This window comes from Poecilia reticulata, chromosome 2, assembly GCF_904066995.2.
Source record: "Poecilia reticulata chromosome 2, P_reticulata-male-v2, whole genome shotgun sequence".
NCBI classification, from domain to species: domain Eukaryota; kingdom Metazoa; phylum Chordata; class Actinopteri; order Cyprinodontiformes; family Poeciliidae; genus Poecilia; species Poecilia reticulata.
This window is the reverse complement of record NC_088831.1, coordinates 43009299-43080616: the sequence shown is the minus strand read 5'-3', so window position 1 is coordinate 43080616 and position 71318 is coordinate 43009299. Positions and strand designations below refer to the sequence as shown.

Below are 71318 nucleotides of genomic sequence, written 5' to 3'. Positions count from 1 at the left end.
CGCTTCAGCGTCGTCACTCAGCCGAGTTCACACATGAACAATGGCTGGAGTTATGCATGCAATCTGCTGACTAAGCACGTTTTGCACAGGTTTGAATGTGTTTGTTTGTTTGTTTGTGCTTCATGGTGTCAAAACTGTAGCTCAAGCAGTAAATTATAATTTATTGGATCATCCATCAAATGTACAGATTAAGTGTAGAAATGTACATGAATATTTGCATCATGTCTCCATAAATTAGAGATTACCAAAGCGTCAAAGTAAACATGAATAAAAATAATCTACAATCTTAGCCTTCCCTTCCAGAGATACATTAACTTTAGTTTAATTGGGCATTTATGAACCCTAACAATTATATTTAACTTTTTGTTTGTTTTCCTTTGGCGTTTTGTAGCTTTTTTCTCATCACAAGAGTCACATGATCAACAACAGGATGTAACTACTGGCAGAAACCACAAAGAAGGCAACAGGAAATAGAAGATGATGGCGCCACGTGTATTTAATGACTTATTGCGTGACAAAATTTATTCACATATGATTTTAATTGTTTCATATTTAATTGAAACACTACAGTTGTGAAATTGTGTGGGTTTTTTTTTACATTAGTGGAATATTGAGAAGGTTTTGTGCACATTTGCAAAGGGTTAAAAATGAGCAGCCTGCCGTTCTTCATTGTTTCTTGTATTAATTTGGTGTGGACTGCTTTAGAAAGAAGGATGGAAAGTGACAGTATGAACATGTTAAAAAGACCAACACACATCCTGTGGTTTCTATCAACTGTTCAAGTCTTAGCAGATGATTTATTACATTTATTAAGCTGATTTTAGTTTCTACTTTTACTTTTTTTCTACTGAACAATGTACAACAGATGTTTACCTCTGGCTCATTGTCGCTTCATCTTATTGTTGGGATAAGAATAAGGAAGTCACTATGTAACACTAATGTCTGCTGTTCCTTGCTGACGGTGCTGGAACTTTATAAAAGGAGATTATTCAACTCTATTCTGAAAGTCTTGTGTCCCATAGAGTTATATAACAAAACCCATTCAGTTGGTATTGAATATTACAACTAAATGTAAGAAAACCCCTGTTAGCTCTCAAGTTCAGTCTTTGAACATTTAAGTCACTCAAAGTGCAGCAGTGGTTTTTCTTATGTAACTCTCAATCCTTGAGGCAACATAATGTGACTGAACAGGCCACACAGATTATCTGAGTAGGTGATAGAAGTTATCACACCATCTCACTCTGGAGAAATGTTGTCTGATTCCCAAAGCCGTGCTTGAAGGAGGGCTATTATGCAAAATTCACATTTTCAAAGCGTTTGTACTTCCATTTGGGTTTCTACTACTTCTACGGCTACTACAGCCCCCAAAAAATCTTAAAACCCTCACCCAGTTCGCTTTTTGGTGTCTGAAAAATGAGCCATTTAAAAAAAAACCCACCAGAATGTTGCATCACAAATCAGCAGGCACTTACCGTTACCTAGCAACCCCAGCAGAGTTCTGCCTGTTACCTAGCAACCAAAGCTGAGTTCCAGCACATTTGGTCAGGTGGAAAAGACAAAATGTTTTGTTGTTGACTTACCATCCAGGAATCACTTGCTGTACTCCTGTTGATTAGGCAGGAGCCTCCACTTCCGCTTTTCAAAGATATGCAGTGGTATAATTGCACGTCTGTTTGCGGCCATTTAAATGTTTAGTTGGGGGTGGGGGGATGGCAAGCAGCAGCTTATTTGGATTTAAAGTGACAGGAGGCCCTAAAACAGATAAAAAATCTCATTATTTAAGAACGATTTTGTGCAGAAAGTGTGATGAACGTTTATTCACATTCAAGGAAGCACAACAAGTTAAACATGAGAACACATCTAATTTGAGGACAACAGACAGAAAAACCCTTACAGGAGGTAAGGCATTTCAGAACAGGGACCCCATGGACTAACGCTTTAATAAAAGGTGCTACAACGCTGCGGCGCCGACGCCAGTTTGCATTCCAGAGCAGGAAAGTTGAAAGAGACGCACAGCAGGATCTTATCACAGGAAGAACCAACATGTCTACGACAGGAGAGCTGCAGCAGATGAAAGAAGATAAAGTCTGACCTGGATTTAAACACAGGAGGTGAAAAACAGTTTCGAAAGGGGCGTAGATTTTCCCCATGGTCCCCCTGGGTTGAAGCTTTTCGCTGGTTCTGGTAGGTCATTGAGGACATCTAGTCTATTAGGAAGAGTTTGTGTTTGCTTTCACCCTCACCATCCAAGTGAACGTATTAATGCTGTTAGCCGAGTTTGATTACATTATATTTAACAGACTCTCAACAGAAATAACCTGACAACAGCGTATTAGAGCAGAAAACAATGAGTTCATTTCACCAAAAAATAATCTCAGAAATTTTCTAGAAAAAACGTAACATTTCTGAGTTTCAGAAGATGAAAATTTGCGAGGAAAAAAACGCAGACATGTTTAGATTAATCTTTGACATTTTCTAGAAAAAACTGGAAATGTCTGAGCTTGAAAAGTTGCAAATCTACTATAAAAAACTTGGACATTTTTGAGTTTCAAGAATAGAAATTTTTAGAAGTTTTGAAACTCAAATTTCCACATTTTTCTTGAAAAAACTGTACTTTTCAAACTTATAAATTTTAAACTCTATAATTCACAGGTTATTCTAAAAATGTCTTCATTTTATGTAGAAAATTGTTCACTTTTCAAACTGAAAAATGTCCTTGTTTTTCTAGAAAATTTCTAAGATTAATCTAAAAATTTCTGCATTTTTCTAGAACTTTACCAAATCAAACCAAATCAACTAAAAACCATCAATAAACAATTTTTTTTATTTCTAATTTATGAGATTGTGTGTCCTGTAGTTTAAATTCCCCAGATTATAAGTAAATGTGAAAACTGCTGCAGTAAAAGGCTCAGCTTGTGTTGGAAAAACAAAGTCAACGCTCCAGGTTCTGTTTTATGGGCTGTTGTGCAATCCAGGGTTTGGACCATGCCGTTGTAAACCCGGCAGCTGTTCTGTTGCCTGGCTGCAAGGATGAGAAAAATTCTTGGGTAAAATGATGCAGCTGTTATGACAAATCCATTCCCCAAGTTTATAAGAACACTCCGTTGTATTCAGAGTTACGTAAAACCTCCAGACAGAGGAAAACCTCAGCTGCTCAAACAGAAACAGGAAGTTTTGGTGACAGTTTTAGTTTGTAACGTTGAAGAGAAACGAGGAGTTCTCTTCGGGAAAACATCTGGATCGCATCCAGCCTGGATTCAACAGAGGAAAAAATGAGATGAGAACATTTGTACTGCTCTTTATGAAGCAGTGTTGACATTTACAGACGTGCAGATTGTACAGAACAATATGTAAGAAGGTACCTATTTTAGCCACAATGATTGATTAGTGCAGGCAAAATAGTAACAAATGGAGTTACTATCTGTAGAAAAAGTAAAAAAAAAAGATTTTTTTTAAATAAACTGTTCATGTATTGTTTTGGGTGACAAATAACATGCATCATAAAATTACTAAAATATTATTCAATTATTTAATTTACCATTAAATAATTAGATATATCATTAAATTGTTAAATAATTAAACAAGGTTAAGTTTGATGGTTTGACAGTTTCAATTATTCTACGACAACAGCGCTCGCATATGAAATAAATACACATTCAATATAATTTTTAAATAAAAGTTTTCTTTAAAGTAATTTTTTAAAAAGGGCATCTATTTATTTCAAAATATTTAATTGCATATTTTATGATTTCTTTAATTTCACATTTAACAATTGAGTATAAATTATTTAATAGATAAATATATATTTATGTTTAAATATTTGCAAAGTTTAGGATGGAAACTAAGATCAGATAGACAAATAGCTAGGCTGATAAATAGTAGCTAGCTGTTAGCTTATCTAGGTAGCTATGCAGCTAGCTAGCTACATTTATTTGTTTCTATTCAAACACAAGCCGGTTGCTTCTCCGTTTAACTTTGTTAAGGATGCATATTTTTAGATGAAAAATAAGAGTAGATGAATAGCTAGCTTGTTAGCTAGCTTGTAAGCTTAAGTAGCTAGCTAGCTAGCTAGCTAGATTTACTTATTTTTATTCAAACACAAGCTGGACGCTTTTTCATTTAACTTTGTTTTAAAAAGTTTAGGATGGAAACTAAGAGTAGATAGACAAATAGTTAGCTTGCTTGCAAATTAGCATGACTGACAGGATCAGAACCACAGACATGAACAGCCTCATTCACTAATCTGTAACCATAAATTGTTGGTTGTCCTGAGCTTTCACGACTCTGTGTTGAGACATTTAAATTTACATTAGTTTGCATTTAAATACCTTATTTCTAGTCATTTTACCAACAATGAGGAGTTAATAACAAGCCATCACTTTGAAAGCTCTACTCGACAAGATCTCCTCTTTAAAACGTTGAATTCCAGTCTGACTAAAGGCAGCATGTGTTTTATTTCCGCCAGGAAAAATAACTTTAAATAAATCTGCAGCCTGTAATTGTAGGGGCGGTTTTTATGGTCCAGAATAACTCTGACCATGGGGACAGTTTGTGTAATCCGTCCCGCCCAGACCGCGCATACGTACAGTCTCTCCAAAGTCTTAAGTTTTTGTGTTGTGGTTCAGCGAGCGGGGATATGAAAAACTTGTTTTCCTGACATCACCGCTCAGACATGAGAGGGCAAAACCCGATGGAGTTAACACATGTGCATTACCCCGACTGTAATAAATTTAAACTGGATTTAATCCAATCAGCACTGATGCTTAACTTCATTTTTCATATTACATTCTCGTGGCGAGGAGGAAACAAATCACACTCTCCTCCGGAGTCTCCTCCCTGATTTATGGTCTCATTTTCCCGTCATCCAGCGGAGCGGAGCTGAATCAGTGGTGATGCTTGCACTTTTACGCAGCCAGTAATTCCTCCTTGTCAAGCCTCATTCAACAAATCTGGTTGGCTGCCAGCTCCTTTTGAATTTTTGGCACAATCATGCTGACATAACTAGAGGAACAACAGGTTCAGGAGTTTAACGGGATGAATGAGGCGGTTACAGTTTCTGCATTGTGGGGTTTATTTAATGCTGACTGCGCAAAGAAGGCAAAATAAAGAAGTGCTCTTGGTGAAAGGCAAAGGAACAAAACGTGATGGAGGTTTAAAGGGCCGGGTTATGAGTTGGCTTTTTTACAGTGCAGCAACATAGAGATGACTCAGCATTAATTCTCTCTGCTATTCAGAAAACACCAGATAAAAGTGATAAACTGCAGCTTGAAGTGACCCAAGTACACATTTTTGGTCGTTTCAGTGATTGGTTGATTGGAAACTTCAGAGCCCAGTGTCTTTATTTCAAAAATAATTCACTAAAAAAGATATTTTCTTGAAGGCCTTGCAATGTTAATAAATACAGGATTATATTAAAATGATAACTGCTGCCACCACCTGTTTTGGAGGGGAACTGCTTGTTCTAGAGGTGAGTTACCATGGAAACAACCAATCACTTGGCAGGATTTTCTCTACAGTAAATGATCTGTAAATCCATATTGATCAATTAGTTTTATCAGTCAGATCAATTAGAGTAAACATTTTTAACTTCTTATTATTATTGGTTTGGGTTGTGTTTTCTTTAGTCGTGTATTTTCTGCTAAGTTAAATGTGAAATACACTAAATGACCTGTCACGATACCAAATTTTGAGACCATTTTCAACTGATATAATATCAATAGTGGAACAGTAACGCAAGCACATCGTCACAAAGATAAAAGAAAAACTTAAAATGATCAAGAATGGAACTAGAAAACTTCTTAAATATTCCAAATAAATTACTGAAACAACAGTAATTAAAATAGATTATCTCGTAGCTAAAATTGCGTTGAAAAAATAATCTTTCAACCTAGACAGGGAAAACTACGGAGCCCCTAAGGGGACATGGAGAAAAAAAAAAAGGAAAGAAATACCGACTTATTATCTCGAGATCCCGACTTTCGAGATAATAAGTCGGGATCTCGAGAAAAAAAAAGTCGGGATCTCGAGATAATAAGTTGGGATCTCGAGATCTCGACTTAGTTTCTCGGGAACTCGAGATAATAAGTCAGGATTTCTTTCCTTTTTTTTTCTTTTTCCATGTCCCTTTAGGGGCTCCGTAGAAAACAGGCAAAAGTGGGAGGTGGTGCGAACTTCGTTCTGGGTTCTCAAAATGGCGGCTCTTCTACGACGTTAAACGGGAGCGTCTCTATAGCGACTGCCATCCAAATGGAAATGATCGCACTTAAGAAATCATGTTAAATTTGATCTAAATGAGTGATTTATATCATTCATTTTCTAACTCACTCAAATCATTTTTATTTTGTTGTAAAAATCCTCTTTTAAGGGAGTGGCAGCTGGAAAAGGGCGGAAATGATTTTTTCTGAACAGGCAGCATCAAAGCGGGAGCATCGCAGCTCACTTCCTGTCCCATGAAGAGCTTCTTTCTTCCTCTCTGAAAGGCTTGCCTTTCGGCCATTAAGCCGGTTTCCCCTCAGGAATCAGATTCCTTCCTTTCATTCTGGGGAATGTTGCTCCAAGCAAGACGCCAGGAAGACCGGATTGTGTAGCAACTAAATAAGACAACGCTTATGAAATATGATTTTATAAAACTCAGATTAAAAAGTTAATTTGGTTTTCAAATTTATAATAAGTTAATTTTCTCAACTTGATTTAGAAAACAGTTTTCAGATGAAAGCATGAATACGACCGGAAAGGATGTAGTGCACATGCCAGGCCTGTAGGGGGCGATGAAACATTGTGTTCAGAGGCGTCTTTTCGTAAATGAGAGGCTAAAACTCATTTTTACATTTTACTGACACCTAAAAATTGTTGTGCCCGAGTGGATTCTATATTCAGGTATGTTAAAATTAATTATTAAGAGACGTTCTGCGATAAATAACATCTTACAGGAGAGGATTAGGACCCCTTAAAACAAAGACTTTAATCTCAGAATTCAGACTCGAATCTCACAATAAAATTATTTTTCTTCATAATTTTGATCTTTTTTCCTCAGAATTCAGATTCCCCCCCCCCCTCAGAATATTAAAGTCTAAATTCTGAGGTTAGTCAGATTTTTTTCTGGACCTATGGTGACATAACATATTAACAGATATAGTCCTGAAAAACAAAATATCTTTTATGTCTTTACTGAACTAATTTCTGATGATCATCGACAAATTTGATCATTGTAGATATAAATCTCTGAGGTTGAACAAAAGTTTGAATAAATCCAATTAGGGCTGAAACGATTCCTCGAGTGATTCGAGTACCTCGATTATTAAAATTCCTCGAGGAAAATTGACCTGCCTCGAAGCTTCGTTGATTTATGTTTTATCATTTAGCGCACCGTGTTTCAGCCGGAACATTATTTGCGTTGCGCGGAGCTCCTACTTCCGCCTCCGAGTTGTTGACGGAAGCTACGTGTTAGCGGCATAACGTCCAATCTTCAAGTTCGGCCCGCGGGGATTTTACTGATTGGTGATAATTCCGGGTTTTCATCGTTTTTGTGGGACCAATAAACATCCTTAAAATGACCGGCGCGATGCCGGGAGTTCGGCAGCCTTTCTGCTCCAGAGCTGCTGGTTGAACGGCGGGAAGAAGCTGAGGAGGATTTCTACAGGTGAGCGGAGAGACTGAACACGGCGGGCGGCTGAGGGTTGATGCTTACAGGGTAAGAGCAGCTTTACGGACGAACCGCACAATAAACTTATATCATCTCGGTCTGAACAAACGGGAGGCGGAACATGGCTGGTAGATGAGTTTCTGAACGGAGGAGCCGTAAATATCCCGTGTTGCTCCCCCGGTCTACAAAAAAGTAACTGGTAGGGAAGCACAAATGTGGATGTTGATATCCGATAGTAACGCTGGTTTTATGGAAGATTTACCAATATTTTATTCCTAATTGTTTTTATCCGATTGCTCGATTAATCGTAAGAAAAATCGATAGATTACTCGATTACTAAAATAATCGTTTACAACAGCCCTAAATCCAATGTGAGAATCAAGAAACGCATAGAACCGAGTAAAATAATCCATGCATTTTCCTAAAACATTAAAACAAATATCTTTTGTTTTAAGATTTTTCAACCAGCAGCTAGCATAGCTGCTATGCTAACACTAGCTCTGGAGCCAAAATGAGTTTTTATTCCTCCATGTTGGCTCCTCGCATCTTTAAGCACTAATGTTACAGAACTGACATGTTTTTTTAGGACTTCTGTTCCCATAATGCTTCCAACATGCAGAAGGTTTTGCCTGCACATGTTCCAGGGTGGGCAGTACGACCTGCTCTGACCGAGAACGTGACGTCCTCTGCACACGGCGTTCATGTAAAATATGCAAAGAATTTCAACCTGAAAATGATGCCGCCGCCACCTGGGATATTCTCTTAGTTTAGATGATGATTATGTGCGACACTATTATACTTTTGTAGTCATTTTCTCATTCTAATGTTTTTGTAAACCGAAACTGGTCAGTATTTTAATTCCCATTTAATTTTGAAGTTTCTCTTGTCGTCGTTTCTACAGCAGTGGCGTCCAAGCATTTTGATACGAGTCAAAATCTTTAATTTTAATGTACTTGTGGGCCAAAATTACATAAATACTTAAAAAAATTTTCCTGTTAAACAATAAACATGATGTAATAATGTATTTAAACAAGTACAGTCACTTATTGTTGTTGGAAAATCAATATAAATTCTTGAAAATCTAAAACTGGAAAAGGGTTTGCAGGTTTACTTTATTATTAAACACAAGGTGCCCAGTTAAATCGAGAATATTTAAAGTTGTTGTTAATAATTTTGCTCAAACAAAATTAATGAGATGCAGAAAATGATTGCATTTTGCTCGTGCAGCCGCCATATTGGATTTTGTTTTCAGAAAACTGCCGTGGAACATGGATTTAATTTGGTCGTTTTAATGTTTCTTTTATTGTTTCTATATAATTACATCCAGCATTTTTTGGCTAAAAATGAGTTTATTTTGGTAGAAATCTCCCCAAAAATTCAGCCAAAATTCACAGCATTTCTCGTTTGAACCCAACTGGATTTAACATTTGATGGGAACTGGTTTCCAGTTTCCAGAACAAAGCCACCTATTTAGTGAAGAAGACTCAAACAGTCTTCATCTCCGGAGGGTCCCGCCGTCCTGACACCCAGCCCCCGTCATCCCAACATCCACCATCTGCTCGGGGGGGTCGGCGCCGTCTGTTTCCATGGCGACGGTGTACCCCTCCTCCCCTCCGTACGACGTGGGCGTCTTTTGTGTGGCTCCAACCGTAAACCAAGCGGCTGGTTTTAATGACAGAAGCAAGTTTCTTTGTGCATTTTCTGTTTTTTTTTTTTTTTTTAAGGCCCTGATTTTTGAAGATCAGAGGTTGCTTTTGCAGAAATTGCACCAGAAAAACTGCTGATCGGTGGTGGAAACCCTCAGTAGGATGTAGATAAGAACCCATCCCCCCAAACGCAAGAAGGTGACCCCACAGTTTAGCTCCAGCTACCCCCTTTTATGCAATGCCTAGTCACCCTTCCTCCAGAGGTGAGGGGCGGCTGGGAGGAAACGGCAGCAGCAAACTTACAAGCAAACAACATTAAGCACAAAGACAACGACTCGCTCTCTGGTTTTATTCTATATCTCACCTAAATAAGGCGTTAAAACGAATCAAGTTTCTCTTGAAGTGCTTTAATTATGTCGACTTTCACTCCTCAGACTCGTGTTGTAACATTTGGAACGGCATGTTTATCCGCTAATAAAGCTTTCTCCTTTTGACTTTGCAGGCATGTGAGACTTTTAAAAACACCCGACGACGGTTAATCAGTCTAATCTGCCTGTTTTCCATATAACGCAGGGTCACATTAAAGTGAGTCCCTTTGATCTGAGGCAGAACCTTATTAGGCAGACCGACTCCACAACAGCGCACACATGGAAAGCATTAGCCCTGCTGGCAGGAAACTCAGCCTCTCTGTTGCATTGTCAATGGATATCTTGCAGTAGGAAGGAGGTTTTTTATTGCTAAATTTAGCTAATTTGTTCTCAAAGTGAATAAATTGCCCGTGACGGCACATGTGCAGGTAGATTTGCTGCGCAAACATTACCGTTTCGTGCATTTGCAGTTGAAACCAGATGTTTACGGAAACGGGCAGAAGCTGCCTTTTTTGTGGTTTGACAATAGGATTAGCCGAATTGTTTCTACTCTACCAAATCACCAGGATAGTGAGAGATTTTTTTTAAAGAATTGGTTTCAACTTTATTCAAAAAGTAGAGTTGACTTTTAAAGTGTTTGACTAGGATCAAACACTTAAAGTTTCCTTCGACAAGCTTCTCAATAAAAATGGTAAAACTCATTGTGTTTCTGTACACCATAAAATTGAGCAAATTGGAATTACAAAATTAAATTTGCTTAATGGAAACATGGCAATTTTGGAAGAAAAGTGCGTTTTTGATCAGCTGTATCAAAATTTTTATATTTTACAAGATATGAATAGAAATACTCTCATCACGAGTCACATGATCACCAACTGGATGTTACTACTGGCGGAAATGACAAAGAAGATGACAACAGGAAGTGGTAAGAGGATGTTTTTTTAATTACTTATTGTGTAAACAAATTTATTCATGTTTGATTTTAATCACATTTCTTATTTTATGTAAACACCACATTTGTAAAACAGTTTTTTTTTTTTTACATTTAGTGAAATATTGACAACATTTTGGGCACATTTGTAGTAGAAACGCAGCTACTGAGTCAGGTTTTTCAGTTGCCAGACACTTTTTCACCTCTAACTTCAGTTTTTCTCTTGGACTGAGCCCAGGGTTTTGAAATAACAACTCCAAATAGCTGACTGTGTCCTCAGGATCAGTCTCCTTTTGCAAGACCCATTTGTGCACAAGCATGAACTTCCTGGCTCATCTCTGGAAATATTGCACCAATATTTCCACATATTTCACAACTGTGTTGGTGGTGTCAACTTTCTCCTGTAGTTTTCTGCAAATATAATGTCTAAATGAATCGTTTTGACCAAACGGTTTTAAGTTTTGCTTCATCAGACTACAGGACATGCCTGCATTAAAAGGACATTGCTCACATTTCTGGTACTTTGGCTGATTTCTGTGCATTTTCCCATGAAGTCACAGTTTGTTTAAGGTGCGGTTTCGGTTGCACTCATGGGTGTGCCTCTATTGAACTCAAATGTTCTGAATTTATGTAGCGTTCTCCAAGTAGAAACTCAAGACATTTAGTAAATCATTGATTTGTGTGTAAAAAGCCTTGTGAGGGTGCAAACCCAGCAAACCCCTGCAGATTCCACTTGGAACATAAAACCTGCTAAGACATAAACACCAGATGTATAGATCTTTCTTTCTAATGACATTTTAATCCGTCCAGAACCGTCTCTTCTTATGTCTCTGGGTTTTCTTTTAATTTCTAAGTTCAAACTCTTAGTTTGGGATTTAACGTCACTTATTGAACTTTGTACGTTTTCCTGCTCTGGATCCATTACATATTTCAGTAAATTTATTCTCATTGTAAAACTTTAAATAAAAATTCAGCATTAAGTCTTGTGCTAAAGGTATTTTTGGATACCTGGTTGAACAATTAGCATTTTTGCAAATTTACACACCAATATTGTGTTTTCTTTCTATTTCGTGTTCTAAAGAAGCAGATAAAATTGGAAAATTATTGATTAAACTGTTTCCCATTGATTGAGATTTTGATCCGTCTTATGGACTATTAGCAAACATCTGCTTGTAGATATTATACAAATTAAATCTATGAATCTGGGAAATAAAATCATCACTCATCAAAGTGGGAAAAAATGACACAAAGGAATTTTTGTCACATATATTTGAAGTATTTGCAGGAAAATGAAGCTTGGGAAGCTGAAATAACTTGGCACTATGTTATTTATTTGTTGGCAGCCAATCCAGAATTGCCTTTCATTTTCCTTGGTGCTGATTGGTTGTAGCCACAAAAAGAGCAGAGATAAGAAAAATGGTTTATGGTTGAAGAAAACCAGGGATCTACTATATGGGTATTTATTGTTTTCTCTGTCAAAGGCCAAAATCTTGTAAAAAAAAAAAGTTTAAATACTTTAATTCATTCAATTATAATGCAAATTTCACAGCCCATTTGTCTTTCTATATCTAGTTTGAAAATGTTAAGAGCATTGATTTATTTCCGTTTATTGTGCTCAAGCTGTGCTGTCATTGTGTAACCACTGCTGAGACTTCTGCCTAGGAAATGCGAGAAAAAGAAGGTCATCCTGGTTCAAAGCACGGACACAGCTGGTATTTCACACCGTTGTTTGGGAGATTTAACCTCGCTCTAATGCAACTTAATGAAAAGATCTGCACACTTCTGCATTTTTCTGGGCTTGTTGGCATAAAAACTGCTTCAAGAATGTGAAACAACCTCAGAAAAAAGCCTGTTGCAAAAACTTCTGCTACCACAAAGACACTGAAATCCCTGTAGCTTTGCAGTTGTTTACATGTAATCTGCAATAGTGACGTTATTCAGAAGATAAAAGGATTCCCAGCTCGGTAGTTATATTTCAAACAAAGGATAGTTGAGGAAAAACAATGTCCAAGGTCTTTTTATAGTTTCATGGCCCTCTCTCCCCTTTGGTTTTTAAAAAAAGCTGACCACAGCTGAACAAAAAGGGGAAACGTCAAGGCCTTTCTTGCTGCAACTAAAAACACAACAACAGATTTACAGGCCGATCCCCAAACTTCTATTCATCTGTAAAATAATTGAAAAGTTGTTTAACTATGACCGATCGCTTTGATGGCTTTCACAGTCTGGTTTCCATGGTTACCACGGTACTGAAACCGCCCTCGTCATCAAAGCGTCCAATTGTCAACATAGCACTTGGAAGAACCACAGTGCCGGTTCTGTTGGACCTGAACGCATCATTCGAAGTGACATTATTAGAGAGTTGGGTTGGACTCTCCGGAACCATACTCAACGGGTTTTACCTAAAGAACAGGAACGTCTTTGTGTCAACAGACGTCACATATGGGGTACCCCAGGGCTCAAACCTGGGGCCCCTCCGATTTAAAATCTACATGCTTCCACTGACTCAGATTATAACAAGTGATTAGATTGGTTACTGTAACTCTACGTTACAATGTCATTAGTTGACTCTGAACCCATCCAGGCACTGATCAGATGTTTAAATGGTGCCAAAACTTTCTCCAGCTAAACAGAAACAGAACAGAAGTTTTTATCTTTGGACCTAAAGAGGAGCGATGTAGAGTCTGAACAGCTTCAGTTACTACAGCCGGAAACTAGAGATCAGAGCTGAACCTTCAGAGCAACATAAAGACAGTTACAAAGCCAGTCTTCCATCACACGAATGACTTTTTTTTTCTTTTTAGAATTAAAGGACTAATGTCCCAGTAAGACCCAGATAAACTCATTTGTGTTTAACTTTAGCTGAATCGATTAAACTCAGAACTAGAGGTGTGCCGGTCGATCGGCCACCGATCATAATCGGCCGATTTCCCTGAAAAAGCGTATCGCCGATCACGGCCCCTTGTTGCCGATCACACAAACCGATCACCTGCATCTCATTTCGCAGCCTGCCTGTGCAGCTGGTCTCCTCTTTCCTTCACTCTGCGCAAACGCGCAGCAACAAATCCTAAGCGATGTGGAACTATAACGCACTGAGTGAATGAGGACGTTTGCGTGTTGCGGCGGAAAATTGAAGCACATCAAAATGCATCAACACGACAAATCTAATATGGCATAAAAACAATGTCATACTTGAGGAGTTTGGCTACATCGAGGCTCACTGCAGTAAAAAAGACATATGGAGGATCAGACAGCAGGTAAAGCAGCGCACAGCTACAAACACTCACCCGGATTAGCATGACGGTCAGAAACCCGCAAAATTATTCAAGTCTTCGAGCTGCGATGTAAGACGCTGGTTCTGCTCTCGCTGTTGAACCGCTGCTACGCTACAGGTAGTAATATTTCAGACGGAGCGCCGCTTCTGCTCCACCTGGTAGTGACTCTCACACCGAACCTCTGCTTAAAGCTGCAGCATCTAACCTAAAAAAATACATTTTACATACGTATTAAAACTTTCCCTGTCCTAACATGACACAGATAATCTCTGAAAAAGTAATCAATCTCATCCTTGTTCTGCATAATTACTCCGCTCAGTCAGAAACAGCCACTCAGAACTAGCTGTAATCAGCTAGCCACCATGCTAACAGGAAGGTTTCATTCAGTAACTCTGGATTGTTTATTGTAATGGATCCTGTTTTTGCCTTTGAATGTTAAGTTTTATACTTGAATTTTTTGGCAATGTTGAGAGGTTTTATTTTGGCTCTTTGCATTATTTAGCCTCTTCAGAGCCTTCACATGTTTTCAGTCTGTTAAATATAGTTTTACCGATAGCAGTACAGTTTGCACAATACCCGTTTTATTCTTGGAAAAAGTTATTAAAAACAAATTTTTGTCTAAATTAAGGTGAATTCGTGGTTCCTTTTTCCACATAATGTAACCGATTGTGCTTTTGATTAAAAAATTAATAATTAAATGATCGGTATTGGTGATCGGCCCTCATGGGTGATCGGAATCGGCAGGAAAAAATCTGATCGGCACATTTCTACTCAGAACCAAACCAAACATGGAGAAGTAGCATTCAGTTTTGAAGCTCCTCTAATGTGGAACAAGCTTCCAGAAAACTAAAAAACAGCAGAAAAACTCAGTTTCTTTAAATCTAGGCCAACAGTCATATTTCATTAACAATAGCTGGAACATTGATTGATTACAACTTTGCATTGTTTATCTTTATTTTGCCACTGTATTGTAATGTTTCTGTTTTGTTTGTTGTAATGTAAAATAAGTTTTAACTGCCGCATTGCTAAAATGTGAAATAAACTCGAGTTGTTAGTTGCTCCAGAAACAGGTTTGGACTGAATCCTTCACCACGAGAGAAACATAACAGGATGATTCACTGTGGGTTGGGAAGACAACAACAGGTCAACGCTCCACCAGTGGCTTTTCTTACACTCAACATGATTTTGCAATTTCAGATCTAGGTTGCAGAGATTTCTTTGTCTGTGGAAAGACACGATTGACACGAAAGTGTTGAGTAAGAACAGGAGAAAACAACTGGTATCACAGGTTGAAGTTGACTCATGACATCCAGTTCTTAGAAAAACTCCAAGTCTTCACTTTAACACCAAACGGAAGAAGAGAAGAAGAGGAAAGTTTTGGTGGAAGAAGCTGCTGTGGGACTGATTTACATGCATTACAGTTTTGGGCTGCTGTGATCCCAGACAATGTGTGAAGGAGCAATGTGTCACTGCAAAGACACCAAATCGTATCACATATTTTTACTTTAATTTCTAAAGCAAATATCATAGTACACTTGAAATTAGACAAAATTAACTCACAAGTTTCTTTTTAGCCAGATATAGAAGCTTGTTTTAAGTAAATAATTCCAAAAAGTACAGATGAATTTATGTATAACGTGATAATTTCTCCATGTTATAAGTGAAATAATATGCCAATGTAACAAGTACTTTTTCCACTTATATTAAGGAATTATTTACTTGAAACAAGCTTCTGTATCTTGCTGATAAGTTACTTTTAAATTACTTTTGTCATAATTCAGGATTATTTGCACTAGAAACAAGACAAAAATACTTGGTAAGATTGTGTGTTTGTGCAGCTTTTCTTTGTCCAACATGTCGGATTAGGTATCGGTTTGGTGGGTGTGACAGCACATGGTTTATCAAATCCAGCTTCGATTCGAGGGCCACTAACAATGGGAGCAATGCCGCCTCGATATGCATGATCAAACTCTGCTTACAGAACTAATTGTTGATGAAAAATCAAGCAAAGCGGCTATTTTCAGCTCCCAGTCTGCAGGGCAGCTCGTCATATTTCTCTGTCACTTAGACAGTGGATACCCCAGATCACACCCCATGAATGAGAGCATGCTTGTGCTTCACAATGGAGCTGTAGCTGCACCCTGAGGAGGGGGAAGGGCAATGCATTCCTCCACTGACCTCCTGTTTGCAGCAGATATTTAACAATAACTGCTCCCCTTTGTGTGCTTTCTCCATTAACGGCCACTGATGAGGAAGGTGAGGCTTCCCAGACAATGTGTGAAGGAGCAGCTGGTGTGTTTTGTACCACAGAGGTGATGAAGTGATGAAGACTTGTCATCTGAAGAGATCCAGGAGGGAAAATGTGATTGTTCGTCCTGAGAGATTCCCTGGAGACTAGGAAGCCGACTGAACGGTTGCAATGTTTTTAATCTGTGTGGCTCAGATTTTGAGTCACCTTCAGGGAAAACGCTGCATCAGCTGGTCGTAAAATTAGTTTCCTGAAGAAAGTCTCAGTTTGGTTTAATGCAAGAGTAAATATCTTCAGGAAGACGGGTTACAGCGCCTTGGAAGAGTATTCCTATCCCTCCATGTTGTTTAGTTTCTGCCACAGTGTTAGATTTTATGTGAAAGACCATCTCACAGGAGACTATTATTATATAAAATCAGTAAAGTGTGTAGGTGTTTTAGAGACATCTTTGCAGATTCAGTTGCAGGTTTCTACCAGTTTTGTACATCTAGAATTTTTTTTTTTTTACCATTTTTCTTTGCAAATTAGCTCAAGTGCAGTCAGCCTGGATGGAGAGTGTTTCTCAGAATTGGTTTTTCCACATTTAGAGTCTGAATATTGACTGGGCCAGTCTACACATTGATTCAAGTCAAGTGTCTTCAACTCCAGTCCTTAAAAGGTTGGCGTCTCGCCATTTTTAGTCCAACAGACTTGAATGAAATCCTTCAAATACAACACCAGCATTCAGTCCTGCTGTGTGTTGGAGGCGAGTCGTGTCTAATGTTATTTTCACCTTTGATTTGGTTCGATTGGGGAACAAAATTGCAACATTTGTTCCATTTTTAGCCTCTATGGTTCACTTTCTCACTGCTCTGAGTCAAACCAGTCAAATCATTTGAAAAACATGTTCCTCTCCTCGCCTGTGGGGGCGCTGCACCAAGAACTGAAGAAAACACTGATCACAATTTTGTTCTTCAGAAAATGTAAACAAAAATTGAGTATATTGGCTGTAGGATTTCCCTTTTGTTTTTCTCCTGCTAGCGCTAGGCTAACGCGTTTGTTTTGCTTGTAGTTGCCCAGAATGCCCTGCGTTGTAGTCCACTTCCTGCTTCTGGAGTTCCCTTCAACCGAACCCAGACCGAGGTTTGTAGGCAGAACAGAGTTTGCTCTTTTGGAAAGCATCAGACTTTCATTGAATGTTCACACCTCCAAAAACAAACCCGACTTTGTTTAGGCTTCACACCCAGCTACTCTTCCTGAAGGTTCAGATCCCATCACTAAAACACACATACAGTAGAAATTGTTCAAACATGCCACAAATGACAGATTTAACATACATAGCAAAATAAAAAAAATAATTACAGCTCATGAATTGATAAAAAGTACAATAATTAACCATTTCGCTTCTGACTTCTGTTCAGCTCTACTTAAAGATAATGGTTCCACTTTTTCAGAAAATCAGTTTTTGCCTGAGGAATTTTAAAATGATTTGAATGCGTGGTGTTTATGATAGCAGTTCAGCGCTAAGCGGAAAACCTCTCTAGACAAACAAACTAAAGTTTGATTAACGCGGACAGAACAGAACTGGTGTGTGGATCCCATCTAAAAGTTGCACAAAGGTTTGGAGGATTCATAAAGTTTAAAAGTTATCAAAAGCAAGAGGTGAGCAGAGAACCTAAACATTGTACCCAAGTAAGAGGAAAATTACTTCTACATATTTTTACTCAAGCAAAACAGTATTTGGTAAAAAAGTCTACAAGTACTGAGTAACTGATCAAATCAATCATTTAATATTTAAAAAGGACATCATCAGACGGATCAAATTATAAAGTGTAAACTTTTATACTCCAACGACCAAAATGATTATAATTCACATAAGTGACAAAAAATAAAGTCAAGCAAAAGAAAATGTTTCCAAATCAGTTTTTTTCAATAATAAAAAAAAACACGTTTGAAACTGTAACATGAACTGCAGGTGCGTGTGTGTGTGTAGGTTTGTGTGTCTGTGGTTAATTTTTGGTTAAAACATGTTTGCTTTTCATTCAGTGGGGAGAAAATCCAGAAATTTTACTCAAGAGGAGCGATATTGCATAATAAATAGTGTAGAGAAAATACTCCTAAAGTAATTTTTTTTCAAAAAAGGTACTCAAGTAAAGATAATTGAGTACTATCCCATCACACATAATCCCCAAAGCGGTGAAGATATTTCATAAAATCTTATAAGGACAAACCAGAAGGAAAATGGTCCCAGAACTGAACCCTGTGGAACCTCATGGCTAACAGCCAAACTTCATGGCTCCGTGACGTGCAGAGAGTCTCACGAAGGAGGTTCTCAGGAAGTCCGTTTGTTCCTTTTGCTGTGACACAAGTTTGGGGATTTAGCAACGACTTCCGAATATTGTTGTGAACAGGAAGAGGGGCAGACTTCACGAGTGCGTTCCTCATTACATCCCCAGAACAAAGATTTAAAGACCTGACTGCAGCTCCTGTCGTTTCATTTTGATTACAACCTGCAGAAATAATAATAATAATAATAATAATAATAAATAAGTTTGTGCGCCAAGCATGATGCAATCTAATCTGAAATAAAATCACTGCTATGGGTTTTGTAAGGAGTGAGTATAAAGGGCGGTCCAGAGAAGCTGCAGATTCCTCGCTACGCAGACGAGGGGGTGGGGAGCTCAAACTGGGAGGAGAAAAGAGGGATTTGGGAATATTCTTTGTCCTCACCCAGTTAGCGCAGCACCACTGGAGAAGCAGCTGTCTCCTCGAAGCAAAAGGAGGAAAAAAAAACAACTTGAAGGGCTTCAAATTTGGCGCAGAAGGGCTTAAAATCCAGATATCCAACTGAAGACAACTTTCAGGGACCAGAAGACATTCTGAAGGTAAAAGAAAAATCCCAGACAAAGCGAGGAGGCATCCTCACCGGTCCGCTCCTTATCCGTTAACAGACGCTTCTGTGACTCTAGTTATTATCTCGCTGCTTTTTGATGTGTTTGTAAAGCTGCTTTTTTAAACTAAATTTGCTGGGAAAGTGAATAAAATCGGGCGTTTAAAACCCAGTTTGAGCTGAAGCGCACAAACTGATGGGATGTAGCGCTAATTAGAAACTGGAAATCAGCCGGAATACCTGAAATTACCTGCGTATTGGCAGTAAAATGGGATTAGTTAAATTAACGTGTGGCGGATTGTAATATATAATACCAGTTTGGGGTGTTTATTATTACAGGGAAATCTACAGGGATCGTTTTGTGTTTTTCTTTCTTGTGGAAATCCATTTCCCCCCAGATTTCCTGTAATTTTGTACTAATTGGTGCTTAAAGTGATTCAGTTCGTCAGTCGGGTCAGATTGATGACCCGGTTCCCATTCGGATCCTGCGAGGTTCCGCCGTGACGTCGTTTGCCACGAGGAGGATTTTTTCCCCCCCCCTCCTCTTTCCCGCATTCCCCGCAAATGGGATTAGTTTCCAGTTCACGTTGTGCTGCTTCATGATGAGAGATTCTTGGCTTTATTAAACCCAAACATGCGTATAATCCCGTTAGTTTTCTGGTTCCGTCGCATATCTGGGTTTTTCCAGGGCTGAGCACATTCCTCCAAAACTTTTTTTTTTTTTTTTTTTTAGTTTTAATTTTTTTCCTCAAGCCCTTTCCCTCCCCCCTTTAGGCTAAAGGGGTGGGATATATGAGGATCAACTTTAACCCTTCTCCCAGATGTTGGGGCCACAAAAGCGTCTCTGTTCTGTAGAACCGCGATCCTCCGCTGCTTGAAAACGGCCAAAAATCCCTTAAATACCCGCATCAGCTCGGCGCAGATGTCTCTCTGATTCAGACACCGATTCAAAAGGTAGAGATAAGATGTTCCTGACGGCGAGCAAAACGGAAAAATCCTGCTGAAACACGCATAACTCTGATTTCAGAAGAAACCAGTTGAACAGAGTCAGATTTTGATCGTTTTACGCCCCTGATTCAAATAAATGAACTAAAACTCCAACTTTGGCCTCCAGGTTAAATAATAATAACAATAATAATAAACCCTTTCGAGGGGGAAAAAAATGAATTAAAAAGTGAGTTAAATAAGAACAGAGGAGGTAAAAAAGTGTGCAGACTGAGGGTCACTGAGTTCTAGTTCACATCTGCAAAGTCTCTGACTTTGGATCAGGCAGCAGGTTCTGATCTGATCTGGCAGTGACTTACGGATATAAAAAGTTAGGAGATTTATGATGGCAGAACTTTTTATTTTTTAACTGCGTTCTGCAGTGAACAGAATGTGAAAAGATCACTGAAAGGGCAACATGGGAATGTCAAGAAGACCTGAGGAAAAGTTTTGGACCAGCTGGAGAAGATTTTATTGAGTGGGATGAAAACAGATGAGATTTTTATTTTTTTAAAATTTTTTACATGTATGAACATTTACAACTGGAGCTTAGTTTCTCAATGTCTAAGCTTAACTGGACATTCAAATAAAAAGAAACATTTAAAAGTTAAACTGACAGGATTAGGAGGACCATTACATTTTTTTTAAAATAAATAAAATTCTGACTTTTTCCCTCTGAATTTTCACTTTTTTTCCTCCAAATTGTAACTTTATTCTGCCAACCTTAATCTAAATCCAAATATTTAACCACTCCAATTCTTCAATTATGTTGGCGTTTTATGATAACAGTTTATTATATTTGTGAAACTGGACTTTATGCACACAGAAAGCCTGTCCTCAGTTTCTTTGGTAAATTTGAGATTTAAGACTCCTCCTTCAAAATCATTTATCAAGAGATTAATACAACAAATTTATAATTATTGCAGCTCATTTTGCCGTTAAGTCTTAAAATTATTTCCAAGTTTGGGTTTATTAACTCAGTTTGTAAGATTTACCCACAACTGCTCAGTTCATTTAATTCTCAAACGGGTAAAAATGATTCACTGCGTTGTGTATTTTTAGTAATAATAAAAACATAAAACTGTAAATATGAGTTACTTGTCAGATTAATCAACATATTGCTGTTCAAAAATATACAATCACAACTCTTTTTTGACCAAATATTGCACCAATTTTGGTTATAATTTAAATAATCAGAAAAAAAACTGTGTATAACATTTCGCATTCACAGTAAACGTGAAGGTATCTAGACTTTGTCGTACTTTTTGGACTCCATCACCTAATTTTTATTGTCACAAACCGTCTCCAATGTCAGCTTCATATGCCTGTTTCAACTTCTTCTACCCAGTTAAAAAGCCTTTTTTAGTTTGAACACTGCTGCCACCTAGTGGCTGGAGGCTTGTTTACCATTCAAGCATGAATAAAGACACCAACATGGCACCTCAATACTTCACTGAAGCCACAACCATCTGTTCAAGTTAAGTCTGATTTTTGCTGATTCACAGTTGAAAAGGGGACATTCAACCAAAACACCGAATAACATAAATGCAATAATTCAGAACCTAGAAAATAGATATTTTATCTCAATTTCAATAAGTTTGTTTTATAATTTAGGCTGTAATGTTCTGTACATTTTATAAGACTGGTGAAAACACTTGGGCCTTTAATAAAAATTACGAAACAACTAAAAGGAACCTGCTGGATCTGGTTTAGTCTTGGATCCAGTCGTAAAACAGAGCCAGATGTTTCCATACTTCCCTCTCTCTCTCTGATCTTACAACAGAAGATGTAGTGTGCATTTGTTTTAGGCTTTTAAAAAAAATGTTAAACAGATGAAGGAACCTGCAGGCAAGAACAAAGATTAGAGGGGAAATTAAACATCTCTAGGTAGCTTTTCTGGCTGCTTTGCCTGTTACACCCATTTAATGCCGGTGTAGCTACTGTTTCCACCAAATACTCCGGTAATTTTGATAACTTCCAAGGAAAAACGTTTGGCAGAATAAAAACTTCTCTGCCCACAGAGCCGTTATGTACATTTATTGAGAGACAGAACTGCACTAGTCATTAGAGGCACCACAAATCCTGACTATATATATATAACACAGTTTAGCTGGATGACCTTTGGACAACCTTTTCAGTCGAGTTGTAATGACTTTAAGACCACAACTGACGTTAAAATATTCTGGCTAAAAATAAACTAGAACTCATTTTTAAAAGTTGTAATAGTTTTTCATAAGTAGACAAAAGTTTTGAAAAACATTTTCAATCTTGTTTTGATAATTTTATGTAAATTTTCACTTTCCATTGAATTATTTGTCCTTTTTAGGGGTTGGTGTTAATTTTAGCCATGGCTATAAACATTTTCTGAGATGACGGTTTATCTTTGTATCTGTGTTAAACAAAAAAGTATAACCTGCAGCTGGTTTTATACATCGTTTTGTACCTAAAAGTTGTGAAACAACCGGCACTGAAAATACAGAAAAAGCAACTGAGTGAAAACACAAACAGAACAAGTAAAGACAGATTTTAGTTTCTGGTCATTTACAGCCTTGTCTGCATTTGTTCCTAAACATGAGTTGTTTTCATGCACTTAATAAAAAAAAAAAATCTTCTACTAGTCTCGCTTTGCAGGGAAAGTAAGATGTCTGACATTGTGGATGTTGCAGGTGTAGTGAGAAAGTTATCAAAATGAACAGTGGACCAAAACCTCAATAACAAAACTGTTTATTTACCCAAACAAAACACGTTAATCTGCAGTAGATTTATTTGTTACAGTGGCAAGTCACACAATTAGCCCAGCTGGCTTAGCTAGGCTTAGCTTAGCCCAACTAATACTAGCCTTATGTTAAAGTAGCTTAACTAGCTAGGCTAATATACAACTCTACTTTTACCATTGTTACACTAACTTTATTCAACTTATCTACTTAAAATCTCAATTATTGAACCATCGTAGACTACAGATTACAAACAACTGTTTAATTACCATTTAGAGATAGAAATTAGCCTGATGGCTATAATATCAAACATTTACATGTAAATATTAATTCATAATGTCCCATTTCTAAAAACCAAACAACAAAAGAAATTATGACTGGTGGTTACGAAACAACAAAAGATCATTTCTGTCATCTTCTGACATGGACTGTGGACAAAATGCTAATGAGGAAAATGATGGACAGATAATTAGTTTAACGACAGCCAGTGTCCTGCCCCTGCAAACCTAACAATGACTCACGGCTACAATAAAGTTTTCTAAAGAAACACCCAGAAACGGTTGGAATCAGCAGGTTGTTCTGCATTGTACAGTAATCAACAGCAGATCAACAGGTCTGGAGGGATTTTCTTTCTTTTGTCTTCAATGGGAGACATTTCATGTCTTGTTCAAACATAAAAAAAAATGCTCGTTATTCATCAACTTAACCCAACAGGCTCTTGAACTGGTCTACATCAAGTCAAACTGGACTGTTTCTTTTCTGTCCAAGACTTGGTATTTGCTTATTCAGGCTACCATATTTGGACTTCCTGTGGAGAAAGATGTCCTACATTCATAGTTTTGTTGGTGTTATTGATGTAAGATATGGTTTTAAAATGTAGCACTGGCTCATTAATTTGTGTAGATTTGGTCAATTTGTGGAACTGCTGCATCTGCAGTTTTGCAAACAATTGCATAAAAAATGAGAAATATAATTTAACGGGTTAGCTTATCCCAACTAAAACTAGCCTTATGTTAAAGTAGCTTAACTAGCGAGGCTAATATGCAACTCTACTTTTACCATTGTTACACGAACTTTATTCAACTTATCTACTTAAAATCTCAATTATTGAACCATTGTAGACTACAGATTACAAACAACTGTTTACATAAATACAGTTGTTTGTACATAATACATAAATCTCAAATATTTATGTATTATGTACAATGTATTTAGGTTTGTAAATAGTCAAATTTATTAAACAACATAATAGGTTTAAGTTGCTAAATTTAATCAAAAAAATTTCACTTAAAATATGTTAAATGCCAGAAGAGGTGAAAACAACCCCATCATGATAGCTTAAAATAAGTGTTCGGAAATATCAAACTAATAAAAAAAAAAAAGCAGTAATGAGCTGAACTGGGTGTGAATGCAGAACGATCAGATTTCCAGACGTGAAGGAATTTTGTTTCCAAGTATTTCACCTTCACTAAATGCCTCAAAGCTTTCTCAGCTGCAGTATTTGTTCTTAAAGGGATAGTCCCTTTTTTAAGAGGTTATTTGTCTAACACTGCAAATTGGTGTAAAAAACAAGGTAGTCAGGTGTACAAAGTAATTTAGTCCAAATCAAACTGTAATTGGTCACATCAGTGGGATAGAATGCTGTGTTTTGCGGTTTAGAAGTCTATAATTTACTAGTTTCTGCCAAGTTTAGTGCCGTTTATCCATCTTAATGTCTTTGCAGCCAAACAGCTGGCTGGCAAAATCAGATCTTGTAGGTTAAGACGAGACAAATGTAATAAACCGTGTTACTCAAATGCTTTTAGAAAAAAACTTTGTGTCTTCTTGTTTGGTTTCCTAAGTGAGATCAAGACTCTACAGACATTGAGGTTTGCTAGATGCTGTGAAACCACAACAGCATATTAGTCATTGTGAGACCCTATTAAACTTCAATCAGCAGCATCTGGATGGGACTGTGTGTGTGTGTGTGTGTGTGTGTGTGTGTGTGTGTGTGTGTGTGTGTCGGAGAACTGACTGTTTAGTGAGACACTGGAAAATATCATAACAAACAACTCAGTCAGAGTTTATGGACCTAAATGGGATCATGACTAAGATCTTTACTTTCCTCAACAATAAAACGTCTGGAACTTTCTGGAAAACTAAAGTTTTGACCTATTGCGACTTCAGTCGATGACTTGTGTGCTGGAGGGCTGATAAGGTTGGACGGTTGGCTGGTTTTTAGGCTTTTTCTGGGAGCTGTGCCTGAGCATGTTGGCCTCGTTGCTGCAGGCCAGGATGAAGATGCATTTTTTATGATTTTGCGCCACACTGTGGCCGTTTGTTTTAATGCAGGCAACATCTGGCTTGAAATTCATGTGAGAATATCCGAGTTTCACAAGTCTTCTATTTCCAACTGAGTTTCTTCAAACTCAGAATTTTCAAAAGTGAAACATTTTTACTTTTGAAACTGAGAAATTTCCTTTTTTTCCCCCAAACTTTTGACATTTACATTTTTTTTCCTAGCAAAATTTTGACCTTTCAAATCCAGAAGTTCCCCTGTTTTTTTTTTTTTTTCTAGAAAATTTTTGAGATTAACCTAAATTTTTGTTTTTCTAGCAAATTTTCAACCGCTTCAACTCAGAAATTTCTTTTTTTCTAGAAAATTTCTGATTAATCTAAAAAATTACTTTTCTGACAAAGATTCGACTTTTTAAACTCAGAAAATATTTAATTTTTTTTTTTTAGAAAATTCCTGCGATTAATTGCAAAATTTTAGTTTAACACATTTGTAACTTTTAAAACTCAAATGTCTTTTTTTCTGGAAGATTTCTCTGATTAATCTAATTTTTTTATGGAAATGTACATTTGTCCCTCTGTAATGGTCATAGTGTACCATCATAAGTCGGTGACATGAACTTAGACTTTTATCACAATAGTTTAGAGAACCATTGTGATAACGATTAAAGTATTAAGAACTATTTATTGCAACTTTTTAAGGTAACTGACTGGCAGAGCAACACAAATACTGCTCTAAAAAATTGTAATGCACTTCCTTTGGAGAAAAGCCACCTAAAGAAATGTGATTTCTGTCCCTAAACTGCTCAGTCACTGTATTTAATCATTATTTGTCAAATGTATTGATGCTCTTAATGAAAAAAGAGAAAGTAAAATGAGCAATTCCAACAATACATCCATCCATCCATCCATTTTCTTACGCCCTTGTCCCTCAGTGGGGTCGGGAGGGTTGCTGGTTCCCATCTCCAGCTAGTGTACCGGGTGAGAGGCGGGGTCACCCTGGACAGGTCGCCAGTCTGTCGCAGGGCAATCCAACAATACAAAGTTTTGTTTTTTTTAAACATCTTTAATTGAAATTCATTGTGACAATAAATCAAAATTCCAAGAAATTTATCGTAAGCGATACAATAAATATATCAGAGTTGTAGAGATTTTTCTTGTAACCGTTTTTCAGGGCACATTTTTATGGAAATTTTCCTTTTTTCCGTCTTCACAGGATTTATAACTTCCTTCATCCGGCAGCAAAATGAGCTGGAGCTTCCTCACTCGTCTGCTGGATGAGATTTCCAATCACTCGACCTTTGTGGGCAAAATCTGGCTCACCTTCCTCATCGTCTTCCGGATCGTGCTGACGGCGGTCGGCGGCGAGTCGATCTACTACGATGAACAGAGTAAATTTGTGTGCAACACACAGCAACCCGGTTGTGAGAACGTTTGCTACGACGCGTTTGCTCCTCTTTCGCACATTCGCTTCTGGGTGTTTCAGGTGATCATGATCACCACGCCCACCATCTTGTACCTTGGGTTTGCCATGCACAAGATCGCTCGCATGGACGACGACGAATACAGGCCACAGGGCAGAAAGAAGATGCCAATAGTGAGTCGGGGTGCCAACAGGGACTACGAAGAGGCGGAGGATAATGGGGAGGAGGACCCCATGATCCTCGAGGAGATCGAGCCGGATAAGGAGAAGGAAGTTGCAGAGAAGCCAAAAAAGAAGCACGATGGCCGGCGTCGCATCAAGAGAGACGGACTGATGAAGGTCTACATCTTCCAGCTGCTGTCCCGCGCTGTATTTGAGGCGGCGTTTTTGTTTGGGCAGTACGTCCTCTACGGGCTGGAGGTGGCGCCGTCCTACATCTGCACGCGCTCTCCTTGCCCGCACACGGTGGATTGCTTCATTTCTCGTCCCACTGAGAAAACCATCTTCCTGCTCATCATGTATGGCGTCAGCGCGTTGTGTCTCTTCTTCACCATGCTGGAGATCTTTCATCTTGGCCTCAGCGGAATTCGGGACTGCTTTTGCCGGCCGCGGCCTCGCTCTCGAGCCCCTCGCCCCCCGCCACCTGCCAGCCAGAGGTCCTCGATCTGCCGCCAGCCCTCTGCACCTCCAGGGTACCACACCGCCCTGAAGAAAGACCCCAATGGGAAGATGGGCTTCAGGGATAACTTCGGAGACTCGGGTCGCGAATCCTTTGGTGATGAAGCATCATCTCGGGAGCTGGAGAGGTTGCGCCGACACCTGAAACTGGCTCAGCAGCACCTGGATTTGGCATACCAGAACGAGGAGAACAGCCCGCCCCGCAGCAGCAGCCCGGAGTCCAACGGCATTGCAGTGGAGCAGAACAGACTGAACTTTGCCCAGGAGAAGCAAAGCAGCACCTGTGACAAAGGTAAACCATTTCCTCTTCTCTCATCTTCATAAATCATGGCTTTCATGCAAGGAAACTGACCAATAGATGTCTTCACAGGTCTGCGTGCGTAAAATCAAACGATGAACAAAAAAGGAAGTGATGGACTTGCTTGAGGTGGATGAAGACCCCAAGTCCTCTAATGTTACATCCCACTGTGCAGAACTTCACGCGGCAGACCCAAAGTGCTTATTAACTGCCGTCATGCAACAGAAGAGGTAAAGGTTGACATACATCTCCCTCAGGGCAGCTAACTGTTAGATACTATATGGATATTTTATTAAGAAATTTGGAGCTTCTTGTCATTTCTATCTTTTTTATTATTATTATTGTTTTGGTCGGTGTGTAAATCTCAAGTTTGCCTTTAGACTTGAACTGGAATTTTGTTACGGAAAGACCAAGCCAGTCGTTTTGTAACGTGTGTACTTAGTGAGAGTGAGTTGGTTGATTGTAGAAGCGAGCAAAAGGTTAAACAGGGCGCCTCGAATCAAACACCGGTACTGGGAGTTGTGATCTTATGAAGACTGTACAAGATGTTGATCATCACACAACAAGGGCTTCTCTCGAGTGTCTTTTTTTAAATGTTAGTGTTGGTCCGGAACTGGTCAACACTTCCAATCCTGGAACCTCTGGCCTGTACTGCGCAGTTGTAGTTCTGTTTCTTCACAGATTTCAGGACTCAATCCATTTCCAAGATCAAAGTGAAACCTCTGAGCAAATGATCAAACTCCTTAAGGCTTTGGTGTAATGCTTTATAGCTTAGATTATTTGGATTTCTGTGCTGTCCAGAATTGGTCTTTAGTATCAATTCTGCCTTCCTTGTATCCTTTCCTTTCCTGTGATGTTGCTACTTTCCCTCATCTTTGCCGTCTTTCAATCAGTCCCTTTTTGTCTTGGTTGAATTTACGGTAAATGGTTTTACAGTGGATAGAACTAACTATGGAAGCTGCATAAAAAGGGAAGGAAACTAGGAAGCGATAACGGAAGGACAAAATCTAGTAAAACCACAAAGGACAAGAATGATGCAAGGAATGATTGAAAAAACGATTGATGGGCAATGATAAGGGAAAGTAGTAACATAATAGGAAAGGACAAGAGGAAGCAAGGAAGACTGGATTTGAGACAATCTAGGAAATACTGAAGACCAATTCAAGCTGAGACAGGGATCCAAAGAGTCTAATCTACTTAGATTCTTCGCACGTAGATTATTGGGATTCCTGAGCCGTCTAGAATTGGTCTTCAGTATTTCAATGTTCTGACCTGTATTGTGTAAATTTTCCATCAAGTCTTCCTTGTATCATTCCCTTTCTTTCATGGCCATTACTACTTTATCGTTGCCATCTTTCCATGGGTTCCATCTTTCGGTCCTTGTGTCCTTCGATTGTTGAATCTTTCCTCAATCTTGTGCTCTGGAAAGCGTCACGGTTCCGGCGGCATCCGGTGAGCTCTCGCTGGTCCTTGAAAATCCAGGGGAGAAGGTGTACATCTCGTGCCACGCCGTACCCGTATCCACAGCAGGTCTCCAAGGTGAACAGCCTCTAGCATGTTGAATCAAGGGGGTTAAGGGAAGTCAGCAAGTCAGATCTGTAACCGTCTTTCTTTATCCCAAAAGACAGTTCTACCCTTTGTAGAGCCATTTGCCGTAAATTTGGTGAACTTCAGTTCAACAATCCTCTTAGTTGTTTACATTCAATAAAGTTTTTTGTGCATCCATGTCTGTATCTTGTGACTCAGTTGGTTTTTCTGTGTGCTCTCTTAGCTTGGAGCCGTTTCTGTTTTGCTGCTCTGTGCATTCTCAGTCAGGATGAAGGAGTCTTGAAGCAATGAACCTTCTTCGCAGTACAGGCCTCTTTTATAGGTAACTGGAACACTTGAGGTGCCTTTGTCCAAAGGAACAAACAAACCTGGGTAATGCTTGAAATAAAAGAACCATGTAACTCTTGATATTGCCATGTATTGTTTTGAAATGTTTGATAATGTTCTTTATTTTTGTATTCTGAGTATTGTTGTTAAACGTTCACTACTGTCTCCGCTTTCTGTGGCTGGATTCTGAGAGTGAACCTGTTCTCAAAGCTGTTCGGTACAGTTTGAAAGATAAAGTGCAGCAGTTTTTCGTTTTTCTTTTGTTTTCTGTTTGGATCAACCTGTTGCTTCTTTTCTTCGGTACATGTTTTTTGTGACCATGAAATGTTTACTTCTGCCGCACCTGCCTGTTCAGTTGTCTGTTAGTTTAATAATAAAAGAAGCTGTGTGCCACTTCACCATCTGCTAAGTGCTAATTTTCTGGAGCTTGATGTTCCAGACCTGAGAGGATGGTTGCAAAAAAAAACTGCTACAATGTGAATTTCTTTTGATTGCACCAACTTTTGTATCCAGATTCATAACCACAGTGCCATTAGTACACCTTAAATATTGTCATCTCAGATATTTTTTGACCAACTTTTTTTGTACTTTTATACGTTTTTGTATTGACTAGTACTTTGTGGTTTCTAAAATAAACATTTTTTACAATCAGTTTTCTAAGTTGTCTCAATGAGAGTGGGCGGTTTGGTAAGGCTTGCCTTCAGGATCAGGAGTTGGCAGCAAAACAATTTACAAAGTTACAAAACTTTTAAGCAGTTTCAATATTTATATCTTTGGGTTGAGTCAGTTTGAAGAAATTTAAGAAAGCTGAGTATCAATCAAGGGCCTTTCGTTACAGGGAGATATTTAATGAGGACTGAATGGTGGTTTTCAAGCAATGGAGTCCAACTGTTGGCATCTAGAGAGACCAACGGCCAGAGAGAGAGAGAGGCTAACCATTGGCATCCAGAGTCCAGTGATTAACCGTTGGCCTCCACAGAGGCTAACCGTTTTAACGTTATGTGATGCGAGTTTTCCTGCTGAAAATATTTTCAATATTTAAATCACAGAATAATGATGGTGAATTGTGACATTGTCAGTGTGAAGCAATTAAAAAAATAACTATAAAGTAATAAATTATCTGTAAGAAGCTGGTAAATATAAACATGCAATGGATCGATTAACAGTTCTAAGTGAAATTTTCAGATTGAATACAGAAAGTACATAGGATGAGAAGAAGAATAATTCACAAAGGAGAGAGAAAACTGGAAGGGCGAAACAAAAACTATCATAATATACTTATTTATAGTATAAGTGACGGTCATATAAAATGTGTTATATAAAGGTTATTTTGTATTGAAATGTGTTCATTGAGTACATTTTCCCAGTGTTGGCGGTACTGGTCTGTTTGGCAAAAGTAACTGTTTAGGATTTGTTTAGGACATCATTAACAATTATGGTGTCTCCTAATAAACAAAGACATGGTGATAATGGGATGAGGCAGTACTTATAAAATGCAGACACATTTATTAAATATTTTTAACAGTTTGTTAGAGGGATTTATCAGTACATTCCAGCACGACGGGCCCTTTAAGAACATTCATGATCTTGATTTGGCCCAAAACGAAAATGAGTGACAGCCTTGCTCTAAATTAAAGTGCATGTTTAAAGTGAAAGATTTTAAAGACCTTGTACAGTAACAGGTCTCAAATTCACATTGTAGGTGCAAAAATGGCCCATGTCTTAAAATAAAAGGTATTAGTACCTCATCTGGGCTGCACAGTGGCGCAGTTGGTAGAGCTGTTGCCTTGCAGCAAGAAGGTTCTGGGTTCGATTCCCGGCCCCGGTCTTTCTGCATGGAGTTTGCATGTTCTCCCTGTGCATGCGTGGGTTTTCTCCGGGTACTCCGGTTTCCTCCCACAGTCCAAAAACATGACTATCAGGTTAATTGGCCTCTCCAAATTGTCCCTAGGTGTGAGTGTGTGTGTGCATGGTTGTGTGTCCTGTGTGTCTCTGTTGCCCTGATGCCCTGCGACAGACTGGCGACCTGTCCAGGGTGACCCCGCCTCTCGCCCGGTACGCTAGCTGGAGATGGGCACCAGCAACCCTCCCGACCCCACTGAGGGACAAGGGTGTAAGAAAATGGATGGATGGATGGATGGAGTACCTCCTCTAGCCTGCTTACTGCTCCCACTAAAAACAGCGCCCCTAGCGACAACCGTTGGTGGTGCCCAATCCTGAGCATTAAACTGGCCGTATGTTTTAAGGTTATGTTCTAGCTTATCACAGGTTAGCCAGATGCTAGACCAGACATAGTAAACAAAGCTCATTTAAATGGAAGAAGAGCGTGTACTGGAATGGAAAACAACATGCTAACTGTAGTGCCAACTGCTAAGAGAATTTTGGAATGTAACTTTACATTTATGGATCTTTAGATATTTTTATGGGAATACATCTACCAAGATAAGGTAGATAAATAAAAGCATACATACAATTAGGCTAAAAAAATATTCATACCTCTGGAATATGTAATAATTCTCTTCCAGGTCAAAGTTGGGACTCTGGCTTTGTTTCTGCTCCCCATCAGCGTCGTTCTTCCTCTCGCTCCCTCTGCCGTGTCATGGTGCTGCTGCTGTGGATTTCAGGCTGATTTTGCCATCTCTTCTGGATCCCATCTAATAATAATATTCATTCGGGCCACTTTGGTTGTAAGTCTCTTGGCGTGTCGCCATGTTGACATACTGCTGCTGGTGAAATCCCAGCTGGATGAATGTCACCCAAGGCTAAAATAAGTTGTTTTTCTGTCCTCCTCACAACGTCCAGACAAACTGCACCCTGAACAGTCGCACATAAGCAAGTTTTAAACACACCTGAGGGAGGGAACCCAACCTCCTGCGCTCAGCAATCAGACCGCAGCCGCTGGGCTCGGTTCTCCTCCAGCTACGTCACGCAAAACGCACTTTTTTTCCTAGAACTTTTTGGTTTATTTAACACTTTTAATTAAATACAAAATACAGCAACTAGATTTAAAGTTTGACGTCAAAAAATATTTTTCTTCCATTGAAAACAACCTTAAATATGAACTTTAATTTCTCTCTAGCGGAGTTTGCTTTTGAGTTTTTTCTCCTTTTTTAAGCATAGGATTTATTATGCTATTATTCTGCCTGTTGGTATACCCATATTTTAGTGTCTTTGTGAGCCTGCTGCTTTATTATTTATGTTTTTATTACATTTAATAAAAAAGTCTTGATATTAACACTGTTATGTATGTTGTATTTATTTAAATTAATCAAATCAGTATTCTACTTAACCAAATTTTTATTTGATTCCTCAACTGTCAGAATAATCAGCAGATTATCTGATTACAAAAGTAAAGTTTCCAACATCCGTAATTAACGCAAACGCACAATAATAAATATCTCTAATAATTTAATGGTGATTTGAGCCCATTGAGCTCTGGCGCCCTCTTCTGGTCAGCATCACGGTCACAGTTCATATAAACCATCAGTTCCTCTCAACCAGAATTTGAAGATTTTTGGTTCTGAACAATGAGAATAACATTTTTAAGGTTGCAGGACTGATTTAGGAGAGTTTGAATGAAAATACATCCAGAGATGATGCTTCTGTTGTTTTAAATTTGCCAACAGTAACATAGGCTGCATTTCTCTATGACTACGAAGATAAATTTGCTTAATGGAAACAAGGCAACTTATGAAAAAAAGAAAAAAAAAAGCCTAGTCATGTGATCAAGTTATCAATTCGCATACAATTTTAATTGTGCTTCTTATTTAATGGATAGGCTGCAATTGTGATTTTTAAAAAAAAAATATTAGCAGAATATCGAAAAGGTTTTGCGCCCATTTGTAATGAAAACGCAGCGAAACAAGCTACAACCAGAAGATTCGGGTCCTTAATACTTTGACATGTTTTGAATGAATAAACAGAAAAACCTCCAGATGATATAAAACTGTTTTTATAAACTTTTATGTACAGGTTGTCAGTAACAGAGGTGAACAGAGATTAGACAGAAAAACACTGGTTCACTGCAAAAACACAAAATCTTACAAAGTATTTTTGTCTAGTTCCTGGTGAAAATATTTCAGTTACAACAAACAATCAGGGCAACGATAAGAAAATAAAACAAAAGTAATAATAAACCCACCTGTTTAGAGTTGCTTTTGAACATTAATAACTGGAACATATCTGATGTGTCGATGATTTTAATGAAACTTGACAAAATGTGATGTTACTGTTTCCACAGTTGGTGGCTGCATTATGTTTATATTAACTTGATTAATATTACAACTTTATACTAGTAACATGACTTCATTTTACTAGTACTAAAGTACTACTTCCACTGGTGGACTATTTTACTTATAATATGGAAAAGAAATATTGTTTTAAGTGAAACTACCTGCCAGTAGAACTACTAATGTTTCATCAGCGTTAAGAAATTAGACTTAAAACAAGCTCCTTTATCTTACTGAAAAGTTTCTGGTGGATAAATAAGTTTTGTAGTAAAAACTAAACAGCAATACTTGTTAATACTTTGTGATTTTTGCAGTGTGAGCTCCTGCCAAACGAACCTCATTAGAATAGAGGAATGCTCTGTGAAATCTTCAGAAGCCCAGCCGCTGGTCTTTGTCAAATTTACCTCCGTCTTTCGTATTATAATCTAAAATACTTGTTACTATTTGGCATTGTTCTGTGTCAGTAAAGGCTCGGTGGCTGTTAGGACTCGGTCAGGGTCATGCTCCAGACGCAGATGGGGCTGTATCTGCTGTGCGGTCGCCCTCCCAGCACCAGCAGCGTGTCAGGCAGGTTCTTTAAGATGTCTCCGTCCTCCTGGTCGAGCAGCAGCTCGTCGGCGCAGCTCCACTGCCTCCTGAAGGCTTTATTCTCAAACGTCAAGCTGTTCTCCGTCAGCTGGGGGTCAGGCTGACTGTCGCTCTGTGCGTCCACGTCTGAAGACATTTTGCTGAATGTCTTCATCTCTATGTCCGAGCGGGAGACGGGGAAGCACTTGTTTTTGAAATGTCTGGGTTTGGCTTCCTGCGGCGTCGGCTGCAGGGCTGATCCGGAGCCGCCGGCGTCGGGCTCGTAGCTGCGGCCGAGTCCGGCGCAGCAGTGGTGAATCCGGTTCGGAGCGTCGGAGTCTGGCAGCGAGGCCACCTGGCTCCAGGTGTGGGAGGAGAAGCTGTACCTCCACAGGCTCCTGCTGGGGGAGCTCTGGCTTTCACCGCCTCCGAACAGCAGCATGCTGTCCCTGTAGGTCACGGCGGCGTGGCCCATCAGCCGAGGGGGGCCCGGCCTGCGGAGCACAGGGGCAGGAGCCTCCATTACTAAATTAGTACACAGTTATTGCAATAATCAATCCTTCACACAGCATTCAGACTAATTCGTATGAACAAAGAGAAGACTAAGTTCTGTGTCTAACATTTAGTTACTGTGATAGTTTAATAAATCCGACAAGCTGTTAACAAACACCTCCAGCTAAATGTTGGCTTACTTTGCATTAGCCACCAGGGAGAGAATTATCTAACCTGCATTTCAAGAATACCTGGGTTTAATTTAACTTTAATATTTAACTTTAATTTATTTGGTAGGAAAAATAATATTTTAATATTCATGGGCTGCATAGTGGCGCAGTTGGTAGAGCTGTTGCCTTGCAGCAAGAAGGTTCTGGGTTCAATTCCCGGCCCCGGTCTTTCTGCATGGAGTTTGCATGTTCTCCCTGTGCATGGTGGGTTTTCTCCGGGTTCTCCAGCTTCCTCCCACAGTCCAGAAACATGACTGTCAGGTTAACTGGTCTGTCTAAATTGCCCCTAGGTGTGAGTGTGTGTGTGCATGGTTGTGTGTCTCTGTGTTGCCCTGTGACAGACTGGCGACCTGTCCAGGGTGACCCCGCCTCTCACCCGGCACGCCAGCTGGAGAAAGGCACCAGCAACCCTCCCAACCCCACTGAGGGACAAGGGTGCAAGAAAATGGATGGATGGATTTAACTCTAATTTATTTGGTAGGAAAAATAACATTTCTGTAAATGTAACAGAATTAGCCAAAAAGATGTTTATTTTCATCTGTTGCCCCTGGAAAAATCTAAATTTTCCTTGCTAAAAACAAACAAGGTTAAAATGACTTAACTATGCAACAGACATGGATGACTGGAGTCCAAAAGTACAAAATGCAGCTTCATTTAACGTTTGGTCCACTTAAGGAACTAAAATCTCCTGAGTTAACTTTCACCCTTTTATCCAAAGTGTGCAGGAATCCGTCTGATATGATGACTTTGATGGAAAGTGGAAAACCTCAGACTTTTCGTTAAAGAAGGATATCAATCTGGCCTAAAACCTTTTCAGAATAAAAGCCTGGCTTCAAATTTTAGCGACAGGAAGCCTTGGCGCTCACTTGAGGCAGGTCCATGTGTGATTGGTGCTGTTCCAGCTCCAGAAGTCCCTCTGCTCCCGCAGACCCTTCAGGCCTCCGAACAGGAACATGCAGTTCTGGTAGGCCACGGCGGAGTGATTGTGTCTGGGCCCAGGAACGGACGCTCCCCGATCAGAACCGCTCAGGCCAGACCAAGCCGTCGTATCTGTCCGAGACAGAGACAAACACCTGATTCAGAAATCCTGGAAATGAGTAGAAAGCTGATTAAAATGCTCATATTTCCTTTTTTTTATTCTAGTGTGGATAAACTTACTGAGGTTTAAACTCCAGAACTCCTGCAGGGATCCCTTTATGTCCATGAAGCCTCCGTAGACGAGCATGGCAGAGCCGAGCACCACGGCGCTGTGGCCTTTCCGGTTGCTCGGCCTTTGGCTCTGGAAACACAAACATCAAGACGACGTTAAAGCATCAGCGAAACTGTGCTGCTGATAAAAAAATGTTTCTTATATTGTACTGGCATTATCTGAAAACTTACAGAAAATGCAATAAAAACTGAAAAATAAATAAAAACCCAACCTTCAATTTGAGTATTCAGTGGGACAAAAACCTGATAAATACTTTCTATGAAATCATAAGTTCTCTTTTGGATTTGGGCTGGAAGAAAGTTGAATTTATTTTGGATTTATCTGTTTTACACCAGACCCACCTGGACTGTTTGTTACTGAAAAGCTCAGCAACAAACCGAGACTCACTGGATCCATTTTGGCATCCAACCTAACAGAAAACTGGACTTGGTAGTTACGTTAAAAGTTAATTAGACCTAGCAAACCAGTAGTGATTCCCTGAGACTTCGTCTCCGACTGTCTGACAAAGACAGAGCTGAAGTCTGTTTTGGAGCTACGCAGAAATTTGACAGGAAGTGAAACACGGTGGTAAACTAAGGGGTTTTTTCACACCTGATAGTCTGGTAGTCTTGCTTCATCTAGTTTGCATTACAAATTTGCACTACATCCTCCATTTTCAGTTTCTATAGTTCTCTTTCTCACTGCACTGAGTGAAGTGAACCAAACCCTTTAAAAAACCTGTTCCCCTCCTCGCCTCTGGAGGCGCTGCACCAAGAACCACTGAGTGAAACGACAGAAGAAGACACTGAACGCCTCTTTCTTCTTCACTAAATGTAAACAAAATGAAGTAGCGTCAGATTTTAGTGGCTGTAAGATTTCTTTTGTCCATTTTTCCAGCTAGCGCTAAGCTAACGTGTTTGTTTTATTTGTAATGACCCAGAATGCACTGCGCTGTAGTCCTCTTCCTGCTTTATTTTCTGGTTGTCTTCCAGCTGCTAAAGTTGTTTTTCTAAACTCTGACTGTAGATGAGGTCAGATTTAGAGCAGCAGTTTTTTCTGTCTCTCTAGAGCAGAATGTTTTCATGTTTTCATGTTTTTCCTATTTTGAAATGTGACCAAAAGAAATGGGCGGGTCTGTGCCATGCTATATTTATCCGCCAGGGAAACAGGATTTGTTTTGAGATGGCAGTAAATGTGGCAATGGTAATTTAATTAAACATTTCTCACTGTGATTTTTTTTCCCACCAGAAGAATGCAATCAAATTAAAATGAAGATTATATTATTGAGACAGTTTACGATGATTTACCTGAGGGGAGCTGGTCTTCCCCTGGCAGGAAACCCACTTCTGATTTACTGAAACAGAAAATAGAGCAAAGCAGTTAAAGAAAACCCTCATCAGAAAATATGTAGAAGAAGAGAAACAAGCTGCAGAATTTGTAATAGTGTTTTCTAAGAGTAACCCTTAAAGCTAAAGTATGTTGCAGACTGTTTTCTATGAAACATACATGCACATATGCAGAAACCAGGTCCGGAAACATTCAACTTCCTGTTCACTGGTATTAAATCATTGCACAGTTACTAAGGTCTAGTCCACACAAAGCCAGATATCTGGGACATTAATATATGTTTATGTGTTTTGACCTTTCATCCAGATAAAAACTGTTCAATGTCACTAAAAAACATTATTTATAAAATCTCCAACCAAAGTGGAGAGTTGTGAAAACTCTATTTGTGTTTGTGTGTGAAGATGAGAAGATTTGTGTTTTACTAACTTTATATTGTGATATTCTATTTAAAAATAGTTTAGGGTGTTTTATAGTTTAAGACCGGCCTAAATCTCTTAACAAAAGCTAAAAACAGCAGGGGTTGGATGTTTTCTGAGGCCAGAACCAGCATGCACAGGAGTTTTTTTGGAAACTAGAATCTTTGCTAACAGCTTGAAGATCAGCAGAGGGTAAAGTCGTCGTCCTGAGTGAAACTCACCGACATCAAACACCCACAGGGGGCATCGCCGCCCAGTGTATGCAGAATCCCACATGCCTCCAAACACATACAGGAAACCCTGAAGAGGCCCAGAAACCAGCTAGCAAGTCACATCTGCTTCATGTTGGCACGGTTTAAAGGAAATGAATAAAAAGTGCTTGAAGTTTGTACCTTATGAGCCACCATAGAGTGCTGCTCCAGCTCCTCTGGTGCAGCTTTGCCTGAGCAGCTCAGCCTGGTCCATTCATCCAACACTGAAACAAATAAACAGAACACAACTGTGTTTTTGTTTGCTCAGTTTTTCTTTAATATCTTTCTGAAGCTCTGTTGTGTTTATATTTACAGTACAGCATCTATATTTCAATACAACAGCATCAAAAGGATAATTTATTTTTTGAATAGGCTTTGCTTCAAAATCCTCTCAAAGCTGCTGATATCTGTGTTGCTTGTTAACATTTACAACTATCTAATAATAATAATAATAATAATAATAATAATAATAATAATAATAATAATAATAATAATAATAATAATAATAATAATAAGATAACAAAAAGTGTTTTTAGTTAATTTTATTTTATTATGCTTTGTTCTGACTGAAATTTTTATTTATTCATTTTTTATTTCTCTCCTTCTCTTTCTCACTTCTACTCAAAATATCTTTGACCCTAGATTAATCAAAGAATATTAGAAAAAGAAAAATAATAATGCAAATCAGAAAATAACTGAAGAGATTAAAGGAAAGAAAGTATACCAAAACCCACCTGTTAAACAATTTAATTGCTTTTATTTTGACACCCTTTGATAATGTTCTGTCTTTTGTCTTTGACCGGATTGTATCCATGTTAATACATAACTCCTTTTTTGTTTATTTGTTTATTTTCATTACTGTTATTTATTCTTATTTGGTTATTTATTTTGTAGTTTGATACCTCTTTTTGTTCGTCTGTAATGTTTGTTTAATATGCAGTAATCGGTGAAGAAAAAAGACATCAGTGCAACAAATGATCAACCAAACACTAAAGAAATCCTACATTGTTGCATTTTAGGAAATAAAATGCTTATTTTCTTATATAAAAAAGGAAATGAATTACTGTTTATTGCATCGTTTGAGCCATTTCTAGCACAATGAAAAATCTGCAGAATGTGCCAGTTCTTTTAAATCTGATTAATCGATTAATTGTCAGAATAATCATCAGTTGCAGCTTTAGACATGAGCCATGTGTCAGTGTTGCTCACCCAAAGAGTCATAAATTTCTTTAAAACTTCCTATAATAATCCAGAGACAGTTTGATAATGATCTGTGGTGTTTCCTGTAAGCTGGAGCACTTTAGGCTGAAACGATTAATCATGATTAATCAACTATGGCTAACAGTTGTGACTCAGTTTGGACCTGTGGCCAGGAAGCTCCATATGTCTAAACCTTACTGTGTTGAAAGCAGAAAGCAGGTGGAAAAACTCATTTCTAACCAGAAGTGAATATATGATGATGAGAAGCAAATTTTTAAACTTTGAATGTTTGACAGAAATGGTTACTCTTCAGTAACCAGGTAACTTCCTGATGCTGTGGTTCTGCTGTACATGAAGGCCCTTACCAACGCTGTACTTCCAGAAGTCTCCCAGGCAGCTGTTGTCTCTTCCCCCCAGGACGTAGACGTCCCCGTCGTAGCTGCAGCAGGCGTGCTTGTAGCGGTCACACGGACAGGGGCTGCTCTGAGGGAGCGGCGTCCACAGGCAGGGGTTACCTGGCATCTTTCAGCCCATCCGGGTCGGCATCTACAAAAAGACGAAACAAACAATCCATGCTGCTTTTAGAAACGCGATAACACCACTATTACTCAGGAGTATGGCTGAGACCAAACTACCTAGCAACTTCCTGTTAAGCCCCAATGGGATGATGACGCATTAAACGCATGGCGTTGTGGAGCGGTTGCCATGGTTGCAGTTTGTTAGGTCGTTCACTTGAGATGTTTCGACCCAGAGCCGAACTCCAGGGAAAATATCTCCAGCCACAAACTTCTTCGACAGCCAACTGTCCCTCCTCTACACTTCTACCTAATCTAGGGCTGAAACGATTAATCGTGATTAATCGGTTATCTTCTTATTTGGAAAAGGAAGTGAATATTTTGTTTATGTGCATCTTTTACAGTATTTCTAAGAGTAATTGTTAGAATAATCAACTACTAGAATAATTGTTAATCATCATTAATAATGATGAGCTGAAATGATTAATTGTGATTAATCGGTTATTGAAATAATTGTCATCTAATTTAGTAATTGATTAATTGTTATCTGGAGCATACAGACTCAAAAAATGCGACACATCACTAAGCAAAAAAAAAAACAAACTCTCAGTACATGATCTTTGTGCAAACTGTAATCTAGGGATGATGCAAAACCTAAAACCAAAGATGTAATGTAAAAAAAACAACAAAAACAAACAAGAACCTCCAGGTAAAAACTGACCCAGACACCAAGCTTTATCCTTTTATTTTTCCATTTTTCTAAATCGGTTGAATTATTTTTTTCCGCCAGGGTGGCGGCTGCTACGCTCCAACACCTGAGCCATTCAGTCGATTAATAATTTAACACCGTAGAATGTGATCCAGGTGACGTGAAACACCACACAGTGACGCGCAACATCATAAAATAATAACAGTGGCAGCAAGAAATTTATTGCCACAGATGTTTTCATATGGAGCAATTTGGTTTATTATCCGTACTTCAGCATTATTCATCTAAAATATGACAGTTCTGTTTTGCTTTTTCTAAGTTTCTGCCAACATTTTACTCATAAAAGATGTTTTTGAGTTGACTTCAACTTGTTCGGCTGGCGGTCTTTCTGTTTACTCGGATCACTCAACAGATCTGCTTTTGGTTTTCTAAAATTTCAGCAACTTTATTAAATTTTGAGTTTTCTTCTGTTGATTTTAACTTTGTCACACTGCATTTTTGCATGGAAATGCAGATTTTTCTTGTTAACACTATCATTTTTCACAGTTGGTTCCATTATATCATAAATACACTCAGAATGAATCCAAAGCCTATTTGGTAATGGATAAATTTGTTTTTATGGGTTCTAATTTTGGTTTATCATGTTTCTGGTTATTATCTGGTTATTATCAAACAACTAACAACCGATGAACTTGTAAACATTTGTCACTGTCACAGCTATTACAGTAAATACCACAAAACATTGTCTTACCCTTAGCATCGGCGATAACCGATTTACAAAATCGGTTTATAAAATCGGTTATCAGAGATTGGCCACAAAATCTCAGATTGGTGCATTTATATTTTAACTTCCATTTAAGTTTGTATAATTTTTTAACCTTTACAGGTAGAAAATGTTTCTGAATGCGCATTTACAAGAATTTTTAATTGCTTTGAAATGTAATCAGATCACATTTTATTTATATTGTTGTAGTAAAATCTGAACTGATTTAAGAATGACAAATAACTTCTACTTTAATGTGACTCGGACGTTTCGTCACATTTTGAAGATAACGTCGTTTTTCTCCGGTTAAAACGTGTTAAAGCGAAAAAACAACATCTTGTATTTGACTCCAACAAACTAGTTTACCGTAACTATCGTAAAAAAAAACCCGGCCAGAAACCTTCATTTGCGGTTAACAGTTGTGTTAAAAAGCGGTCCTCTGCTCTGTAACGCCCTAAGGAGGCAGGACAGGACAATCATTTTAGTTGGAAAACTGTTTGCTAATTCACACAAACACAGTCCAACACTCCTCTTTATCTGTCTCAACTCACATAAGTTTAATAAATGCTCCCCAAGTTTAATAAATATGTTTTCTGTCTGTTTAACAAACTTCACACAGGAGGAAATGAGATTTGGAGGGGATCGGCTGCGACCGTTAATCTGTTTTTTTACGTAAATAAACCTTTTTGAACATCGTGTTTTCTCACAAAACCTATTTACACATTACAGGCAAAGACAGTCGTTGGTACATTCATAAAGAATACATATATATTTCACTCTTACGTGAACTTTCCAGGACGTATTCTTCGTCTTCTTCTTCTTCTTCTCCTCGTTTTCGACTCTCAGATCGGAATCTGAGCGTAACATATATGATGTATTCAATGACCCCTCGGAAAGTTTCCCCCTCCAACTAAAGATTATAAAGTATAAAGATTATATAATATAGCGACAAAAACATTCGTGGTTGGATACGAAAGTTTCAATCACGAGGTCATTATTACGAAGGTTTCGTGTACTTTCTATCAGCCATATTCAAGCAGTTTACTATCAAGCACTCAATAAACATGTATGTAAATTTGATAGGCTGGCTCATTCATTTATCTTCCAATAGACTCAAACACGTTTAAGTATCCCTATAACAATGTCATCAACGTTAGGTAACTAGCTGATGTCACGCAACCTTTAAAAAGAAGCAGTATCAGCGTGCTAAGATGAAATTCCGAGTTTTACAACAGCAGTGAAGGCAGCTTCAGCTGGAGGGGCGTTCATGGAACAGAACCTGGCGTGTTTAAACAAACTTTCACATTCATTCACAGCATGTTTCTACTCAGGTCCTGTGATTGAGACATGTTTGAACACGAGGACGTGTTATGACAATAACGGTTTTCTCAAGTTTTTTCACTGATTCTTATTTTGATTTATGTCTGGAACAGGGGCGAATCCAAAGTATGGTCTGTGGGCCATTTATGGCCCCCGACTCCAGCAAGTAAAATAAATAAATAAATTATATATATATATATATATGTATGTATATAATTTACACATTATATAATGTGTAAATTATATACATACATATATATATATATATATATATATATATATATATATATATATATATATATATATATATATATATATATATATATATGCTGACTGTATAGCTCAATAGGTAAGTCACCAGTCTTCCACCCGGGAGACCCGGGCTCGAGGCCAGGCTGGGGGCTGGGGCAAAAAGTTACAACGGTGACATTGAGCTGTCAGTGTGGGTCCTTAGGCAAGACCCTTGGAGCTATATAGCCTACCTCATACCATGAGAGACACAAATAAGCACGACATGCCGGCTCAGACGTCGCCCGGTCAAACAAGGTCTGCGTCAGGTGCTGGGGAACCAGAGCACCCTGATGAAAAGTGGGCTACTGGAACAAGACGGAAATGGGCGAGAGGTGAAAACATGGATCTGTTGGAATGCTACTACTCAAGTAATCCTAGTCAGAGGGGCTACATGCAAAGACTGTGGGAGGAATGGTTAGCTCGACATCCCCAGTCAACACTAACTGCCAAACAACTAGTAGCTCAGTGTTCCAACATCCGCAAACGGCAACTGCTGTCACAACTGGAGATTGACGAGGTACGACACAAGTGCTACGGGAAGGAGCCAGGATGCCAGGTCAGAAGGGAGTCAACTACAACTCCCCACCCAGAGACTGGGTATGTAGCCCCAGTAATGAACGAACCATCTGAGCTGAACGAGGCAGCAACTGACCTGAGAGAGAGAATCATGGCCCGAATGAACACCAGACGACCCCGACGCCAATTACAACGGCTGAGTGAAGTACCATCAGAAAGTCTCATTGAAGATGTGAATGCAGCATTGAGAACGATCCCTACCAACACCATAACAGAAACCAATGAACTGATATACAACTCAGCATCAGTGATCCTTGAGATGCTTGGTTATAAGAGCAACCATGAGACCCAATACCCACCATGGAAAAGACGGTTAGAGGCTAAGATCAAGATCACAAGGAGGGAAGTGAGTCAACTGTCAGAGCTCCAAAGGGGTGCAATGAAAAGATCAGTACCCAAGAAGTACAGCCAGATGCCCATACCTGAAGCACTCGAAACTGCCAAACAAAGGCTCCAAGCCTTGGCCAGCCAACCAGCCAAAGTGTACTCTCAATGGCAGGGTACTAACAATAGAGCAGACCCACCCAGGCTGGAGACTGAACAATACTGGAAAGGCATATGGGAAAGGGAGGCGTCCCACAACAGCAATGCACAGTGGCTAACCTCTCTACGAGAGGACCACAGCAACCTCCCGGAACAAGCCCCGGTAACCATCACTGTGGCAGATGTCCAAGACAGAGTCTCGGGTATGAAAAACTGGACAGCACCAGGACCTGACATGATCCATGCCTACTGGCTTAAGAAACTCACTGCCCTCCATGAGCGACTGGCAGCTCAACTGAACCAGCTGCTACAAAATGGGACTCACCCTGAATGGTTAACTGAAGGGCGCACAATCCTGATACAGAAGGATCCCTCGAAGGGTTCAGTCCCATCCAACTATCGGCCAATAACCTGTCTCTCTACAACATGGAAGCTCATGTCAGGCATCATAGCGGCTAAGATAAGCGGGCACATGGATAAATACATGAGCAAGGCACAGAAGGGCATAGGCATAAATAGCAGAGGAGCCAAACACCAACTCCTTGTAGACCACACAGTCGCCCGAGACTGCAAAACCCGACACACCAACCTGTGTACCGCTTGGATTGATTACAAGAAAGCCTATGACTCAATGCCACACACTTGGATCATTGAATGCTTAGAGATGTACAACATCAATAGGACTCTAAGAGCCTTCATTGCAAACTCGATGGGGCTGTGGAAAACCACCCTTGAAGCCAACTGCAAACCACTTGCACAAGTGTCCATCAAATGTGGCATATACCAAGGAGATGCTCTGTCCCCACTGCTGTTCTGCATAGGCCTGAACCCTCTCAGCCAAATCATCAACAAGACTGGCTACGGATACCGACTCAAGAATGGGGCCACGATCAGTCACCTCCTCTACATGGATGACATCAAGCTGTACGCCAAGAGCGAGCGAGACATCGACTCACTGATCCACACCACCAGGATCTACAGCACTGACATTGGGATGTCATTCGGACTAGAGAAGTGTGGTCGGATGGTTACAAAGAGAGGGAAGGTCGCCCACACAGAAGGGGTCTCACTCCCAGAAGGAACAATAGCAGACATAGAGCACAGCTACAAGTACCTGGGAATACCACAAGCAAATGGCAACCTCAATGAGGTCACAAGGAAAGGAGCCACAGCCAAATACCTCCAACGAATAAGGCAAGTCCTGAGAAGCCAGCTCAATGGCAAGAACAAGATCCGTGCAATAAACAGCTATGCCTTACCAGTAATCAGATACCCTGCCGGAATAATTAGCTGGCCAATGGAAGAGATGAAGGCCACGGATGTTAAGACTAGGAAGCTACTAACCATGCATGGAGGATTCCACCCCAAATCCAGCACCCTGAGACTGTACACGAGCCGTAAGGAAGGAGGCAGAGGACTAGTGAGTGTGAGAGCCACTGTCCAGGATGAAACATCCAAGATCCATAAATACATCAAGGACAAAGCCTCAACGGACGATGTGCTCAGCGAATGTCTCAGGCAATGGGGAACAGAAGACAAGGTGCTGGAAGTACCATCATGGGAGGACAAGCCCCTACATGGGATGTACCACCGACAAATAACTGAAGTGGCTGATGTCAGGAAAACCTACCAATGGCTGGAGAAAGCTGGACTCAAGGACAGCACAGAGGCTCTCATCCTGGCCGCCCAGGAACAGGCCCTAAACACCAGAGCAATAGAGGCTCAGATCTACCACACCAGAGAAGACCCAAGGTGTAGGTTGTGCAAGGAGGCCCCTGAGACAGTCCAGCACATAATAGCAGGGTGCAAGATGCTGGCAGGGAAATCGTACATGGAACGACATAACCAAGTGGCAGGCATAGTGTACAGGAACATCTGTGCAGAATATGGACTGGAAGCCCCGAGATCAAAGTGGGGAACACCCCCAAAAGTGGTGGAGAATGACCGAGCTAAGATCCTGTGGGACTTCCAGATCCAGACAGACAAGATGGTAATGGCGAACCAACCGGACATTGTGGTGGTGGATAAAGAACAGAGGAAAGCCGTTGTGGTGGATGTAGCAATACCAAGTGATTACAACATCAGGAAAAAGGAGCATGAGAAATTGGAGAAGTACCAGGGCCTCAGGGAGGAACTGGAAAAGACCTGGAAGGTGAAGACCACAGTGGTGCCTGTGGTCATCGGGGCCCTCGGGGCAGTCACCCCCAAACTGGAGCAGTGGCTACAACAGATCCCAGGAACAACATCAGACATCTCAGTCCAGAAATGTGCAGTTCTAGGCACAGCCAAGATACTGCGCAGAACCCTCAAGCTCCCAGGCCTCTGGTAGAGGACCCGAGCTCAAAGGATGAAACAGACCACCCGAGGAGGGTGAGAAGGGAATTTTTTTTTATATATATATATATACACACACAACAAAAGTCTTGTTGCATATCTTTTTCAATTCTGAAGGGTGCGGTAAACAAATTTTTATATTTTTTGTTTAGTTAATGTACAAATCTAAATGCTCTTAAAAATAAAAAGTAAATATTTGTTGCATTTGATGTCCAAACATCAACTTTCGATCACAGATTTTGAAATAATTCTGCCTGTAAAGGACAATATCTTATCACAGTTTATCAATATTTAGATAAAGACTTTTATTAAGATCTTAGAAAGTACTTACATTCATATCAAAACAGGAGCATTGCAGCAGAAATACGTTTTTATGACAACAAATTCACAACTTATCTGAGCAAACAATTGATAAACTACATTTTATACAAGCATTTTATTTCTATACACCAGTTTGAGTTTAATAATACATATTCGTTGCAGTAAAGTGTTAAAGAAGTAGAAAATCTGAACAGAGAGTTGGATCAGAGCAGATGAGACAAATAATAACTGCATAATTTGCTGGAAAAACTTACATGAAGTTTTCAGAAGTTCAAATATATGAATTCTGACTAAATAAAAACCTGAAATCGAGCTTATGATTAACTTTAACTTTGACAGCTGTTCCCCTTAGTGACTCTATTCCGTCATTTCAGATCATTCTGCAAGTCCTATTAAGTTCCTAAACATCAGGATAAATCTTCTCTGAATATTTAGCTACTGAACTATAAAATAGAAAATTCCAAAGCAAAAAACAAAATTTCCCCAAGTGTTTTTGTCCAGTTTAGTTCAAACACCTCAGTACACAAAACCAACTTACAAGTAACTTTTCGGCAAGATATATGTTTGTTTTAAGTAAATAATTCCTTAATATTGATTAAAATTAAGTGAAACTAGTACTTTTTTCATTAATACTAAGGAATTACTTTTTATTTATTTCCAAAACATGCTCCTATCTCTTGCTTAAAAGTTACTTATAGATCAGTTTTGTCTTATTTCAAGAGTACTAATGTATTTGCACTATAAAATACTTGGTAAAATGTAGGTTTTGCAGTGGAGCTGGCACTGTTTTTAAATATCTACATGAATAAATTAAAAATGAAGCAGAATATTAAGCTCAAACACAGAATGGGTCAGTCAGGGGCGCCACGCACCGTCCAACTGTTGCATTTTTCCTTTGCATTACACATTTCAACCTTTAGGGGGCGGAGTGTGTCCACAGTTCAGTGATGGTCTTCAGGAGGTCTACAGTTTTCTGCAGTGTGTTGGAGTCTCAGTGCTTTATGGAGAAGGTGCCATTCATTTCGCTGGAATCGAAGGCTTTGTTGTCCAGATCGTAGCTGTTCTTGGTGTTTTTAGGCAAGTCGTCTACTGATCTGGCCTCATCGTCTGCGCCGTCACCTTTTCCACAAACCCTCTTGTACCCTTGGTAGGCTGCGGAGGGAAGCACGAACAGTAAGAAGCTAATCTGCACGGTAAATATTTACTTCAAGCTATAGGACTGCAGCTAGTGACTATTTTAGTAAACGATTAATCTATTCTGATGATTAATCAAACTTTTCTAACGATTAATCAAGTAATCTGGAAAAAAAAAGGCACAATGCGCATATTTTTTATTTAACTGTTTAAGATTATTTTATACATTATTTGAAACACATAAAAATACAAATATACAAATAACTGAATTTACTTTTTAGGTAAAAATAAAAAAATAAAAAATATATATTCCCTAAAATGCTAAAATGTAGCATTTGTAGCAAATGATGCATCTGCAGATAGATAAACCCTCTCTTTGATTTACCATCAATACAACGTAGAGCTGATCTGATAAATTATTTAATAAAAAAAACTGTATTGGTTTTTGTGTTTTTACAGTATTTAAGCTTGATGAAGCTAAAACTGCCACTTGAGTTCTGGGTTGAAAATATTTACAGATGAAGGGTTTTTCCTCTTAAATGCATAATCCATCGTTTTTGCATTGTTTTAGTTTAATTACGGCTCTTTGTGTTTCTATTTGGCAAACTGCATGTTTCACTTAAACGTTTCTGAGCTTCTCCGAGAAAATTTTTGACTTTTAGAAAAATCTAACATTTGAAGGAAAACATTAAGAATTTGTTACATTAATCTAAAATTTTCTAGAAATAATTCATGAACATTGCAGAATTTCTGAGATTAAAAATTTCTGAAAAAAATGGCTAGAAAAAAACTCATACATTTTGACATTAATCTCAGAAGTTTTTTAGGAGCAAGCACAGAAATCTTTGCCTTTTGGAAATTTCCAGCATGGGAAGTAAAAAAAAAATGACAGAGAAAACTCAGAAATGTTTGACTTTTGAAATTCAAAAATGTTCATGTATTTTTTTTTCTAGAAAATTTCTGAGATTAATGTCAAAATTTCAGATTTTTTCCGATGAAATCTGTGACTTTTCAGCCTGATTTCAAGCCAGTTTCGCTGTGAAACTCTTACCGCCCACAGCTAAAACGGCCGCAGCCAGCTGGAAGATGCTGTAGATGAGAGGGAACGCAAACATGACCTCCAGCTCTGCAGGGGTGAAAGACAACTGGACGATGGTGCTGCACAACTGGGAGTTCTGGAAACCAGTTTCAAGCGCAATCGTTCGACATCTGAAAAAAAGAATAAACAATGAGCAACCTGAAAAACATCAAACCTGTCATTACTGGGTTAAACACGAGTAGTTCCCTTTCTCGCTCACCTGTACCAGGGCTGACCCACGAACCGGGCCAACAGGAAACCAAGAAAAAACCCAATGAAGGGGTAGATGGTTCCAATTATCCACAAGGAGGGAGCAATGACCCAGGACGACTGGTAGAGGACGCCTCCAACCACGGCAATGATGATGATGAGAGCAAAGCCGGCGATGGAACCCACCTGTTGAAAACCGCCACCGGAAAAATTCACCAAATCTGTCCAGGAATTTCCAAATAGATCATCAGAGAGGAAATCTGAAACATTCCCACCTTCAGGATCTTTTTCGCAACCAGAGGCCACTTGCTTTTCACAAGAATCCCAACTGCAATGGGTATGAGAAGGGCTGCGAGTGTGATTCCTGAGGAAACACAGATAAAATGTCAGAAACAGAGAACAACATTCAGAATGTGAGTAAGACCCATGAGCGCACCGATGCTGTCGAAGGGGATCTTTATGGTGTCACTGGAAGTCCAGACGCTGGTGTAAACGAACAGGCAGAGCGGCATCATGCCCAAAGCCAAGATGGAGGAGCAGGTCGTCATGCTGATACTGTGGAGGTGGAGATCACGTTTAGATTTACAACACCGGACACAATGAGAGAACGAACCGAGGCGAAAAAGTTCTAGACTTCACTCATGTTGGCACTGAAGAACTAAGGAGCAAATATTAAACTGATGATTTTTGTCTCGATTAGACAAAAATCGATTAGACAAATCGATTTTTGTCCACAGTGAAGGGCTGAAGTCAAAAAACAGAAGCAAGCTTCCAACCAGGAACACATCCAAGTACTTTCTGAGGTTCACAGAATACAGAAAACGCAAACCAGAAATAATTATTCCAGCATCGTTTTTTGGCGCCCTCTCTACCATGGCGCCCCCATGTGTCGCATGTAGTGAATAACCACTTTTTGACCACTGGTCCAACCTCAACCCAAACGTAATATTAAGATTTATGGTCAAAGGGTCTAAAAACACAGATTATTTGAAAAAATATATATACACTGAAAAAATAGAATCAAGTTCCAACTTTAAAAAAATGTAGTTTATTTGTTTCATGTAATCAAAATATATTTGTCAATCTTGCTTTAAAAAAAAAAAATTGGATCACCTGTTTTCTTTTTTCAGTGAACCTATAAAACTGCACAGGAAATGAGAATATATTTAAATAAAAATGCTAAATTTTACAAAGTATTTTTGTCTAGCTTATTGTGCAAATATCTTCTTATATTTGAAGTGGAACTAATTCTAATAACATTTCAGGAAGTTACATTTTGCCCGTGTTGAAGGTGAAATAATCTGCCAGTAGAAATAGTTTCTAAAATGTGTGTACTCAAAGCTGAGGTTTGTTTTAGAAGTTGTTTTTATTTCTTTTACATATTTGTTGAAACTGCCACCATGTCATCATGACAGAAAAGTATGAGACAGATAATCTGTGAAAAAAAAATTGAGCCAACTAGAAACAACCAATCAGAGCTTTAGCGCAATACCAGTTCGGAATGCTAAGGCTAGTTAGCATAGCCAAAAACAGTTCTCCTCTAACTGTAAGTTGCTTTTCTACCATTAGCACATTTAGGAGTACACGAGCTTGATCGACAGCGCTAAGACCCGCCTCTTGGCTCTGATTGGTTGTTTTTGACCAGGAAGACTCGGGAATGATAATCTCTTTAGAGGACAAAAGTAGCTCACAGAGAAAGTGGAGAACATAAATCTTTTGATAGAATATCTGTCTTATTATAAACTGTAACCTAGTGTAACAAATATATAAACTTTTTTTTTTAAATGTTGAGAAACGATTGGTTCCTGGAGGACTGTGAGGAAGTTTTAAAATGTACCCAATCGTTAACATTTATCTGTTGCTTTTAAACCATAATAAATTAAACATTGACCAACATATTTGATGTGTAATGATAGCAGAATTGACAGGATGTAATGTTTGGTTTTGTCTATTGCTGACTTGTGTTTTTATGATGTAAAGCACTTTAAACTGCCTTGTTGCTAAAGTAAAAAGTAGTCGTCCAAGAAATTACTCTAGAGTGAAAAAGTATTTGATAAAAAGTCTACTAAACTACTTAGTAACTGATCAAATTATCAATAATTTAGTATTTAAAAAGAACACCGTCGGATGGAGCAAAATATAAAGTTAAGTAGAAAGTTTGGTATTTTAAGGAAAAAAATGACAATTATTCAAATAAGAAAAAACAAATGAGAAACTCAGGTAAAATAAAATGTTTCCAAATCAGTTTCTTTCTATAAAAAACTTTAACAGAAACTGCAGGTGGAGTCTGTAGTGGATTTTTGGTTAAAACATGTTTATTTTTCATTTAGTGGCCAGAAAACCCAGAAAATTAATCAAGTAAAAGAGCATTTTTTCAAAAAAAGTTACTGTGACCAACTCTGGCAATACTAATTTAGTCTACTAATAACTTGAAACCAAAGTAATGTGGGACGTGTCCAGCCCCGTCTCACCTCAGGTCCATGTCTCCGTCCAGCCAGTAGCAGATGATGTTGGAGCTGGAGCCTCCCGGACAGCAGCCCATGACGATGATGACGATGGCCTGCACCGGAAGCACCCCGAAAGCCAAAGACAGCGCAAAAGCCGTGAAGGGCATGATGCCGAACTGGCAGAGGAAGCCGATGAAGATGCCCCAGGGCCGCCTGACGTGGTGCCACAGCTTGGAGGCGTCCACGGTGCAGCCCATGGAGAACATGACCAGCGCCAGCATCACCGTGAGCACCGTGCTCAGCACCACACCCAGGATGGCGTTGAAGTTGCTGGGAGGCACGAGGCAGTCCGACCCGGAGCAGACCGTGGCCAGAGCATCGCAGGTGAGCGATGCCATGGTGGATGACGCGGCGGTTAGATCCCAGAGGAAAATGGTGAAAGTGAGGGGAAGACGCCTCTTCTCTGCTTTTTATGCCCCACAGCGCAGAGAAATAAAGCTGGGAGGGATAACCAAGGAAGAAAAGATAAAAAATTAACCAATACCTAAAGTTTTATGGGGTCAGTGTTCAGAGGATGGCACATATAAAAAGAAATCCACCTGAAACATGGAATGTGATTGCTCTGCCTGCAACCTTTTATTGCCTCGGGGTAATTAAAACTTTATTGGGCAGCTTTGCTGCAGCATCATCATCCTCAGCTGAAAGCAGAGATGCTTTGCACATTTTAACCACAAGGGATTATAATGGCAGATTAGGGCCACTGCAGATTAAAAAGAGGAGTACATTTCTGCCAGAAAAACTCCTGAAATTTTTAGATTAATTACAGAAATTTTCTACAAACAAGGAGGAGATTTCTGAGTTTGAAAAGTAGAAAATTTGACAGAAAGAACCCCTCAAAATTTGAGATTATTCTCAGAAATATTTAACAAAAAACACCTGAGAAATGTGGAGATTAATGTGAGAATTTTCTTTTAGAAAAACGTGGAAATTTCTCAATTTGAAAAGTTGAAAATTTGCTAAAAATGTCAGAAGTATTAGATTATTAGCGCTCAGTTTGCATGTGGATGTATTTGATTGCCAAACTGAGGCAGGATTAGGGAATTTAAAAGTTAATCTCAGAAATGTTCTGGAAATAAGTTGAAATTCCTGAGTTCAGTGTTGATCATTTTTGACTTTTGAAACTCAGAAAATTTCAAAAAGTATAATTTATTTTTTTACTTTGAATAAATTCCAAGTTTTTCTTCCTAGAAAATTTCTGAGATTATTTTAAAAATGTCTTTTTGGCAGACATGTACTCGTCTTTTTTGTTTTTTTTTAATCTACAATTGATGTAATATGCCTCTGTAAGGAATAGGATGTGTTTGCACATTTAATAGAAAGTTACCTCATCCAGCTTAATGTTATGCTTTTATTTTAATATTATGCTTTTTACAGTGGGTGTGTTGGGCAATCAAGATATTTTCATACGTAGAAATGATTTACGTTTGTTTTTACAAGATTCGGTGAGAAAAAAGTTGAAAGTCCATCAAATTATAAAGAGCAGACTCAGCTTGAGGTATTTTTGGATTTTCTACTCAGAGATTTGGGATTTGGTTTGTTTGTCTTGTAAAATGGAATAAGAGAAAAATGTTTTTTTTGATACTTAAAGCGACCAAAAGTAAAATCATTATTCAGCAGATCTTTTTCTAAGTTCCTTCTCCTCCCTTAGTGTTTGACAGTCAAATAATCAAACATGTGACTTTATCTCTAATAACTTGTTGCTGTGATACCACAGTGTTTACATTGTTCCTACAAAAGCATTAAAAAATCCCCATAAATGAAAATATTTTGGCATAACCGCCCAGATCTTTAAAACGAAGCTTTACAGCATGAAAACCATTCCAGGTTTAAACACGTCATGAATGGAAATTTGGACTGAAATGGAATTTTATTATATTTTACATAATTAGAGTTAAAGTTCTGAGCCGTTTTTCAGATTTTACCTCAAAATTTTGATCCCTGACTGGAGATTTCACACACTTTGCTCATGTTAAGACTTTAATTTACTCCTATTTTAAGACTAATTCAAATGAAAATATTCAACATGTAAAACAACACGTGAACCCAAAAGGTTTTATTTTCTGAATGTCTCGTTTTTCAGCTCCATTTTTAGTTTTTATACTTTTATATTCAAATAAGTACCAAATATGTCACAAAGTACTTCTAAAAACTCTTTTTTGAAAGTAATGAACATTCAGGATTTCTTTCTTTCTTTCTTTCTTTCTTTCTTTCTTTCTTTCTTTCTTTCTTTCTTTCTTTCTTTCTTTCTTTCTTTCTTTCTTTCTCTCTTTCTCTCTTTCTTTCTTTCTTTCTTTCTTTCTTTCTTTCTTTCTTTCTTTCCTTCCTTTCTTTTTTTACCTGTAAAACAATAAAAGTAGTCTTTATTTTGAGAAAAGTTAGATTTTTAAAAGAAAAATTAAAGGGCAGAAATTATTTATCAGAGAAAATGCATCTCAAATGCATATAAATAAATAAAAAAATGGAGTCAGTGCCAACAAACCAGGCCGGCATTTCTTCCATGTGAGGCTGTCAGAGAAATCTTAAAACAGACAAAAACAAAATGCAATTTTAATGAGAATGTGTTAATTTAGTGTCTGGCAACAGAAAAAGAAACATAAATATCAAATTAATTGCAAAAAATCAGCGACGCTTTTGCAGCCAACATGGCTGAGCTCAAAAGTTTTACTTCAAGAATCCGTTCTGGTCTAAAAACAAAACAAGGCTTTGCTTTATGTTTGCAATGATATAAATGTTTGTTTTCCATCCTCCCATAATAATTTCCAGCTTCACAAGATTGCAAAACAATAAAAGGAAAAAAAAAAATCCAAGAAAGAGTTTTATAGATGCTCAACAAGCTGCACATGTGGAAACAATAAAAACATTTAATACGACTTACATAAAATCATTAAAACGCTTCTTCAGATGCAACTGCACCAACATTTTAGTCAGACGTTTAAAGAAACTTAATAAACCTACAGAATGTTCTTGCTTTCATGAGCGGAGAGACCAGCTGCTCTGGTCTGAAGGACAGATGCCTAACCGTGTAGTTAAAGGACAACCAGTCAAGCAATAACTGAAAAGTTCTTTAAAGTCATTAAAACAACAAGTAGCTGCAGATACAGAACACAATCTGACTCTTTTACAAATAAAGTAAACATGTCATATGCATGAATTACACACAATCTGATGGTTACCAGTCTTTATCTCAATTATAGTGATTTTCTGCGTACAGTGACAGAAAACATAACATTGTCATAAATTGAAAAATATGAGTAGAAATTTATTTAAAGGTAATTTTAATATGGAAATCTTAATTTAATCAATATGTGCATGTATAAAAAATGGAAGAGGATTTTTGTTAAATAAAGAAATAAGTTTGTCAAATTAGTTTGTTGGTTTTATTTGGCTGTAATTTGGGTGAAAATGAGAAAACAGAGAAATGATTAAGTTCTGTAGCCATAAATTGTGCTCAAGTAAGACTAGAAGTACTCCAACATATTTCTACTCAGGTTAGACGTGATGTAAACAAACTAAAAATATTAAGTTATGTTCAAACTCTGGCATTTTAGGGACTAAATTAATACTAATAATTACAAAATTATTTTCTGATCAATATTTTCAATTACACACTCACTTTCAGTAGAAAATGTTTATGTATGTTATGTTAAAATACTGTATAAAGTTTTATTGTGCATTTAATTTCTCCAAATGGTTCAACAGACTCAGCAGATAGAAAATGAGATTAAAACAACAAAGCTTGGAAACAAACAAGACGTCTCACTTTGACACAAACTGTCGGTGTGCATCTGAATCTGATGCGTTTTTGGTTAAAACATGTTTTTTTCTTAAGTGGAGTATCCAGATATTTTACTCATGTGAAAGCCAGCAATTTAAATGCACAACATACAGATAGCATTAAGATAAAAATGTAATTTATGCGCATTAAAACAGGAAATTTAGCTTGTTAAAATTTTTTTTCCAACATGTAATGTAGAAGAAATTTGCATAATTCTCTAAGAAACACAAAAACGCAGAGTCATGCAACATTGAATCAACAATCAAAAACATTACACTAAGTCAAGTGTTAGAAACATATGAGCCCAAACATTTTTGTTGTTTTTTTTTTAATGCAGCATTTATTAATCTTTTATGACGTCATTAAAAAATCGCATTTACGTAATTTATCTTCCTGGTCCGCTGATGACGGCTCCTCTCTCTGCAGGGGAAACGTTTGACTGCTGTGTGCATCGTTTAACCGGCCGCCATTACACCCTCACTCATAACGCGGCTCAAAATGTGCTTCTTCACCTCGCACTTTGGTCTCACCTGTTAAAAAGTCAGTGACACGGGTTGGCGTTGCTGTGGTTACCCAGTGTTTTAAATGGACAAGTCATTAAGTTGGTGACAGGAACATAAAATCCAGAGAGTTATCGCTGGAGGAGGAGGGGGAAGTTTTACTGGCACGCGACTTTTACGAGAACATGGCGACGGCTTCCCCAATTTCACATCCACAACATTTGCAGTAAAAACTACAATTAAAGGACAATTACAAAGCTTTCTGTGGTCAGTCTGTTGGTTTAACAAACTGTTGCTCAACACCTAGTCAGACGCACAGAAGAAAGAAGTTCCTACTCAACTGGAATCCAATTAGCCTCTCAGTAATTTCAGCATTGTTTTTGCAAATCAAATCTTTACAATGAATGTCATATTTTGTCGGATATTGACCCTTTGTAACTACGTCACTGATCCCAGGCGCCATGGCGGACGTCGGAAGTGAGGGACGGGAGTATTGAACAGAGCGACTGAACATGTTCGAGTCGAGCTGCCTGTCTGTGAACTAACACACCTGGTCGGGGCTCACAGACGGCGGTATTTAGAAAAGTTGGAAACGGTTAAGAAACCAACCGATACCTCCTCCCTTCTGACGTGTTGATCAAATTACTCAAAATGCTTCCAAAACATTTGAATGTTTTAGACATGAGAAGGCCAGAAATGTTGTTTAATTTTTACTTTATGCAGTGGTGGAGAAAGTACTCAAAAAATTTACTTAAGTAAAAGTACAAATACACAGACAAAAACATACTCAAGTAAAAGTCAAAGTACCACATTAACATTTTACTTAAGTAAAAGTAAAAAAGTACTGGTTTTTTAAAATACTTAAGTATTAAAAGTAAAAGTACTCGCTGAATGCATTACCTAATCACTAATATCATTAAGTGTACCGATCATATGATCATATGCCACAGATAAAACATGTTTTTATAGCATTTATTCTGTAACATAGTTTTGATTTAGATATGCGATTCTCAATGCATCATAATTTCAGGGATGGAAACATCTTGTCTCCTGTCCTAACATAACATGAACTTCACTTTTTTTGCCACACATTTATTTTGAAAGAAATCCAACTGGCAGAGGAGGACATGGAACCAAGGAGCCACGTAGCAGAGTTGTAGTCTAGACCACCGAACCCAAGACCAAATCAAAACCAGCACCCCGCGCTACATGACAATAACATTAAGTGCACCTATCAAAATTGCTTCTCAAATTGATCTGAAAGATCCACATTCCCATAAAGACACCTAGATATTAAATACTTAGAGCTGAAATAAATGTAACCAGTATCAATTCAAACTCTTCTTCATTCTGTTTTGCTTTCATCTCTGTGCCACAATCCACACAGGTCTCCTGCCATCCCTAAAGAAATAACGCCCTGTGCGGTTGCCCATATTGCCAATGTCAGAAATAATTATCTGCACCATTAAACATAGCAATTAACAACGCTCAACTGTGAACACTGTCCAAGGCCCAATAAGCAAGAAGTAACCAAGCAGGAGGAGCACCGTGACTGTTCTCATCCTCCCTCCTGCTGCAACGTCTGCCACCATGACAGGTGACGAAAACAAAGAGCAATGAGCATGCTCTGTGTTGCTACGTTCTTGTTTTATTTATTCGCCAATTAAATATAAAGATATTTTAATGAAATAAAATAGCTACTGCAGTGTACAGAGCATTTCAAGAACAAAGAACGGCTCTCACTGAGGCTTCAGTACTATAGGACTTAGTCAAGATCCGTCCAGAAGAATCGGATCGTCCATGAATGTCATATTACAATATTGCACTTTGGTCACAGCATTGTCCCATATATGCGACATGTCAGTCATCGCAGATGCAACATGCGTCTCAGTCAATACAGCTAGCTTTGCTAGCATCACGTCCATGGAGCTTACCTGTCTTTAAGTTTTCCTTCCAAGTGACGCTAAAAGTTGGACGAAGTCCCACCGTCTGTGAAAGCGAAGCGCTGCTGATTTTACATGTCGCCATATCTTATGATTTATGCAGCGCTTCCGTACTATTATATTACTGACGCTCAGAGGAAACCACTGCGCATGTCTTGGAGCTCCGCGTGCGAGTAAAGGTGGAGCCGATGGGTGACAACAGACACTAAATCACGTTATTGCTCGGATTTTACGGCGCCACCTTAAATCCCTGAACTTCACATTTTAACGGAAAAAAAGCTCAACGCGACTTGGATGTAACGAGTAACGCGACACTTTTGTAGAAATGTAGTGAAGGAGAAAGTACAGATACTTACTGTAAAATATAGTGGAGTAAAAGTAGAAAGTATCCATTATTAAATCTACTTAAGTAAAGTACAGATACACGAAAATTGTACTTAAGTACAGTAACGAAGTACTTGTACTTCGTTACTTCCCACCACTGACTTTATGCCATCCGTATCATCAACCAACATACGAGCCGGACAGGAACAAATAATAGTTACAATTGTTTTCACCATCCGTTGTTAAGCATAGCTCATTGCATTTATACAGTTATTTTTATTAATACAAGCAATCACAGGTTTTTCCATAAACATTCACTCAAATATACTTCAGTCCCACTTTATCCCTTGTGTTTACAAATGGGGTCCAACTGACCCCACACCCGTATCACTTGCATTATTTGTCTCAGTCCTCGTACGCACAAGGGTTAAGTAACCTTCTCCCATAAATGACTGAAGCTAAAATTGAGTTGCAGAATTGCTACGTTCACAAGAAAGCTACCAAAATAAAAGCATATAAGCTCAACAGTACAATAAACAAAGGTAACTTTACTCAGTTAACCTTTACAATTTAAATTTTATTGTTGGCAAAGATGTCATGGCCCTACTCCTATGGAGTTGCTTACAGTGCACAACATTTCCAGTAAGCTTCATAGCATAGCTTCCTTTACAATCATTACATACGTCACAGCAAAACGTTAGCGAAAAGGTAAAATCGGATAATCACTACCCAGAGTTGGTGATCACAGATGAGGGTTGGAACGTTGGTCACTGATAAACCGAGAGCTTCGTCTTTCGGCTCGGTCCCCTTACCACAACAGACCAATACGCACTAATAAGGAGACCCTGAGATACTTAGGATGCATTCAAACTAGCCTTGTTTAGTCCACTTTACTCCAACTCCAGTCCGTTTCCCTAGAAAGTCCGGATCGTTTGGGGAGATGTGAATGCACAACTGAACTCTGATGTGGTTACGTCTCTGTTCGGTTGAAGTGACCTATTGAGTGGTTCGAATGCATATGTGAACACCAAGTGGACTGGAGACCGCTCCAAAAGCAAGAAGTGGACGACACGCAGGGCATTCTGGGTAAATACGACCAAAACAAGCATGTTAGCCTAGCGCTAATGGGAGAAATGGCTCATGGCCTTTGACCAAAGACCAAAGACAAATCCTACAACTGCTAAAATCCGATCCCACTCCGTTTTTGCTTACATTTTGTGAAGAAGGAAGTTGTGCTCAGTTTCTTCTTCAGAGGTTTTTGTGTTGCTTCCTTCGGTGGTTCTTGGTGCAGCACCCCCACAGGAGAGGAGGGGAACTGGTTTTTCAGTTAGTTTGGGTCGTTTGGTACAGTGTAGTGTGAAAGAGAATCACAGCAGCTGAAAGTGCAACAAATATTGCAAATTTGGACCCAGTTGAACCGAGTTTACCGGACTATCGGGTGTGAAAACATCCTTAAACTCTTCCCACTTGGGGCAGGACTTTGACACTTTTTATGGTTCAGGACAATGGAAAATCCACATGTGCTGATTTTCATCCATCTTTGATAAGAGTAATTTTTTAGAAATTCATCACATTCACTTGATTTTACAGTGTTTAAGTGACTCTAAAGATTTTATCCTAATTTGTTTTTCCATAGCAGTAAAAAAAACCTGTTTATTTCTTTTTCTTTAAGTTTAATGCAGCCACATTTCAAACAGATACCATAAAACATATTCACATTGGTATATAATGTGACTCACAGCTTTATGTAGATGACCCTCTGCAGGGGTCAAGGTCTATCAGTGGAAAGTCTCCACATCTGTGTCTTTACTTTGTCCGCAGTCGTCCTATTACACAAGAGACGATCCAGTCAGGTGGATAAATTCCCAAAATGTTTAATCTCCTTTTCCTTGTTTTATTGTGGAGCTCTAACAGTACAAAATGTGGGTGTATCAGATCAGATCGTTATCTGAGGGCAGATCTCCAAAGATAACGTCCAGGCCAACACACAAACCTTTGCACGCCTAGTTGCACAACAAAAGCAGCGGATAAGTTTACTGCAAACCGAGTAAAGGACAGGTTCGATGGAGACGAAAAGATAAAAGCTGATCACCCACGTAAAATCTGATAAGACTGTCTTTGAGGAACACTCATGATCCCCTTCCTCATTCCTCTGAGTGACACACCAAACACGCCTTTATGTTTCAGCAAATTCAGATACGCAATCAAGAGGCTTTATGGGCCTTTACTTCTGGAAATATTTCCAACACTAATTTACAAGAATTTAATTAAAGGTGTGCGTTAATGCTTAATCGTGAGTTTATTGCTAATTTTCCAAAACGTTATGTTCACAGATGCTAACTCCCACCTGCAGGTGGCAGTATTCCTTCCTTACTCTCCACTGCTGCCTCAGGCGCAAAAAAAAATCAGATTTACCGTCATACATAAGCACAAATACCAAAAAATTCCTTGCAAAGACTTTTACCTCCAGAAAATCTGTGATTTTAATTGCAAAAATTTTTTTAAAAATCACAAAAAACAATCGTTAACTTCGGGAGGGACGGATCAATGTGAAAAGCAGTTCTGATCGAATGCACACACAGTTGAGAACCTGGAATAAAAGTTTTAAACTAGACCTAATTAGACCCAAATAGAACGCATATAGGAGACTTGGTCTGCCAGGAGTTACGTTTAGAAAATTAAGTACGATAAAGGAGAACATTGAATTTTAGCTTCCATAACTATGCAGATGATACTCAGCTCTACCAGGTGACTCTGAACCATCCAATCACTGAACAGATGTTTAAAACCAAACAGAATGAATGCACAGCTTCAGTTACTGCAGCTGGAAACTAGAGATCAGGCTGAACTCTGACCTGAACCTTCAGAGCCACATAAAGACGGTTACAAAGTCGGCCTTCTGTCACCTGAAGAACATTTACAGGATTAGAGGACTAAAGTCTCAGCAAGATCTAGAGAAACTCATCCTGTAGCAGTAACTGCAACAGTTTCTTCACAGGTCGGAGAACAGACCTTGAAATATTTCTGTTAGTTCATAAACGGCTTAGCAATAAAACACATTAAAGATCTGCTGGTGTTGTATCAACCTTCCAGAACCTCTCAGGTCCTCTGGTTCTGGTTCTGCTCTGCATCAGAACCAGAACCAAACATGGAGAAGCAGCATTCAGCTTCTATGCACCACAAGCCTGGAGCAAACTTCTAGAAAAGTGCAAAACAGACAAAACACCGAGTTACTTAGTTACCTTTGAACCATAACAAATGGAACATTGACCAACGTATTTGATGTATCTGATTCTGAGTTTCTCAATTGGTGACTAATTTTGTGTTTTTATGACATAAAACTCTGTCTTGAATTAGTGAAGGCCACCAGAGCAGGGAATTCTGGGTAAAAGTGGCCATGATGCGCACTTACCAGCCATCAGGGGTGTAAAGAAATTATTCTAACCACATTTTAGAACCAGTGGATTTAAGTTTTGCTGTGTATGGTGCCAAATTCATGCCAAAACTTGACAGGAGCAAAATTTTAATTCACCACTAATGAGTGCGACACAATCAATGCAGTTTTATAAATTTATCACATAAACATACATGCTTCATTTTTACAGTGGCATTACTTGGTTTGGTAAAAAGACAAGTGTTGTAGTGTAACAGGCTAGAAGGTTTGGTAGCTAATAGTTTAAGCTAACATTTAGTTTGCATCTGATAAAGCTTGAATCCATGCCTCTAACTTTGAACCGTCAATCTGACTGTATTACTGTTTAAAACTCGTATTTCCATTTGATTTACAGAGCACTCCACTTTTTCTTGTTGTTGTAGCCATTGCTTTGTGAGCTTTTAATTAGCTGGTAATGTAAATCTGCAACAATAGTGACAGATTTCTGCTGATTGATAAAATAAATGAACCCACCAAGAAAGCTGCTGGTTGAGAGAAAATGGAAAGAGAGAAGAAAGATATAAAACTGAAGGATGGAAGTCTTTATTCAGTCTGTAAAAGTGTAACAGATAACAATATGTCTTAATGGTTTTAACTTCTTTTGTTTACTACTGTTGCGTAACGAGTTGCCTGCACTACCCGACTTTTATGTGGTCGTATAAAGCTTATGAAACACACAACTTAATCCCTGAATGGTAATAGCTTTTTATTTTACACATTACTTCGAGGTAAAGTGCTTAGTTTTCATCTTAACTGGTTTTATGAACATTATTTAAAAGCAGCATTTGTTTTCCTAGTTTTTTTGACATTGGCTGCTAAGATGTGAAACACTGAACCCTCCTCTACTTTACATAAATAACCCAAAGAGAACCTTGGTGTCTGGGTTAAACATTAAAAAGATTTACTGTGATGCATGTTGCATTTCATTTCATCCAGTCTGTAACCGCAGCATTTCACCAACATCAGCTAAAATATGATTATGTGCTTGACCTCCGATCCAACAGGGCGGAGAATGAAAAACAGATGTTTCTATTTGGAGAAACCTGCACTTTGTATCCTCGAGAAACTCGCAAAGTTATAAAACACAAGAGGAAACTTACCAGCATAATAAAAAAAAACCAGAGCAACAACTAAAATAACATCTGATGATATGATTTTTGAATATTAAAGGATTGATAATGTGATGAGTTACTCAGTACTTGAGTAGACTTTTTTTTACTAAATACTTTTTTACTCTTGGACAGTTACTTTTTACTTGAGTACAATTTCTGGGTTCTCTACCCACCGCTGATTGTAACTGACAGGACAGTAATTAGATTTTTAATTCAAGAAAATGTGAAAAACAATCCATCAAATACCAAACGTAACATTTAAAGATTTTATTAGAAAACCGGAGCAGCAGCAGACATGTATAATTTATTAACGGATAACAGGAAAAATCCTCTGCAGGGTCGTGATTCCTCTTCAGTGAAACTCTCTGGTGTTTATCAACTTTTTGATGTCTCCTTCAGGCTGATGCTTCCTGCCACATGAGCAATGAAGCATCTCAGCAGGTGGATTCCCCAATAATTAACAGAGCTGTGAGAAAAGAAAGGAATGAAAAGTTCAGTCTTAATGTTAACTTATTAAGTCGTTTTCAGGAACTCAGAAGGTGGAACCCTGAAGTGGGTAAGTGCAGCACCAGGACAGTTTATGGTGAACAGGACTTGTAGGCTGATTACGTCATAGCGTGGCGACAAGAAGGCCTGTGAATTCAAAGACTCCTTCAAATGCGTCCTTCTTTTCCCCAGATTTAAAGGATGGGTCCGGTGTATCCTTCACGGCCCACGATATCCCATAATTTGAAAAAACACAATTAAATATCCAAAATGAGTGAAATTTATGACCATTATGAATGGAATCTAAGACTTTTATCGCAATAGAAATGTACAAATTCGACCAGAAAACCAGATTAAGTAATCCTGGTAAGACAAAATGTAAGACTTGTGATTAGCACATTGAGGCCAACTTCCTTTTTTAAATTAATTTTAGTCATTTTAAGGCCATCATTTTAGATACATGAATTTAAGACTTTTTAAGGATGCGTGGAAACCCTCATATCCTGGATAGTTCCACCATCTTACCACCTGCGTCATTCAATCAAACCCTCTCCATCGCTGGTAATGCATCCTGTGCCATTTATGAGGCATTATCTGTGCCCTTTGACCTTCTGATTGGCTGTCAGATGTTCCAGTAACTGCCTGATGACAACACTTATTCTACCTGGAGGACATTCCAGACCTGATTCCCCATCGCTGGTCTGCATGTCGACCAAATTACATTCTCCATGTTTATTATAAATCCAAATGTAAATTTGGCAGAATTGATGAACATCTTTAGTAGTTTTACTAATGTTGCAGCAGCTGAGACGTGTGTGTGTGCGCGCGTGTGTGTGTGTGTGTGTGTGTGTGTGTGTGAGAGAGGAGAGAAAGTAAAAGCATCACCTGATCAGAAAAGGCTGGGGGAAGCAGCTGCTGGTCTGAGTTTTAATCACATCCTGCAGATTCAGCAGGTTCCTCAGCAGCGCCCCCTGTCCACATTTATCCATCTTCGTCACCACCATCTAAACCAAAACATGTTCAGCGCTTTAGACTTTTAAAATCTTCCAAAAAAAAATTACAACATTCACTCTCCAAAATAAAAAATTAGTCAGGCAATAATAACAGATTAACATTTAAATTAAACAATAATGAAAGTTTGCTGTAAAAACAAACAATATTTTAACTTATTAATTATTACAATTTCCTTCCAAGACAAAATAAGTCCTTGATATTTTTAATAATTCTATTAGCTTTGAGTTATTTGATGTTAACAATATTTTGTGCACTTGCACTGGCTGCCCACTAGATGGCAGAGTATGCAGCGATAAAATCAATGAAGTCTCCCCAACTACTGCTGTACAATATGGAAAACATTTAATTATTGATTATGATTAATATGCATTTTAATTGCATGAATGTTCGACTCCTGACATCTATTATCCGACTAAACCTGGAATCAAAGCGATCTCTTGCAGCTGTAGAGCATAACAAAGTGGCCTCTGGAAAGCTGCCACTAGAAACTGGTGGAGTGAATCTGCAGGAATGATGTTGAAACTTGTTGGCGTCCACATTCTCCATCACTGCTTCGTCTGACTGCGTCCTGCTGCCGTCCCGATCTGTCGCAGAGCTTAATAACCCGACAGCATGAATAATTGAACGCTGACTCCCTCCAGAGTGCCGGTGCTTCGTTATTCCGTCGCAGCGGGGCGGTTCTGGATGTTTTTAAATAGCTGAGTGGGAACATTCAGCATTAATTCACTGTGGACACGATGAGCATCTGGGAGAAGGATGAGTGGAAGACAAAAAGGAGGGAAAAAGCCCCATGAAACACTGCAAGGCCCAACATCGGACAGCTTGGACTCCGACGTTTCCAGAGATGGTTTATGGATTTTTATGGATCAGTTATGGATGCAAATCTTTTAGGATCTCTGTATTAGATTGAAACACAGCTATGTCAGAGTGGAAGAACCAGTCTTGGTTCTGTTGGGCCTCAGCGTAGCATTTGACTCTAATGGCCACAGTTTAGGAGCTGAGTCGGACTCTCTGGACCAGTACTGGACTGGTTTGGGTCTTACATAAAGAACAGGGACTTCTTTGTGTCAACAAGTAACTTCTTATTGAAACAGAAATCACATGCGGGGCACCACAAGGTTCAATCCTGGGGCCCCTCCTGTTTAATATCTACATACTCCCACTATGTAGATAGCTCAGGTTATAGCTTGTATTAAGTTACCATAGCTACAGATGACACACAGCTCTACATTATAATGTAAACAGGCGACAATGAACACACTAGGGCTGTTGTAAACGATTATTTTAGTAATCGAGTAATCTATAGATTTTTCTTACGATTAATCGAGTAATCGGATAAAAACAATTATGAAATAAAATATTGGTAAATCTTCCATAACACCAGTGTTACTATCGGATATCAACATCAGTCTATTTTTTCCACATTTGAGCTTCCCTACCAGTTACTTTTTTGTAGACCGGGGGAGCAATACGGGATCCTCCGTTCAGAAACTCATCTACCCGCCATGTTCCGCCTCCCGTTTGTTCAGACCGAGATGATACAAGTTCATTGTGCGTTTCGTCCGTAAAGCTGCTCTTACCCTGTAAGCATCAGCCGCCCGCCGTGTTCAGTCTCTCCGCTCACCTGTAGAAATCCTCCTCAGCTTCTTCCCGCCGTTCAACCAGCAGCTCCGGAGCAGAAAGGCTGCCGAACTCCCGGCATCGCGCCGGTCATTTTAAGGATGTTTATTGGTCCCACAAAAACGATGAAAACCCGGAATTATCACCAATCAGTAAAATCCCCGCGGGCCGAACTTGAAGATTGGACGTTATGCCGCTAACACGTAGCTTCCGTCAACAACTCAGAGGCGGAAGTCAGAGCTCCGCTCAACGCAAATAATGTTCCGGCTGAAACACGGTGCGCTAAATGATAAAACATAAATTAACGAACACACTGAAGTCGATGTTTAAACAATAAAAGTGCAGAGGTGCCATAACTTTCTCCAGCTGAACAGAAACAAAACTGAAGTTATTATATTTGGACCTAAAGAGGAGCGATGTAGAGTTTAGAAATTAACAATCAGGCCTGAAACCTCGGTGTAATGATGAACTCTGACCTGAACCTTCAGAGCCACATAAAGACAGTTACAAAGTCAACCTTTGATCCATATTAACTGGAATACTGATCAATGTATTTTATATTTTCTTGATGAAGGTATTTGATAAAATGTTTATTGCTTGTTTTGTTATTGTATTATGTTTTTATGTTTTATGTTGAAATGTGTTTTACAAATAAACTTAACTTATGTTGGAGCTAAATGTTAGATATTTGTTTAACTCCAAAAGACGAAAATCTGAGGTTTTTACCACATAAGGACATCTGGTCTCCTCACACATCTCCAGGGCGATCCGGTCGGCTTTCTGCAGACCAACACTGCCGTCCACCAACAGGAATGTCCTGGCTAGACTGGAAGAAACCAGACATCCGCAAATTAATCACATCACTCACCAGACATAAAATAAAAATCCGGCTCTTCACTGATGAATTCTTAAGTCACTTCTTTCAGGAAACAAAAAGCAAATCCAAATAAATTCTCACAACATAAACAGCAATGAGCTGCAGCTAAATGTGAGAAGCTCAGCAGCACCACCTGGTGGATTAAACCACAAATACCGAGTGATGAAATAAAATGTATACCGCAGCAGAGTGAGCAGAAGCAAAGAATAAAAGATCTCAGCTTTGTTTGACACAATACTTGGATGTACATGTTAGACCAGCACTTACTTTTCCCTGGTGTAAAGATAAGGCTCCACCATGTCAACAAAGTCTCTGGGCGCTCTGTGTCCGTAACCCGGCATGTCCACCAAGGTGAACGCTTTGCCCACTTTGAAGAAGTTCATCTTCTTGGTGTGGCCCTGAAGGAGGGAGATCAAAATGAAACCTCAAAATAAGAAGTTATTTACATTCAACCTTCGCTTGATTTTATTACAGCAGGATTTTTTTCCTAATGTTTACTGATTTACTGTATTTTGGTTTTTATGAGTTTTATTTTAGTGTTTTTGTGATGTGAAGCACTTTGAACTTCCTTGTTGCTGAAATGTGCCAATAAACTTGGTTGACTGACTGATGGATTAAAAAACATTGGCAGTTTATGATTTGAAACAATGACACTGCTGACAGGATAACCACTGAGTGTTTTTAAAAGCTTTACGGGAAATAAAACATGACAAATTTAGCCCTTTATATTATGGAAAGATGGTCGGCCCTCCGGATACAAGAGAAAATGTCTGCTTAGCAAGTAATCATTTGATTAATTAGCAGATCGATACTTTGCATTAGTTCAGAGTCAAATGATCAACCTTGTAATCCTCAGCAGTGACAGTTTATTGCCGGACAGAAGTAATCAACCTGTCTGAACGAAACAAAGTGACATAAAGGGAAGCTGAAAGGTTCAGGGTGAAGTTTCTCCAGCAAACTCACTGGAGTTTTGGAGACTCGGACTTCCACCTCCGGAATCAGGGAAAACAGAGCTTTGATGAGCGACGACTTCCCCACGTTGCTCCTGCCGATGAAACACACCTGAAAACACAAACTGAGGTAAATCACTTCAACTCTGCGCTGCATCCCAACAATCCAGCAATTACCAAAAAGCCCTCCTGATGTACACTGCTCAAAAAAATAAAGGGAACACTTAAACAACACAATATAACTCCAAGTAAATCAAACTTCTGTGAAATCAAACTGTCCACTTAGGAAGCGACACTGATTGACAACAGGGACCCTCGTCGGGTCAATCAGTGTTGATTCCTAAGTGGACAGTTTGATTTCACAGAAGTTTGATTTACTTGGAGTTATATTGTGTTGTTTAAGTGTTCCCTTTATTTTTTGAGCAGTATATTTTTACTCCCATCAGAGTACCGTCTCTGGACGCGACTCGGACTCATCCGTCTCGCCGACAGACGGATGGAGCGGGAACCGACCCGGCATGCTGTCCGGTCTGAACGGTGCTAAATCTGCACATTTATCATCAGCTGCCTGCGCCTGCTTACTAATGCATTAGGCTGCAGTGACTGGAGAGATATTATGGTAGATTTTTACAGACTTGCTCTATATTTCAAGAGGATAGGGGGACATTTCGCTCTTCTTTTCTTCTGTCGTCCAGCTATGCTGGTTTTCATTCTCTGACATAATCTGCAGTTTCATTGATTTTATATAAAAAATGTTATTTACAGGATTCAATAAGAAAAAGCAATCCTGGAACTGGATTATTATTATGTTATAAGACAGGTCGAGAGTCGCATCAGTAACTGGTTTAAAGGTATCTCCACTACTCACAATGTTAAAATGTGACCCAAATAAGATTTTTTTTTTGCTTTTACTGAAATGTGCGACGGCATATTAAAGCCGTTCTATATCTAAAAAAAAGAGAGAAAATTTTTGCCAAAATGTTTTAGGAATTTTCTAAAACAACAGGGAAATTTCTGAGTTTGGAAAGACAAAAAATGTATATTAGAAAAATCTGAAGGTTTTAGATTAATCTTAGAAATTAAATATGCTAGAAAAAACTTTTCTGAGTTTCAACAGTTGAACATTTTTTAAATTGGTTTTCTCTCAAATTTGTGAAATTCATCTCAAAAGTTTTGTTTTTCTAACAAATTTTAGACTTTTAAAACTCATAAATGTTCAAGGTTTTTTCTCAAGAATTTCTGAGATTAATCTCAGAATTTAAGTTTTTTGGTAGAAACTTTAGAAGCTGCAGTTTCCAAGCTTCAGAGCTTCTGCCTCACAGAGCAGCCATCCCTACAAATCCCCCACTCAGCTCCTGTAGACTAGCCAGCAGCAATTAGCAAACACATGGTGCCACTGTGCATCTGCTAATCTCTTTATAGGAGCTAAAAACGTTGTTGAAGAGGAGTGATGCGATGACTTCCTGAAGGCAGAGTTTTAGAAAAAGCTGAAGTTTTTAAAGAGACAGACACCCAATTTCAAGGTGTTAAATTAGGAAGTAAATTTTCTTTTAAGCCATAATTGATGAATACAGCATTTTTATAACAAGTGAAGGTAACACAGTTACTTGATTAGGCTGTAAGATGGCACTATGTACCCAGAAAACACATAATGCTGCTCTGTTAAAGGTTGATAAGAGTTAAAAATGCTGAGGCGGCATGCCAACCTCTGGCTGTTTCAGAGCGGGAGCGTGGTCCATCCTCTCTGCAGAGACGTAGTAATCGATCCGGTGAGACGGTGAAGAACAGAAGAGCTTCTCCGCCTCCATCATGTCCTCCACAGAGGGATGAAACAGCTGAAAAGGCATCCTGTCCACTGACCTGAAAATGACTCCAGCTGATTAACAAACATCACCCAGCAGAGAGTTTGGGTTGAATGCATCAGAAAATCCTCCCAGCACCTGTCCAGGTGCGCCTCCAGGCCGCTGAAGGGGTACAGCAGGCTCTGCATCTTCTTAGGAGGAAGTGAGGCTGCTTTTCGAAGTGAGGACAGTTTGCGGACGTGTCGACTGGCGAGGTGAACTGGAGCTCTGGACCGAAGCCGCAGAGCGACCTGGAGACACAACGTCATCCTTAGCTGACCTCAGGTCTGCCTGCAAGCTGAGGAAACGCACACAGATCAGCGTTTACAAGTCAGGCTCAAATTTAGTATTTGATGCTATTGGTACATTTTTATTAATAAACAATCAAAGTGTCTTTCTTCATCACATCCAAGCAAAAATAAGTAGAATATTTAAACCACCCAGATTCTGCTAGACATTAATTTCTCCAACAATAATCAATCAACTAAATTAACTGATATTTCTTTGAACGACTTTGAACAATATGAACTCCAGCAGCAGGTGATCTGATGTTCAGATTTACACCCAACTGTCGTCTGGTTCCTGCTTCTGAGACTCTTCTGACACAAAATAATGCTATTTTTTAAATGAGATTACATATTCTGCATCTACATTTTTTTTTTACAAATGATTTTCATAAGTGCCATTATTAGGCTCTGTCCTTATCATACATGAAAAATATTCCCTTTATTCTGAATTTTGTGTTATTTTAGCCCGACAGCAGCAGAAGGTTTCAGTAACACTTATTACAGCGAAAGAAAATGAGGACATTGTAATTTCTGATAAATTTAATATCTACCTGAATATCCTATGTAATTAGCTTGAAAATCTAGTCTAATTTCGTCCACTTTAAGGTTTAATTTTACCCTGATTTCACTTCTTTAAGTGACTAATTAGTTAATTAGTAAATTTCGACGCCACGTGTTTAAACTATAGCAACGTTACATTTTTAAAAGCTTCTCTCATCTCTTATTGTTCTGTTAGATCTCCCTTATTCTAACATAGCAATGTTAGAATAACAGAATAACAGAAAACAACAACAAAAAACCCACCATTAAATCCCTTATTTGAACAGTTTGGTAACAAAATACAGATAATATACACATCGAAGCAAAAACTTACGACTGAAAGCCTTTGTTCCATAAAAAAGATAAACTCCCTTATCGATATGTTTCCCTCTTTATGTCATAATTCAACAACAACAACAAAAAAAAGAACATAAATGTTTCTAAAGCACGTAGTTTTCACTCTTCCCTGCCATTACTGCTCCATGTTTACAAATGACTCTTCTTCTTCGTCGCTTATTGGGCGGCAACCCCTTATCGCCACCTACTGGTCCAAAGTGATAACGCACCTTAAAGAAAGTTAAATCCCCATGAAAAACCGATTCAAGAGTGACTAGCTATAAAATAAATAAGCAAAAAAAAAAAAAAAAAAAAAACAAAGCAGGCAATTATTTTTCACCCTTGTACTTATTTAAACAGATACATCACTCAGTCTTACCTTAATTAAATGTGTTTTCTGGTCTCAAAATTCCTGCTGATTCTAATATATGGCTTTGTCATCTGAAAACATATCGGCTCTATGTCTACAGCATAGGGTACATGATTTTAGTAGCTGTTTAACAAGAATGTCTAATTTATAGGAATTGGAATAGGACAGAATAGAAACAGCTTTTATTGCCCCACAAAGGGGATATATAACAGCAGCAACAGACATAAAGGTTCAGACAAAAAGATTCTGTGTTAAAAACATCCATCCATTCATTTTCTTACACCACTTAGTGGGGTTGGGAGAGGTGCTGGTTCCAGGCGGGGTCACCTGGACAGGTCGCCAGTCTGTCACAGGGCAACACAGAGACACACAGGACACACAACCATGCACATACACTCTCACACCTAGGGGCAATTTGGACAGACCAATTAACCTGACAGTCATGTTTCTGGACTGTGGGAGGAAACCGGAGTACCTGGAGAAAACCCACCATGCACAGGGAGAACATGGAGACTCCATGCAGAAA

General features: G+C 38.8%; 4 protein-coding genes across 5 annotated transcripts; 1 reads left to right on the top strand and 3 right to left on the bottom strand.

The window, feature by feature from the left end:
* The first annotated feature begins 18771 nt into the window (after positions 1–18771).
* LOC103461813 (gap junction gamma-1 protein-like) lies at positions 18772–29873 on the top strand. The gene is made up of 3 exons (XM_008404164.3): positions 18772–18971; positions 26165–27341; positions 27420–29873. The coding sequence occupies exons 2-3, from the start codon at positions 26195–26197 to the stop codon at positions 27431–27433; spliced, it is 1161 nt and encodes a 386-aa protein (XP_008402386.1). The 5' UTR covers positions 18772–18971; positions 26165–26194; the 3' UTR covers positions 27434–29873.
* A 3285-nt stretch (positions 29874–33158) lies between these two features.
* klhdc3l (kelch domain containing 3-like) lies at positions 33159–42014 on the bottom strand. The gene is made up of 8 exons (XM_008404162.3): positions 41914–42014; positions 39509–39689; positions 38085–38167; positions 37914–37992; positions 37237–37283; positions 35899–36019; positions 35607–35790; positions 33159–34512 (listed from the first exon to the last, which is right to left on the bottom strand). Exons 2-8 carry the CDS (start codon positions 39663–39665, stop codon positions 33933–33935), a joined length of 1251 nt encoding a protein of 416 aa, XP_008402384.1. The 5' UTR covers positions 39666–39689; positions 41914–42014; the 3' UTR covers positions 33159–33932.
* A 4406-nt stretch (positions 42015–46420) lies between these two features.
* On the bottom strand, positions 46421–53655 carry slc10a2 (solute carrier family 10 member 2). Its single transcript, XM_008404159.3, has 6 exons — positions 51349–53655; positions 49314–49432; positions 49153–49241; positions 48888–49063; positions 48641–48798; positions 46421–47607 (listed from the first exon to the last, which is right to left on the bottom strand). The coding sequence occupies exons 1-6, from the start codon at positions 51720–51722 to the stop codon at positions 47447–47449; spliced, it is 1077 nt and encodes a 358-aa protein (XP_008402381.1). The 5' UTR covers positions 51723–53655; the 3' UTR covers positions 46421–47446.
* A 9068-nt stretch (positions 53656–62723) lies between these two features.
* Positions 62724–70614, bottom strand: gtpbp8 (GTP binding protein 8). Of its 2 annotated transcripts, none has more exons than XM_008404157.2 (8): positions 70421–70614; positions 69359–69557; positions 69125–69278; positions 67432–67530; positions 66736–66866; positions 66318–66417; positions 63843–63961; positions 62724–62937 (listed from the first exon to the last, which is right to left on the bottom strand). In XM_008404157.2, the coding sequence occupies exons 2-8, from the start codon at positions 69526–69528 to the stop codon at positions 62847–62849; spliced, it is 864 nt and encodes a 287-aa protein (XP_008402379.1). In that variant the 5' UTR covers positions 69529–69557; positions 70421–70614; the 3' UTR covers positions 62724–62846. The 2 variants fall into 2 exon arrangements, with proteins under 2 accessions (XP_008402379.1, XP_081460812.1); XM_081604686.1 differs by having other exon boundaries at positions 69359–69550.
* Between the last annotated feature and the right edge of the window lie 704 nt (positions 70615–71318).

What these genes read in the sequence shown, in the direction of transcription:
- klhdc3l (XM_008404162.3), bottom strand. Translation starts at nt 39,665, where the DNA reads ATGCCAGGTAACCCCTGCCTGTGGACGCCGCTCCCTCAGAGCAGCCCC. An exon ending in CCTGTGGGTGTTTGATGTCG is followed by an intron (nt 37,284 to 37,913) that starts GTGAGTTTCACT and finishes TTTCTGTTTCAG; the next exon opens with TAAATCAGAAGTGGGTTTCC. An exon ending in GTTCTGGAGTTTAAACCTCA is followed by an intron (nt 35,791 to 35,898) that starts GTAAGTTTATCC and finishes TGTCTCGGACAG; the next exon opens with ATACGACGGCTTGGTCTGGC.
- LOC103461813 (XM_008404164.3), top strand. Translation starts at nt 26,195, where the DNA reads ATGAGCTGGAGCTTCCTCACTCGTCTGCTGGATGAGATTTCCAATCAC.
- slc10a2 (XM_008404159.3), bottom strand. Translation starts at nt 51,722, where the DNA reads ATGGCATCGCTCACCTGCGATGCTCTGGCCACGGTCTGCTCCGGGTCG. An exon ending in GATCCCCTTCGACAGCATCG is followed by an intron (nt 49,242 to 49,313) that starts GTGCGCTCATGG and finishes GTGTTTCCTCAG; the next exon opens with GAATCACACTCGCAGCCCTT. An exon ending in GGCCGTTTTAGCTGTGGGCG is followed by an intron (nt 47,608 to 48,640) that starts GTAAGAGTTTCA and finishes TTCCCTCCGCAG; the next exon opens with CCTACCAAGGGTACAAGAGG.
- gtpbp8 (XM_008404157.2), bottom strand. Translation starts at nt 69,528, where the DNA reads ATGACGTTGTGTCTCCAGGTCGCTCTGCGGCTTCGGTCCAGAGCTCCA. An exon ending in AGACCAGATGTCCTTATGTG is followed by an intron (nt 63,962 to 66,317) that starts GTAAAAACCTCA and finishes GTTTTGGTTTAG; the next exon opens with ATGGTGGTGACGAAGATGGA. An exon ending in CCCCAGCCTTTTCTGATCAG is followed by an intron (nt 62,938 to 63,842) that starts GTGATGCTTTTA and finishes CTTTTCTCACAG; the next exon opens with CTCTGTTAATTATTGGGGAA.